Source organism: Hemiscyllium ocellatum, chromosome 23 (assembly GCF_020745735.1).
Source record: "Hemiscyllium ocellatum isolate sHemOce1 chromosome 23, sHemOce1.pat.X.cur, whole genome shotgun sequence".
Classification (NCBI taxonomy): domain Eukaryota; kingdom Metazoa; phylum Chordata; class Chondrichthyes; order Orectolobiformes; family Hemiscylliidae; genus Hemiscyllium; species Hemiscyllium ocellatum.
Window position 1 is genome coordinate 41,813,609 of NC_083423.1, and position 60,793 is coordinate 41,874,401.

Here is a 60,793-nt window from a genome sequence, read left to right on the forward strand (position 1 = left end):
AGACAAAGCTGTGAAAGTTATCGGAGTTATTTGGATACTGTTCTTTGAGACAGAAAGCGATAAGAATGTGTAAAATGATGGATAGTAAGGCCTGTGGATCTGTAAGAGGTAAAACATTTAATAATTCCCCACTCCGGTCATTCTAGAATCTCCTTTCTCAAAGGAGCAGTGACATTCCTGACCTCCGCTAACCACTGCTGTTGGTGTTCATGTGGACTTCCATCAAATTGTGGCATCCTGTGAAAATTGTTTCAATACTGTCCTTTCAATATAATGAGACCATTTCCCAAAAAGCAACTGATGACGAACCTGGTGTTGTGTGATTTTTAACGATGACTGTCTGGGTATTGGACTGTGTACGGTGTTACTGTATTTTCCCAAGTTCATTTTCACTGCGACTTGGTATGATACACATTGGTTCACGATTCTATTCCTAAAATTCCCTGATCCTGAAGCCTTTTATGGGAGGGGTGCTTTCTGCTTTCACCCTTAAAGTGATTGTGGTGTTAGAATTTAATAACGTGAGGTGAAATGCCAGTGGTAAGCACAGTGCATGGGATCACCTCCCTCTGGAGGTAGGTGTCAGTTTCTGCAAGTAGTTTCTCTGCTTTCTAAATATATTCAAGTCTGGTTGAAGATTTGTAGCTCGGGTGTCCGTTGTTGTGGTTCTGTTCGCCGAGCTGGAAGTTTTTGCTGCAAACGTTTTGTTCCCTGGCTAGGGAACATCATCAGTGCTATTGGAGCCTCCTGTGAAGCGCTGCTTTGATGTTTCTTCCGGTATTTATAGTGGTTTGTTCTTGCCGCTTCCGGGTGTCAGTTTCAGCTGTAGTAGTTTGTATGTGGGGTCCAGGTCGATTTGTCTGTTGATGGATGTTCTTGCCGTTTCCGGGTGTCAGTTTCAGCTGTAGTGGTTTGTATATGGGGTCCAGGTCCATGCGTCTGTTATAGCCCTACCACAAATCCAACCCAAACTCTGGATCAGATACGTCGATGACACCTTTGTAATCATCAAAAACACAGAAATAGAAAAAACACACCGAATCATCAACGCCACACTCACAGGAATACGATTCACGAGAGAAGAGGAAAAGGATAGCCAACTCCCATTCCTAGACGTGTTAGTAGAGAGAACACCCAACGGAGAATTCACCACAAGGGTACACAGGAAACCAACACACACAGACCAAGTCCTAAACTATGAAAGTAACCACCCCAACACACACAAACGAAGCTGCATCAGGACACTATTCAAAAGAGACACAACACACTGCAGTACACCAGAACTGCGAAAAGAGGAAGAGGAACACCTATACAAGGTATTCGCCAAAAACGGATACCCACGCAACTTTATCACCAGATGCCTAAGAGATAGACCATGGAACGAGGACATGCCAAAACCAAAAGGACTAGCCACACTACCATACGTCAGGAGCGTCTCAGAACTGACAGCCAGACTACTGCGACCCTTAGGACTCATAACAGCACACAAGCCAACTTCCACACTCAGACAACAACTCATTAGAACAAAGGACCCAATAGCCAGCACGAGCCAAACTAACGTAGTTTACAAAATACCATGCAAGGACTGCACAAAACACTATATAGGACAAACAGGAAGACAGCTAACAATCCGCATCCATGAACATCAGCTAGCCACAAAACGACACGACCAGCTATCCCTAGTAGCCATACACTCAGACAACCAGAAACATGAATTTGACTGGGAAAACACTACCATCATAGGACAAGCCAGACAGAGAACAGCCAGGGAATTCCTAGAGGCATGGCATTCATCCACAAACTCCATTAACAGACACATCGACCTGGACCCCACATACAAACTACTACAGCTGAAACTGACACCCGGAAGCGGCAAGAACAAACCACTATAAATACCGGAAGAAACATCAAAGCAGCGCTTCACAGGAGGCTCCAATAGCACTGATGATGTTCCCTAGCCAGGGAACGAAACGTTTGCAGCAAAAACTTCCAGCTCGGCGAACAGAACCACAACAAATATATTCAAGCTTGTCCACGATAACATCATTCTGCCCTTGTCGCTGGTACTATGATTATGTTCTTGTCATTTTTGAGTATATTTAGGGCTTCTCTCTCTTTGGTGTTAGTTTGTCTTTTCTTTGTTAGTAAAGGTACAATAGTTTGTCTGACAGTTTGCTGTGTCTCATTGATAAGTCTGTTAGTTCTGTGTGTAGTTAATTCTAGTGCAGCTCAGAAGTCTGTTGTTTTTAGCCCCTGAGGTTGTAGTTGAGTCCATTGGCTAGTACAGCTGTCTGTTGGAGAGGTTTCTAACCCAGGTGTCTGTCATGTTGTCTTCTCTGCTATTGGTTAGCTTAGTCATTTTGTCTTGCAGTGTCGTTCGCTTTTTGTACGTGGTTCTGTTCTGCCTGTGGTGATGGCCTGTTTGATTGTCGCTGTCCAATCCTGATTGGCTGTTTTTGAAATTAAATATTTTTGGCGCATAATTTCTTGTCTGTACTTGTGTAGTCTGTCGTGTGCATCCATAATCATATCCTGGATTATTCTGGGACAGTCTGGTCTGAATGTTTCCTTGGCTTGTGGGTTGTTGATTGGTGGTCTGTATCTGAGACAAAGTGGTAGTACTTGATTCCTTTGGCATCCATGTAGGAATTGGAGCTTTTCACAGATAACGCTTAGGCGGTTGGCACAGAATTCCCATTTCCTTGCTTGTCTTAGCTTCTCTCACCCTTAGGTATTCAAGGTTTGAGTAAAGACTTGTAGCTCAGGTGCGGTTACTGTGGTTGTGGGTATGTTTGCCGAACTGGGAAATTGATTTGCAGATGTTTCAATCCCCTGTCAAAGTGACATCTTCAGTGCTGTGGAGCCTCGTGTGAAGCGCTGCTGTATTGTGTCTTCTGGAATTTATTTGTTTCCATTCCTGCTGCTTCCAGTCACCGGTTCCATTTGTTGGTTGCAGTGATCGGTATATTGGGTCAAGGTTTGTAAATGGAGCCCTTGGATGAGTGCCACACTTCTAGAAATTCGCTGGCTGTCCTCTGTTTAGCTTGTCCTATCATGATTGTCCTAGTTGAGTTTGTGGTCTTTGTCATCTGAGTGTATGGCTACTACGAAAAGATGTCACGGCGTTTAGTGGCTCGTTGGTGTTTGTGGATGCAGTTTGCTGGTTCTCTGCCTGTTTGTCCTATGTAGTGGTTTGTGCAGTCTTTGTATGGAATCCTGTAAATTATGTTAGTCTTGCACATGATGGGTTAGGGTCTTATGTCCTGGTGAGTTGTCTGAGTGTGGCTGTTGGTTTATGGGTTGTCATGAATCCATGCAAAGACCCACAAACTGGAACTGGAAACTGGAAGCAGCAGAAACAGAACCAAATAAATTCCAGAAGACACAGTACAGCAGCATTTCACAGGAGGCTCTACAGCACTGAAGATGTCATATAGTCAGGGGATTGAAATGTCTGCAAATCAACTTCCCAGTTAGGCGAACACGCCCACAACCACAGTAACCGGCACCAGAGCTAGAAGTCTTTACACAAATCTTGAGGGTATGAAAGTGAGTGAGAGAAAGTGAGAGAATGTAAGAGGATGGGTGAAAGAAAGAGAGTGAGAGTGCGTGACTGGGAGGGAGTAAACAAGAATGAGAGGACCTTACAATTGGGTGTGAATCACACTCACACGCGCGTGCATATGCACATGCACACGCATGCACACACGCGCACATGCATACAGAGACACACGTGCGCGCGCGCACACACACACTCACGCAATCCATTACCAAACACAATCCTCACTCATATATGAATTCCTCTGTTGTCAATTTGACGGAAATATTCGAGCAGCTGGAAAAATAGGAAATGCTCAGAATGACGGAGTTTAACCCCTTCAAGATAGAGACAGAAATGTAAGTAGAAATCCATGATCGTGTAATTCTACCTGGTTCTTCTTTAGTTCGGTGCTGAGGAATCCCCCTTTTGAAAGGCTCCATTGAAAGATTTCCCTGTAGCTCAGCTGCCTTACATATTAATGGTTGCCGCGGTACCTGTAGCAATGTGAAGAAGACCCAGAGATCCTGCTCCCTCTGCAATTACCAGCCCTCATCATTTTATTTTTAAAAGAGTGTCACTCACTTCAAAGAACTTTTCAGCTTAATCCATGACAATTTGCTTTTGTTATCTGGTCAGTCACTCCTTTGGAGTTGGTGAATCACAATAAAAGGAACAATGTTGTATACTTAAACAACGAGAGCTAACTGAGTCTCGGATCCTGAACATTGCACAACCCTTGACTGCAGAAGACTACTACGTGATGAAATGTGAATGACTGAGTTCGGTTCAGTGTGTTTTCTTATCAGTAAAACGATTGGCCAAGAAAGTGGAAATTAGTCAACTATGTAAGATTGAGCCATAATTTGAACCATATCTGTATGCTTGAGTAATTTAAGTTAAAATGACTTTGTAAGATAAAATCTAATTTAGAAAGTAAAAGGTTCCAGGGCATTTCCACACACTATTTCTTTACATGGTAGTGTTGTAAGGGCTGACATTAAAAAAATCAATTACTTTCAGCAGGGATGATCCTTCTTAGGCTCATTAATGGACCATTAAGAAGGATCGGTTGATATTTAACAGGCTTTAAATCATGTTGCTGTTAGAGTCATAAAGATCTGTAACCCAGAAAAAGGCACTTTGCCCATTGAAACTGCACTGATCAAAAACAATCTTCTACCTAATTAAATCCCATTTTTCATGCATTGTATACATTGCTCTCACAACTGCACACCCAGACATTGCTTAGATGTTATTAGGGCTTCTGCTTTACCCCCTTCACCACTCTTACAGACAGTGAATTCAAGAATTCCACTTCCTTTTAACTGAAAAGGCAATTTCCTCACGGTGGCTCAGTGCTTAGCACTGCTGCCTCACAGTACCAGGGTCCCAGGTTCGATTCTGGCCTTGGGTGACTGTCTGTGTGGAGTTTGCACATTCTCCTCGTGTCTGTGCGGGTTTGCTCTGGTTCCTCCCACAGTCCAAAGATGTGTAGGTCAGATGAATTGGCCATGCTAAATTGCCTGTAGTGTTGGGTGAAATGAATCTGGGTGGGTTACTCTTCGGAGGGTCGGTGTGGACTGGTTGGGCCGAAGGACCTGTTTTCACTTTGTAAGGAATCTAATCTAATCCTGTCTCGATCTTATGCGCCCCCACCCCCCATCATCAAAAGTTCCTTCATATCTTCCTGTCTGCGCGCACACAATTTTGTACATCTCAGTCATGTCCCCCCTCAGTCTTCCCTGCTCCGTTCCAATTTTCTCAATGCTCAAATTATCAGCACTGATATGACCAGAGTGTGGGAATTTGAGTGATGACCTGACAGAAGTTTATAAAATAATGAGGGATATAGATAGAGTTAATGGGAGTAGTCTTTTCCTTAGGCTGGGTGATGTCAACACTAGGGGGCCCATTTTAAAGGTGAGGGGAGAGAAACTTAAAAAAACGGACAGTGGTTCACATGTGGAATGGGTTTCCTGAGGAAGTGGTGGATGTGGATGTAATACAATGTTTAAAAGACATTTGGATAGGTAAGTTAATAGGAAAGGTTTGGAGGGAGAAAAATAGGACTGCAGATGCTGGAGGTCAGAGTCAAAAAATGTGATGGTGGAAAAGCAAAAATGGACCAGATACAGGCAGGTGGGATGAGTTTAGTTTGGGATTATGTTCAGCATGTTCTGGTCAGATCAAAGAGTCTGTTTCCGTGCAGTATGACTCTGTGACTCTATAAAGTAACTCCACAGAGGCTGATATCCAGTCAGCAAGTCACTCTTCATTTACACTTGGAAAGTCCATGACATTTGTTCAGCTTCCCAAGTGCCATGTCTCAGAGTAGACAGGATGTCTGACATTCCCATTTTTCTCTGTCAGCCAGGATTCCCTGATTGGACCAGATTAAGAGCCCCAATCAGGGGACTTATATTCCATGAGGTCCACCTGGCTGGCCTTGTTATAATCTCTTACATTAAAAGCACAAGCTCTATATATATATATTTACAAACAGTATCTGTATTCTGCCATTACTGATTTTATGGGTATTTTACATGCTGATCAAAGTTAAAAATCACACAACACGAGGTTATAGTCCAACAGGTTTATTTGAAAGCCCTAGCTTTCTGAATGCTGCTCCTTCATCAGGTAGCTAGTCATGATGGTAGCAGTACACAGAGATGATTGAAATGACTACACTCTGTTATAATGACTCCATCGTGCATATGCTTCTTGAGATAAGGAACATGTTGTGGTGTCGTTTAGTTGTGTTAAACATTGCCCTGTATGCTTTGCAAGAATACAATAACCACCATCTTCCCACAAATCTCCCCCCAACCCATCCCACCATCTGCCTCCTTCCTGACCCATTTACTCCATTGTCCTGATCATCTACTTCAAAAATGCACCAATGGGCTTGCTGCTGGTGTTCTGAGTGTCCAATCGTTCATCTTATTTCATCTGCATTAGTCTCTGAAACTCTTTGATCCAATGTTATCATGTCTGAGAGCAAGAAATTTGAGTGAACCTCTCATTACATTGAGTTGAAGAAGAAGATACAATATTTCGAGTTGCAGGGAATTTAATAATGAATAAAGGACTGGAACATGCTAAAGGTAAAATCAAGAATAAACATTAAGACAACAATGGCACTGAAAGGCTGAAATATCCCCAGGACCTGTATTTTAAAGAAAATAGGTAATAAACTTGCAGATGTTTCAGCTGCAATTTTCCAAGGTCATCTTGATTCAGAGATTGTCACGTCATATGAGGAAATTGCAAATCAATTCCATTTATAAAAGATTTTCAAAAACTACTTAGGTTCAAATTTATCTTAGATCCTGAACACTGTGGGCTATGATGGGAAATTTTGCGAAAATTGGGTGAGATGCTGAGCAAGGCCCATTCGTGGCAGTGAGACTGAAAACCCATATTTTGTCTTGGTCTTCGAGAGTAAAGCAAGGTGACTCAGTGGTTAGCATTGTAGCCTCACAGTGCTAGGGACCTGGGTTTGATTCCAACAATGCCAATGATCTTTAAGGAACATAATAGTACCCTGATTACCAAATTCTTGTTTTAAATTCAACTTCTACATTTTGTTTGTTAAACTGAATTAAGGGACACACTGATTATAAATTGATTGAAAAATAAAATATCACAATAACCCTCTTCAAAGCAAGGCATTTTATTTTATATTGTAAAACAATGAACTGCAGTTGCTGGAAGTCTGAAACAAAGACAGAAAATACTGGAGAAACTTTCCAAGTCTGTGGACAGAAAATCAGAATAAATGCTTTAAATCCAATGACCCTTCATGTAAATGTTTTCAAAATGATAGTTTTAGTTTTCTCTGAACAGATCTCTTTTATATTATTCATTCAAGAAAAGTAGGCACCACTGGCTGGTCCACCATTTATTTCCCATTCCAAACTGCACCTACGGGGAATGGCAATTCATTTGGGAGAATGCATCCACAATGAACTTAGGGAAGGGAGTCCGGAATTTCAATGTAGTAACACTGAAGGAATGGCAATCTATTTCTAAATCAGGATGCTGACTGGCTTGGAGAGAACCTTGCTGGTGATGGTGTTTCCATATATTTGTTGACCTTGCCCCGGGTAGCCTAAGGGAGACTCAGATAATTTGTGCAATGCATGTTTTAGCTGGTAAATACGTGCAAGTACTGAGCATCAGTGTTGGAGGGAATGAACACTTACTAATGTAGTGAAATGCAAATTATCTGCATTGTGTTCAATGGTGTTAAACTTCTTGAATGTTGTTGGAGTTGCACTCATCCAAGCAAATAGGGAACATTGCATCACATCATTAAACTGCACTTTGGAAATGGTAGAAATGCTCTGGAGGTGAGTTACTTAATACATGATTCCTAGCAGAAACCTACTCTTGTAGCCTGTGCATTTATATGCATGTAGGTTTGCTCTCTGAGCTGGAAGGTTCATTTTCAGATGTTTCATCACCATACTAGGTAAGATCTTCAGTGAGCTTCCGGATGTAGCACTGGTGATATAACCTGATTTGCATTCATATATTTGAGTTTCCTTAGTGATGTCGTTCCCCATGGTGACATCATTTCCTATGGTAATGTCATTTCCTGTTGTTTTTCTAAGAGGTAGTAAATGGAATCCAAGTCAATGTGTTCGTTGATAGAGTTCTGGTTGGAATGCCATGCTTCTAGGAATTCTTGTGCATGTCTTTGTTTGGCTTGTCCTCGGATGGATGCATTCTCCTAGTCAAAATGGTGTTCTTCCTCATCCATTTGTAAGGCTATTAATGAGAGTGAGTCATTTGTTTTTAAGGCTACTTGCTGTTCATGTACCCTGGTGGCGAGTTTTCTGCCTGTTTGTCCAATGTAGTGTTTGTTACAAAAACCACATTGCCTGTTGTCTGTATAGGGTCTTTCAAGTTCATTAGCTGCTCTTTTAGTGTGTTAGTGGGTTTGTGTGCTACCATGATGCCAAGGGATCTGAGTAGTCTGGCAGTCATTTCTGAGATGTCTGATGTAGGGGAGAGTGGCAATGGTTTCTGGGTGTGCTTTGTCTGCTTCTTTGGGTTTTTTGTTGAGAAATTGGTGGAGTGTGTTCATTAGTTACTTGTTCTTTTTGAATACACTATATCAGTGATTTTCCTCTGTTCTGCATAGTTCCTCTATGCTGCAGTATGTGGTGGCTCATTGAAATAATGTTCTAATGCAGCTTTGTTTGTGGATGTTGGGATGATTGCTTCTGTAGTTCCATATTTGTTCTGTATGTGTTGTTTTCCTGTGGACGCTGGTTTGACATTCTCCATTGGCTGTTTGCTCTACTACAACATCTAGGAATGGCAGTTTGTTGTTGTTTTTCTCCTCTTCAGTGAATTTTATGCCAGTAAGGGTATTATTGATGGTCTTGAAGGTTTCCTTTAATTTGTTTCATTTAGTGATGACAAAGTTTTCATCCACATAGCTGACCTGAAGTTTGGATTGGATGTTTGGCAGAACTGTTTGTTCAAGTATTTGCATTACTGCTTCTGCTAAGAACCCTGATATCGGAGATCCCATGGGTGTTCCATTGGCTTGTCTGTAGGTTTTGTTGTTGAAGGTGAAGTGGGTGATAAGGAATAGGTCCACTAGCTTGATGACATTGTCCTTGCTGGTGAAGTTGGTGATGTTTTTATGTGTCTTTGGTTCTTCTAATAATGCAGTCGGTGTTTCCTTGGCCAGGTTGATGTTGATGGATGTGAACAGGGCTGTTACATCAAATGAGACCATTATTTCACCCTCTTCTATCTTTGTGTCTTTGCTGGTCTTCTTGGGTGGAGGGGATGGAGTGGTGTGAGTCTTCTACTAAGTGTTTTAGTGTTTCATGTAGCTCCTTGGCCAGTCTGTAAGTTGGTGTTCCAGGTAGTGAGACTATGGGTCTGAGGGGGTGCTGGTTTGTGAATTTTGCCTAATCCATAGGAACGAGGTGTGTTGGATCTGTCTGGTTTCATTTTTTGGAAGTCAGTCTTATTTATTTGTCCAGATCTCTGAAGGTTTTTGAGTAGAGCTGTGTTTTGGTTCTCTTGTGGGGCTGGGTCTATCACCACTTGTTGGTAAATATTGGTATCTGCAAGTAGTGCATTTCAATGCAGTCTCTTTGATTTAATGTTGGTGCGACTATATGTTTGATGGTTTGCTGGGTTTCCTCTGCGAGTTGGTTGTCTTTCAGTGTTGTTTCTAATGCTGCTAAGGATCTTTTCTTGTCCATATCCTGCAAGTTGTAATTTAATCCGCTTACTAAGATGGCTTTTTCAGTGTCTGTTAAGGGTGGGTCAGGTAAGTTTTTTATCCATGCGTCCGTGTTGCCTGTGTTGTTATTTTGTGTTAGTTTGTTTAGTTTTTTTTCTGCAGGTTTAGATTTTCATTTTCTGTGTTTCTCGTTGTCTAATGTCGATGGCTTGATATAGTGTGTCTGTCCATTCATGGTCTGCTGCATTAGTGAGTAAAGATTTTTGGCACAAAATTTCATGTTAGTATTTACTGGGATCTCCGATATCAGTGTTCTCAGCAGAGGCAGGAATGCAAACCACCCAACCCCAACTTTGGGTCTGCTTCGTGGATGGCACCTTTGCCATCACGAAATGAAACAAATTAGAGAAAACCTTCAAGACCATCAATAATACCCTGCCTGGTATAAAATTAACTAAAGAGGAGGAAAACAACAACAAACTGTCATTCCTAGATGTCACAGTAGAGCGAACAGCCAAGGGGGAATGTCAAACCAGCGTCTACAGGAAATCAGCACATGCAGAACAAATATTGAACTACAAAAGCAATCATCCTAACATCTACAAATTAACCTGCATTCAAACATTATTTCAATGAGCCACCACACACTGTAGCACAGAGGAACTATGCAGAGCAGAGGAAAATTACCGATACAGTGTATTCAAAAATAACGAGTATCCAATGAACAGACTCCACCAATTTCTTAACAACAAACCCAAACATGCAGACAAAAACCCTAGCCACTCTTCCCTACATCAAAGTCATCTCAGAAATGACTGCCAGACCACTCAGGTCCCTTGATATCATGGTAGCCCACAAACCCATCAATACACTAAAACATCCTAGGACAAGCCAAACAAAGACACGTGCGAGAATTCCTAGAAGCATGGCATTCCAACCGGAACTCTATCAACAAACACATTTACTGGATCCCATGACCACCCCCTGAGAAAAAGAACAGGAAATGACATCACCAATCCAAGGAAACCCAAACATATAAATAGAAAGAAGCTACACCACAAGTGCTTAATCTGGAAGCTCACTGAAGATGTTATCTAATATCGTGATGAAACGTATGAAAATGAACCTTCCAGCTCAGCAAGCAAACCTACATCCAAAACCTCAACCTGAGTAATAAATCGACTCAAAACCCGCTCTGTATTTATATGGCTAGTGCAGTTCATTTTCGGTTCAATGGTAACCTCTCGATGTTGAGTATGAGTGTGTCCAACTCCTAGACCAAGCTGTCCAGGTAACCATCTCGTTACCTGATGTGGCGCAATGTTCACACTTTAAACTCTAGCTCAACTCAGACCTGAGTTGTTTGAGCTGCATGTCTTTGCTGCAAATGTGTGCACCTTGGAATTCAACCAGGGACATGGTGGAGCAGGCACTAGGCCTGCTGAACATGCGGCTCAAATACTTGGATTGGTGTGGTGGCATTGCAGTATGATCCGACAGGGTGTGCTGCATAATCTTTGCATATTGTGAGCTGCACAACTGGAGCTAGCAAAGAGAGGATGTGATGGACTGTGAAGAGCTAGAGGTGTAGCAGCAGTTTTCAGAGGACAAAAATAAGAACAGTTGCAGCAGGAACTGCATGATAGTGGATTACACATCAAGAGTAATGAGGCATATGCGACTTAATTGATACCTATCCAGTAGGTGAACTGGATGCAATTATTGTTCATTGACTGTAAATGTGCTGGTGCTCAAAAGATAGGCAGTCTCTGTCTGTTCCAAAAGGCAAATGCAGATTCCATTTGTTTGTATTTTGTTGCTTTTACTGTTACTGAATAAAAGTGTCATGTGGCAGCATGGATAGGTACCTAGGACTTCGATGTTGTGGCCATTTCAGAGACATGGATAGAGCAGGGTGAGGAATGTGTGTTGCAGGTTCCAGGGTTTAGATCTTTCATTAAGATACGGCAAGGCAGTAAAAGAGGGGGAGGCGTGGCCTTGTTAGTCAAGGATAGTATAACGGTGGCTGAAAGTGGTGTGGGCTGAGGTTAGAAACAGGAGAGGAGAGGTCACACTGCTTGGAGTTTTTGACAGGCCTCCGCAGATTTTCAGGGGGCTGGAGGAGAGGATTGGCAGCTTTATACTGGGTACGAGTGAAAGGAACAGGGTGGTCATTATGGGGGAGTTTAACTTGCTCAACGTTGACTAGAAATGCTGTAACTCTAGCACATTGGATGGATCAGTTTTTGGTCAATGTGTACAGGAGGGTTTCCTGACAAAGTACGCTGAAGGGCCAACAAGAGGGGAGGCCACGCTGGATCTGGTGCTTGGTAATGAACCAGGCCAGGTGTTTGATTTAGTTGTAGATGAGAACTTTGGAGAGAGTGACCATAATTCAGTTATGTTTATGTTTAGGTCAAGAGTTATTGATGGGGTCAGGGCAATTATAATACAATTAGGCAAGAATTAGGATGCATAGAATGGGGAAGCAAAATGCAGGTGATGCAGATAATGGAAATGCAGAAACAGATATTGCATGTCCTTGATAGGTATGGCCCTGTCAGGCAGGGAGGAAGTGATAAGGTAAAGGAATCGTGGTTTACGACAGAATTTGCATCTCTTGTTAAGCAGCAGAAGGCGGTTTATGTGTTGATGAGACAAGATGGTTCAGATGAGGTGATGGAGAGTTACAGATCAACGAGGAAGGATTGGGAGAGAGAGTTATGAAGAGCAAAGAAGGGACACGAGCAGTCTTTAGCAAATAGAATAAATGGAAACCCTAAAGCTTTCCATAGGTATGTGAGGAATAAAAGGATGACTAGGGTAGGAATAGGGCCAGTCAAAGACAGAAGTGGGAAGTTGAGTGTTGACAGGTTGTATGAGGGGGCATAACTACAAATTGAGGGGTGATAGATTTAAGACAGATGTCAGAGGCAGGTTCTTTACTCAGAGAGTGGTAAGGGCATGGAATGCCCTACCTGCCAATGTAGTCAACTCAGTAGCATTAGGGAGATTTAAACAATCCTTGGATAATCACATGGATGATGATGGGATAGTGTAGGGGGACGAGCTGAGAATAGTTCACAGGTCAGTGCAACGTCGAGGACCGAAGGGCCTGTGCAGCGCTGTAATGTTCTATGTTCTATGTTGTATGTAAAGGAGCTGTATGGCTTGGTTCCTAATCAATGACAGATGTAAGAATGCGCAACTGAATGTCAGCCATGATATCTTTTCCCCTGTGATGTTTGTGGTTGCTCTCTCACAACATGCAGAGTGAACAGAAACTCTGAGCAGCTAATGCTTGATTGGATGCACAGCTAGGCTTGATAGATAGCACCAGAGATCCAAGGACGTCCCAGAGTGGTGAGAACATCTACCTACTGTGAACGAAAGAGTAGGACACATGGAATGCCATCAGATTTTGGTGCTAAAGTATCAAGGAGAGTTTGGGATGATATTGTGGAAAAAAAAACTAGTTCGGCCTCATGCAGAGAAATCCTCCATGAATCTAGCCAAAAGTGACATTTTGTAAATTTTTGACATTCCTTAGCAGGGTATCTTTGATATGATGCAAATAGTCAGCTTTGAGGTACTTCATCCATTTGCTACCTGAAGTAAACAGTTAAAAATCACACAAGACCAGGTTATTGTCCAACAGGTTTAATTGGAAGCACACTAGCTTTTGGAGTGCCGCTTCTTCATCACCTGATGACTTTGTATGCCCCAGTCCAATACTGGCATCTCCAAATCATGAAGTAAACAGGTGATAGTTTGAGACAGCAATTTTACATTTAGTTAGCTTAAATCTTCTGATATAATAATTGATGACAGAGATTTGTTGCTTGAAGTTATTTATTGACAGTTTTAGGTAATTTTGAAAACAGACAAGTTTATAAGACAATGGTGTTAAAAAGATCACTGTATCCTAATTTGAATAGTAGCTAAAGTTTACTTGTTTCTCATTACATCTTATTTGGTCTTCTGTAGTGTTTGATGAAAAGAAATGAATTGAACTTTATTTTCAAAACTTCGTTTTAAATTGAATTAAATTTGGAAGTTCAAGATTCAGCTCATTCATCTGAAATTATGGTTTATGTCATGATTACAGATGTTCCCACTGCAGTCACATGACATGATGTATGTATACGTGTATGCTTCAGGCTTTTCATTCCCACAGTCAAGGTCCACCGTCTTTTCAACAACCTCTTTTTCTTGGCAACACAGACAGACATGCTCAATCTTGTTTGATGTAGTGTTAAAGCTGAAAGATAAGAAGGAAGCATGTTTTATTGATGAAAATGTATGAACAAATGCAACAAAGTTACAATGTTAAGTAACAGTACTAAGGTCTATATGAAATGTCCAAAGTTGCTTAACAAAAGATTAATTTTGCAACAATCCATCTTACTTTGGAGAATGTGTTATCATATTCAGAACATGATTAGATTGTGCCATTAGAATAATACATAGAGAGAGAAGATATTGAAAGGTTAGAGGATTCCTTTTAATGGGATAGTGTAAAAAGTACAAAGTGAGTGTAATGGGAATCTGCTGGAAAGGTTAGTTTTAGCATGCAATTTTAGGCCCAGTCAATGACGACAAGGATTAAGCTGGATCTGGCATTTTCAAAACAAACTTCTGCAGCGTTATTACTCTTAACAATTTGAGATAATTTTTCAGGAGTGGTCTATGTAGCCACCAATACAGCCATTTCCATGAAAGAGGAGAGTGCATTGGCTGACTCACAACAGAACTTTTGACAATATCTCAGGGATTAAAACTTAGGGCACACAGGTTATTGGATGCAGTACTGAAAGTTCTAATGGAAGAGATTCAGCAGAGGAGAAATGTCCTATAATTGCTTTCAGGGGGAAAGGAAACACAAAGGCAGCTAATATGGTAGATTACGCAGAATCCACCCTTAACTTAAAATTTTCTCCTGCACAGAGAGACTGACCAATTCCAGCTGGTGGCCATTGGAGCCAATGACCTCTACAACTGGTAGCTAGTGGAGTTCCACAGGGGTCAGTGAGGGGATCAAAATTATTCACGCTACACATTAACAATCTGAACAAAGGAACTAAGGGCATTGCTGCCATGTTTGCAGATGACACAATGATAGAAAGAGGGACAGGCAGTTTTGAGTAAGGTGGGGAGGCTACAGAAGGACTTGGGCAGGCTTGGAGACCGATCAAAGAAATGGTAGATGGAACACAATGTGGGGAAGCATGAAGTAGTGCACTTTGGGAGGACACATGGAGGCATGGATTATTTTTAAAATGGGAAAAGGCTTCAAAACAATCAGAAATGATTCTGAAATATCATAATATCTGTAGCTGCAATTTCAGAAACTATTATTCTTTTTAATTCTGAGTCAATGTTTAATGATTCTATTTAAATTGCAATAAAAACATGAAATGAAATACTTACTGAGATGATGTAGAACAATTGCCTTCACATTTGTTGAGGTCGATTTCTGCTGAGCATTGAATATTATTCACAGTTTTCGTGACATTTGCTTTGTATTCCAGTGTTTCACAGGTACGCTGTTCTACTGAATTAGAGAAGACACACTTGTAAATTTACATTTGAGAAACCTTCATGGTTCCACCATCAATTAGTCAAACATTTTACAAGATTAATTTCTCTTGAGTTAATTTTAACTCATATTCAAAGTTATTTCCTTTGGACTGTATGTGTCTTCCTACTAACTAATATTTTCAGTTATGTCTAGATGAAACAGAGAGGAAACATATCAAAGGATTTTACTAATTCTTCGACAATGACACAGACAAATTCGATATAATGCATTACAACGGACCAAACTTTAATATAATCTTTGTGCTCAAAATGAGAGTTAATAGGGTTTGGGAACAGTGAACATGGAGCACATGCAGGTCAGACATAGGATGGATAGTGCAGAAAGTGCATTCTAATGCTGTATTCTGAAAAGATCATCAACATCTGCTTACACAATGCCCTCCTACACAAGTGTGATACATTTTATTTTATTCTTTTTACTTTTCAGCACCTTAAATAAGATTGTCGAGATAGGGAGCTGAATTAGAATGGTGCTGAACTCTGAGACATGGCACACCCTCAGAAGCTGATCCATGCCATCATTCGTAGAAGAGGAGGAGAGTTCTCTTAATGTCTAGCCCCAAATTTTCTACTATTGGAATGTTTTTCATTGCAGATTATGTCACTTTGCTATCCACATGTTGCCTGTGAAGTTTCCTATAATGCAACAGTAATGAGAGTTCAAATGGTATTTCATTGGTTGCAAATGCGTCAGGACATCCTGAAATTGTGAAGGATATATCAATGCAAATTTCTTCTTAGTCAGAAAATGGGGAGATTATTATCCTTTTATCCTAGAATAGATAAGAACCAGATGACAAAGGAAACATTTCTAATTCATGGCATCATACTACTTATCATTCACAGCATCACCCAACTTGAAGCTTTTCAAGGAAGAGGTTTAATTATTTAGACCAAACAAAAGGATGATCCCTGAATAACTGCTGATTTGTAAAGTTAGAATTTTAAATGTATCTGAGCACAACAATGCTAGAACACGATCCCCACACAAGAAGATTGGTTCACGTTGCAGAATCTCTGTGGGCAACATATTGAGGCATCTGTCAATGAGAAGCAAACTAAGTGATTGGCAAAGGTATATACAACATAAAATGATCTAGAATTGGAGCACTGAAAAAACACTAAATTTTAATGATGAGAAAAAACAAGGAAAGTAATAATGAGCCATTGACAATAGAGTGGCAGCATGAATTGCCCTTGGTATATGTGGCACATCTGAATTATGTTGGGAAAAATCAGTTGTGTTTCTTACTTCTGAAAACTAGTTATGTGATTCCTAATTGATATACAGATGTTAAGTTGGAACATAACAAGTATGATTGCAAAGCTCAAAATAATGACAATGGCAATAGATTCTTAAAGGTAAATGCTTCTCCAAACCTATCCAAATGTTGGGCATAGCAGGCAGCGTTGCATTTGAATGGTGAGCCATGTAATTCATCTGTGATGTCAAATAAAGTTTAGCCTCTTCACAACTGTTCACATCATTTTTATTGAATGTCAACTTATATAACTTTTTTGAGTTTTCAAACTCTTTCACTTCCCAGTTTCTGTACAGCTTCAGTCTATTGATGGACAAACTCAACACTTTGCCACTCCAAACAGGGGGCAGCTCTGTCGAACAGTGGTTAGTACTGCTGTCTCACAGCACCAGGTACTGGGTTAGATTCCCACCTCAGGTGACTGTCTATGTGGAGTTTGCACATTCTCCCTGTGTCTGCGTGGGTTTCCTCCCACAATCCAAAGATGTGCAGGTGAGGTGAATTGGCCATGCGAAATTGCCCATAGTGTTCAGGGATGTGTAATCAGTGAATGGATCTGGGTGGGTTACTCTTCAGAGGGTTGATGGGGACTTGTTAGGCTGAATGGCCTGTTTCCACACTGTAGGGACGATGGAAACCATGAGTGACTTATAACTGTAGCTGTCTAATCATCTGCAGTCACATTTCATAATTATATTGTAAGTAACTCAGAATGAAAGAACATTACAGCATCTTGAGTCATGACCTGTTGTGCTGAGCATGAATGGTTTGCACTTCAAATGTCTGTTAATATTGTGTATCATGATGAATTGCTTGGTGCATTCAGCTGTGTCAATAAGATATTTTTGTACTTTTATATCTGTGTTAAAACTGTCCTCTCCCAAATCCGAAAATGATGTTTCTTTTGGATCAACCCAGCAGTTGCCACACCAAGCTGGGCAACATGATTTGTACAATGTGAAGAACTGTTTCTGTAGGGAAGAATCAACATCAATTTGTATATTATAAACAGCAGGTACATTACAACATTTCATTTTGAAATAGTTTGTAAAATCTACGTCAAATTGGTCCATTGAAAAGGTTTATTTGTACAAGTCTCTAAAGTTATCTGCCATACTTGATTCTTCTAGGGTTATTCAGTTTAGATGTATGCGAAAATTTACGGCACCAAATTGCTTTGAAAATGAACTCAACTCATGAACAAAGTTGAAGAAATTGTTGCTCGATCAAAAGTGAAGGCAGTTATTCTGTTTTTTTTTATGAAAGTGCCATCAACAATTAGAGTTAGTATTCAAATGTTTGAATAATTTGCAACAATTCACTCCAGCACAAGTTCTGGAGAATATTTAGAAAATATTATTTGAAAAGGAAAATATCCATTTTGTTTCTTGGAAAGTCAGAGCAACACTCATTCCCTGAAATTCTTTTTGAACAACCAAGCAGACAATGTTTTTTCAAATTTCTGATGCACCTTTCTGCTCATAGTCTTCTGCATACAAAGTACAACACTTTAGTCACAATAGTCATGTGCAGCAACACAAGAGAACAACGAGAACATGAATAAATCTGAATGTAAATAATGAATTCTTACTTGGTGGTGGCACACATTTGTAGCAGCATTTATTTTCATCCCACACTTTCTGAGACTAAACAAAGAGAAATAGCAGTAGAATGTTAAAAGAATGTCAATATTCTGTGAACATTTCATGTTAAGACTTTTATTCTTTTATAAAGTTGGTTGTTTGTGTTAATTTATGTTTAAAAAATAGGAAACCAAGCTCTCCACATAAATATATGTCCCACCTGTTTTTCAGAAATGTCTCAAATCATTTTGCAATATATTCAATTTAAAATACATTTAATGAAACATTATCAGTGAAATTCACAACTAATTTTGGAGGGACCCATTTGGGAGAGGTCACAGCACAGAAACAGAAGAGAATATTTAAGCGTGACCTTACAGTAAGTCTGTAGTAGTGAGTAGAGTGGGTTCTTTCTAGATTGTATGTTTTATTGAGATAAGTGGCTTGATTAAACTTAAAATATAAGCCATAACTATTAATTTAACTGGAGCAGTGTTTTGTAGAGGAATAAGACAGTGCTATTTTCTGGGTCTGTAGATTGTGAAGGAGCAAAAAATGGCCTTTAGTAGAGTGATATGTTCTTCTTGTTGGATATGGGAGTTGAGGGAGAGTTTAAGGTTTATAGAGGATTACATCAGCAATAAATGCCATTGGTTAAGAATCTTATCAGATCAATTTGTTTGAAGACACAGTTAGATGCAATGAGGAATTTACAAGAGCAAGGGAATGTGATGGATTGCTTTATAAGAAGGGGGGAAAGCCACAGATACAGTCACACAGATAGGTTAACTCCAGGAAATGTAAGAAAGGTAGGCTGTTAGTGCAGGAGTCTTCTGTGGCTATCTCTATTTCAAACATGTATGCTGTTTTGGAAAACATAAGGGGTGATGGATTCTCAGGGGAATGTAGCACGAACAGCCAAGTTTCTGGTATTGAGACTAGCTCAAATGCAATGAGGGGTATGCCGGGTTTCAAGAGATCAATTGTGTTAGGGGACTCTCTCGACTAAGCTACGGACAGACATTTCTGTGGCCAGCAGTGAAAAATCAGAATGGTGTGTTGCTTCCTTGGTGCCAGGATCAAAGATGTCTCGGACCGGGTACAGAATGCTCTCAAGGAGGAGAGGGGCCAGTAGGAGATCATTGTACACATTGGAACCAATGAAATAGGAAGGTAAAAGGTTGAAATTCTGAAGGAAGATTACACAGGAATTTAAAAATTAGGTCCTCGAAAGTAGTAATATCTGGATTACTCCCAGTGCTACGAGCTAGTGAGGGCAGGAATAGGAGAATAGAGCAGATGAATGCATGGTTGAGGAGCTGGTAGATGGGAGAAGGATTCACATTTTTGGATCACTGGAATCTCTTTTGGGGTTGAGGTGACCTGTACAAGAAGGACAAAGTGCACCTAAATTGGAAGGGCACTAAAATACTGGCAGGGAGATTTGCTATATTTGCTCTGAAGGATTTAAACTGGTAAGGTGGGGGGTGGCGTTGGGACCCAGGGAGATAGTGAGGAAAGAGATCAATCTGAGACTGGTCCAGTTGAGAACAGAAGTGAGTCAAACAGTCAGGGCAGGCAGGGACAAAGCAGAGAACAAGGTAGGACTGATAAATTAAACTGCATTTATTTCAATGCAAGGGGCCTAACAGTGAAGGCAGATGAACTCAGGGCATGGTTAGGAACATGGGACTGGGATATCATAGAAATTACAGAAACATGACTCAGGAATGGATAGGACTGGCAGATTAATGTTCCAGGATACAAATTCTACACATAGGACAGAAAAGGAGGAAAGAGAGGAGGGGGAGTGGCATTTATGATAAGGGATAGCATTATAGCTGTGCTGAGGGACAATATTCCTGGAAATACATCCAGAAAAACTATTTGGGTGGAATTGAGAAATAAGAAAGGGATGATCACTTTAGTGGGATTCCATTATAGACCCCCTAATAGTCAGAGAGAGATTGAGAAACAAATCGGTAAGGAGATCTTAATTATTTAAAAGAATATTAGGGTGGTTAAGGTTTTTTAACTTTCCAAACATAGACAAGGGCTGTTAAGGGTTTAGATTAGATTAGATTAGACTTACAGTGTGGAAACAGGCCTTTCGGCCCAACTAGTCCACACCGACCCGCCGAAGCGCGACCCGCCGAAGCGCAACCCACCCATACACCTTACCTAACACTACGGGCAATTTAGCATGGCCAATTTACCTGAACCGCGCATCTTTGGACTGTGGGAGGAAACTGGAGCACCCGGAGGAAACCCACGCAGACACAGGGAGAACGTGCAAACTCCACACAGTCAGTCGCCTGAGTCGGGAATTGAACTTGGGTCTCAGGCGCTGTGAGGCAGCAGTGCTAATCACTGTGCCACCGTGCCGCCCACAAATAGCTGGAGAGGTATTTGTTAAATGAGCACAAGAAACATTTCTGAGTCAGTATGTGGATGTACCTACTCAAGAAGGTGCAAAACCTGACCTACCCTTGGGAAATAAGGCAGGGCAGGTGACTGAGGTGTCAGTGAGGGAACACTTTGGGGCCAGCGATTATAATTCTATTAAATTTAAAATAGTGATGGAAAAGGATAGAACAGATGTAAAAGTTGAGGTTCTAAATTGGAGAAAGGCCAATTTTGACGGGATTAGGTAAGCTGTCGAAATTCAAGGGGAGGAAGTGCTGGATGTCTTGAAATTCATAAAAATGGATAAATCCCCTGGACTTGATCAGGTATACCCTGGTATTTGCTGGGCCTTTTGCTGAGATATTTGTATCATCGATAGTGACAGGTGGGGTGTAAGAAGACTGGAAATTTGCTAATGTGGTGCCACTGTTTAAGAAGGGTGGGCAAGGACAAACCAGGGAACTATAGAACAGTGGGCAAGTTGTTGGAGGGAATCCTGAAGGACAGGAGGTACATGTATTTGGAAAGGCAAAGACTGATTAGGAATAGTCAAAATGGCTTTGTGCATGGGAAATCGTGTCTCACAAACTTGATTGAGTTTTTCGAAGAAGTAACAAAGAGGATCGATGAGGGCAGAGTGAGAGGTGTGATCTTAATTGACTTCAGTCAGGCTTTCGACAAGATTCCCGATGGGAGACTGATTAACAAGGTTAGATCCACGGGATACAGGGACAACTAGCCATTTGGATCCAAAACTGACTCAAAGGTAGAAGACATAGGGTGGTGGCAGAGGATTGTTTTTCAGACTGGAAGCCTGTGACCAGTGGAGTGCCACAAGGATCGGTGCTGGGTCCTTTACTTTTTGTCATTTACATAATGATTTGAATGAGAGCGTAAGAGGTACAGTAAGTAAGTTTGCAGAAGACACCAAAATTGGAGGTGTAGTGGACAGTGAAGAGGGTTCCTCAGATTACAACAGGATCTTAACCAGATTAGCCAATGGGCTGAGAAGTGGCAGATGCAGTTTAATTCAGATAAATGCAAAAAAACTGAAAACTGAAAAAGAGAGAAGAGAAAGGCATAAAGAAGTGAAGTCACAGAAGGATGGAGATGGAGAAAAGCAAAATGAACAAAATCAGAATGAAGGAACATCTGATAAACATGAATGATACATTGTACAAACCTCATCACAATCAGATTGGTTGGAACAAGTTATTACACTTGTTGCAACTCCATACTCAAAACATGTGTAGGAAACACAACTGTCCTTGGGATCAACCCACTTTTCACCTTCCTAAGAATGACAGATGCAGCATAATAAGTTAATCAATTCAATGGACACTTTCCAGTCAAATAAATAAAATAATTCAATGTCACCAGTTCTTGATTTAATGTTCATTAATAGGGTTTTAACAAATGTACAGTTTCTACCAGAAATAATCTCAATATACTTGTTAACTACAATAGACCTGAAGGTCTGAAGTTAAACGCCCCAGGATACAGTGGTGAGCTTCTCTTCATATCACTTGATGAAGGAGCAGCACCCTAAAAGCTTGTGATTTCAAATAAATCTGTTGGACTAAAACCTGGTGTCATGTGACTTCTGAACTTGTCCACCCCATTCCAACACCAGCACCTTCACATCCAAAACAGGAAAGTAACAGAGAATGTGCATCTAAGTGAGACTTCTGTTAATTTGTCCAGGTTTCCTGACGTTAACGATAAGATTCGAACAATTCCTCACCCTTACCAAGAGAGCTGCTTCTTAAGTACCTGCTCACTGAAGAGATCGGGAAGGTTTTGTAAGGGAACAATCTTGTTTTTCATATTAAAAAGAAAATTCTTTTGAGGTTCCAGACCATGATTCTAGCCAGCCTCTCCATTTGCTGTGCATTCCCTCATCAGATAGGTTGGCTGTTACTCTCTCTGAGTGAACTTCTATATCTTCAGTCTCTGTCCAAGCCCTAGCCTTTTCTGATATCAATATGTTCAGGGTACATCCTTTTATAAGGCCTCACCAAAATCTGTGCACTTAACTGGGCTCTGCTATACTGACTCCCCATCGAGTTTTAAAGTCTTGTGAGAGATTTCTCCTGAAATTACAGCAAGAATATATCAGATGTTTTGGATTTCCAGGTGCAATGTTCTGAATTATTATCACACTAAGATTTAAAACTAATTAGGAAGACAGAGTGGCTGTGACTGAATAAAAAAATGCTGTCTGGAATTTCCAAAGGAATTATAAGGTAGGAAAGCAGTGAATCCCTGGAGACGTGACGTATATAATTACTGGTACACAGTCAATCTGAGGTTTGTGTTGAAGTTATGTTCATATTCTTGTTGTTCAGTAGTTAATAGTTACACTTATTGAAAACAAACTAAGCATAATTGCCTCTTTATTTTGTAGTATTCAAGTCTATAAATTTGGTAAATACTATTAGTGTAAAATCTTAAAACAGCAATCCCCAGGTTTATAACCTATGCAATTTCCACCTGCAGCTAATATCCCAGGTCTTCTCACAGAAAGATGCATCTTCTCAACAAATCTGTGTGGTAAAATTATTCCTGATAATGTGGAATCTTCTGACTTAAAGAAGGAATGCATTGTTTTTGCAAAATACAACTCTCACATTCTGGCATTTCTGAGATTCAAGCAATTGTTACATTTGATTTATTAAACATATTAGATGGATCTGGATAAAACTAATAAAATGCCATCGATTTTCTTTTCAAGTGTATTTTCATAACCACGAAAAATTATTCAATGTTATTTTTCAAAATTTTGCAATGGAATGAAGAAAACAACTAAATTCTCTTTTATCACACGTGATCACAACTAACAAATAACTTTTACAAAAATGTTCTGAATAGAGGAAATATCAAATTCTGATTCACTTACATTTCTCCTACTTCCACTGGTGTCCAGGCAACCTGGTATTCAACACAAACTTTTGTCAGTTTTATGACTTTATGTCAAACAGTCATCAAAGTTATTTATGGTAATTACTATTGTGATTTTATCTGACTACAAAATTAGCAAAATAATTGCATATCAAGTGAAGGTAAGTAAGCTTACATGTAGAAACACATTCAGTTCTGTTTTCAGATAGCTTCATTCCATCTGGACAAAAGCAGCCTTCTTCATAAGTGACCAACATTAACCCTTTCTTCAATGTACTGAAAGTGAGAGCACAACCATTGTTATTTTAAAGAGAGTAACCATATTATTTTGAAGAGAACTAATAATGGCTCTGTTCCTAACTCCAGCTGACAGAGTGGCAATGCAGAACATGCTCAGGAGGACCCGAGAGATGATATCTTACAGATGAAGACCTGTGCCTGCATGGATCTGGTGCTGGGGGTGAGAACTTTCTGCTTATCCATGTCTTAATGTTTGTTGTTATATTCATGCCACATCTCACATGCACGTGTAATGGGCTGAGAAGTGCATGACACGAGAGAACACTTGACCCTGTCCCACGCAACCCTGAAAATTAAGTTAAATTTCCCATTGGATATGATTCTCAGGCACTTACATGGGGAGTGTTATAGGGTAGGGAATGTAATATTGCAGTCGTTCAGTCGATAATTAATGATTTCAAAATGGCAGGGAGGCTGCTGATCTTGGAGTTGATGGATTTGTGTGATGATGGCAAATCAAACTTCTGCTCGAATACTGCAGTACCCCTTTCACAACCTGAAATTCAACTTTAAATTTCAAACGAGTCTCTGTTTATTTGTTTGAGCTGTAGGAAATACAGGCTGAGATTGCATAAGGTTTCTTCGAGATGTATTGCTAGGCTGTGCAGGAAACATTTCGAGCACAAAGCCTGTGTGGAATGGTACATCCCACCGTCCATTTTGTTTTCCTGCTGTACTCAGACTGATGAGCTGTAAAGTAATTTTAATGTTGATCATTTATGATAAGCATTTGATAATATTAGCATCAAACTGAAAATATGCAAAAGAGAGTACACCATACTTACTTCTGCTCACAATAATCGTCTTGTTTCATTTCACAAGGCTTATAAACCAGCGGCGCTCTGCAGGTAAAAGCTACAAGAAACATAAAAGAGATGTGGCCACAAATTACACAAAAACCAGTTGGGTCCACCATCAGAAATGGAAAACAAAACCATGGCCTAATTTTAAACAAAATGAAACTAGTAATACTAAGCTAAAACTCACATAGCACCAGATTATAGTCCAACAGGTTCATTTGGAGGCAATAGTTTTCAAAGCACTGCTTCTTCATCAGGTGCTGAAAAAGCAGCACTCCAAAAGCCAGTACTTCCAAATAAACCTGTTGGACTTGAACCAGGTTTTGTATGATTTTTAACTTTGTCCACCCCAGTCCAACACCGGCTCCTCCAAATCATTGTAATACTGATAAAGTATCACAAATACCAATACGCACTGCCATTATTGCATGACTAAATATATGTGATTAGAATTGCTAGGCAATTCTCTCAAATATGCTCACATTGTTATACTTTAGTCCTTGTCTAATATATTCTCAAGCTCTGTTGTTGAACAGGAGAAATTCACAGAAAGAGAAACTTGGTTTATGAAGTTTCCTCAGGAAAAACTAATACAATATTTAGGAATGTGGAATTTTGTACCAGCTATGTCAACAGATTTTATCTCTCAGTATGGAATGAGTGTGAAATGAATGGAGCAATGATTTATCAGGTGCGGGAAGCAGTGAAAAGCCAATAAATGGTAACATGCCTTGAACACCCAGTTCTACCCTTCCTGCAGTCGTGAGATAACCAACGCTATTACCACCTTGCCATGCTGCAAACAGTACGGAAGTGACTGGCATTGATATCATCGAGTCAGATAAGACTGACAACAGTGATGAAGGTGAACCTTTAGATCGGATCTTCTCTTCCTGATCTCTCACTCTCTTTATAAACAACCCTGCAGGGCTGAAGGCAACCATTAATCTGACGAGTGTTGGTCTAATTTATTGTCCTTTTCTCAGATTTGATGCAATCTAAGATGTTGTGATCTTGTTTACATGTCAGCTGCATACTAAACAACTAGAACATGTTAAAACTCACGTAAGTAGGGAACATGAGCAACAGAGAGCATGACTTAAACACAGGGATTTGATCATTCTGATCTCTGCATGTTGGTTCAATTCCTTTTGAGAAAGTGACATCATAGATAAGTTGTGGTCCAATTAACTGGTTGGGGAGAAGCTTTGGGGATTAGCCTTAAATAGTAGTAGATTCAGAAAGAGTATTATCATTTAGGAACTATTCGAGAATGAGGGTTTTTCAACAATAAATAAAACCTAATTAACTATATTAGAAATGACAGTACAGGTGATGTGTTGTTCTTGTGTGATGTGAGATCCCATGGCCACATCAGTGTCTGTAGGAACTGCAGCTCAAAATTGATGAGCTGGAAACAGAGCTTCTGACAGTGATGCACAGTCAGGAGGGAGGGTTACCCTGATCTTGTGTTCCAGGTATAGCTTAAACATTTAAAATGTGGCCACAAGTGAGGAACAAGTGCTCCAAAAGCCAGTACATCCAAATAAATCTGTTGGACTTTAACCAGGTTTTGTATGATTTTTAACTTTGTCCACCCCAGTCCAACACCGGCTCCTCCAAATCACAAGTGATGCAGTAGAGGGATCCTGAGTGTAGTATTGAAGGACTCTCAGCACTTGACCTTGTCCAATTGATATGAGGCACTTTCGCCATGTGTGGATGAGGAAAGAATTTACAGAGAGAATGACCAAACTGACCACTGCACCATGGACCAGGAAACCATTCCAAAGGGGGGAGCACAAAGATAAGTGTTCATGTTAAGAGATTCTATAATTAGTAGGGAAAATAGCAAGTTTTGTGAGCAAGATCAAGACTGCCTGAATGGAGTGATGTCGACCTGGTATCAAGGTGAATGACGCCTCAAGTCAGGTTTCCTGAAAGGAACCTGGAAAGAGAGGGGGAGATTCAGTTGTTGTGGTCCATGCTGGCACCAACAACATAGATAAGGTAGGTATATGATTAGGAAGGGTCGGAGGGCTGGCAGATGGGACTAGATTGGGTAGTGATATCTGGTCAGTATGGACAAGTGCTGTACATCTCTATGACTTTGAGAGGTTCTGTTTGAGGAATATCAGGAATTAAGAATAAAATTAACAAACAGGACCTCGAAGATTGTAATCATAGGATCATTACCTCAACCACAAGTAAACCGGCAAAGAGTTAAGAAGATTATGGCTAAAGGAGCGCTGTGGGAAAGAGGGGTTCAATTTCATATGGCACTGGCATCAATATTGGGATAGGAGGAAGCTGCACAATCCACACCAATCTAGGACCAAAATCCCAATGGAAAGGCTAAATAAGGTGGTCACATAGATTTTAAAGATAATCAAAAGAGGAGAGGAGTCAGGAAAGGTTATTAAACTTTCCAGGGCAAGTAATAGGTCAGAGTGTAGAAAGAATCAAAAATCTAACTTCAGGTACCTTATAGAGACAACAGTGAGAAGGGGCATTCAGCTTAGAATTGAGGGTGTTGTGCTTGCATGCGCCCAGTGTACCAAACAAGGTAAGTGAGCTTGTTGGGCAAATTAAAATTGATGGGTACAATGTTCTGGTTAACACAGAGATGTGACGACAAGGGGTTCAGGGCTGGGAACTAAATAACCAAGGATATACATCCTATTGAAGGAACAGGCACGTGGTCAAGAAGAGGTGGGTTTGCCTTGTTAGTAAGAATGAAATTAAATGAATAGTAAGAAAGTGTGAAGCTGTGTGGGTAGAGTTGAGGAACCACAAAGGAAAAAGGAATCTGATGGGAGTTGAGTACAGGCCCCTAAGTAATGGTCAGGATGTGGTGAAGGAAATTAATCAGGAGTTAGAAAAAGCATTGAAGAAAGCACGATTATGTTAATCATGGGGAACTTCAATATGCAGACGAATTGGGAAAATCAGATTGGTAGCAGACCAAGGAAAAGGAAATCATTAGCAAGATAAGATGAACGAAGCCTCAGAAGTGACCATATAATAGAATTCACCCTGAAGTTAGAGAGGGAGAAACTAGAATCAGATGTAACAATATTACGTTTGAGTAAAGGTAACTACAAAGACATGAGGGAGGAGCTGGCCAGAGTTGATTAGCAGGGGATCCTAGCAGGAAAGGTAGTGGAAATGCAAGAATTGATGTTTCTAGGAGTATTCAGGAATCACTGCAGAAATACATCCCAAAGAAAAAGAAACACACTGAGCGGTGAATGAGGCAAGATAAAGCAAAAGAAGATCCATATAATGTGATGAAGATTAGCTGGAAACCAGAGGATTGGGAAACCTTTAAAAATGAGCCAAGCACAAGTAAAAAAGCAATACAGGGAAAGGAAATGAAATGCCAAGGATAAGCTAACTAGTAATTGACAGAGGTGTACTATGATGGGAGGCATTGTTAGAGTAGATAGCCAGAGACTTTTTCCCAGGCTGGAAATGGCTATTACAAGGCGGTATAATTTTCAGGTAATTGGAGGAAGGTTTAGGGGAGATGTCAGAGATGGGTTCTTTTTACAGAGAGTGGTGGGTGCATGGACTGCACTGCCAGTGATGGTAGTAGAGTCAGAGGCATTAGAGACATTTAAACAACTCTTGGATGACACATGGGAGATAGTACAATGAAGAGCATGTAGGTTAGCCTGATCTTAGAGTAGGATAAAAGGTCAGCACAACAGCGAGGGCCTAAAGTCCTGTACACTGTAACTGTGCTGTACTGTTCAATGTTCTCTGAAATACAAAAGAAGTTGCAGGAATGTTTTTAGATTATTTGAAAAGCAAGAGAGAGGCAAAACAGGACATTAAAATGCTAGAAAATAAGGCTGGTAAAGTGGTAATGGGGAATTAAAAAATGGTGGGAGAAATGAATAGACACCTTTCATTAATCTTCACAATAGAAGAAACCAGTAGCATACCAGAACTTCAAGATGGACAGGGGGCAGAGGTAAGTGTAGTTGCCTTTGCTGTGCAGAAAGTGCAGAGGAGCTAAAAGTCCGGATGATGGATTAGTTGCCTGGACTGGATGATTACTCTCCAGGGTTCTGAAGGAGATGGAGTGGCACAGTGGCTCAGAGTTAGATCGCTGCCTCACAGCACCAGGGATCTGGGTTTGCTTCCACTTTCATGCGACAATCTGTGTGGATTGCACATTGTCCCCATCTCTACATGAGTTTCCTCCAGGTGCTCTGGTTTCCATCCACAGTCCAGCTGTGTGCAGGTTAGGTGTTTTGGCTGTGCCAAATTGCCCATAATGTCGAGGAATGTGTCGGTTAGTTGGATTAACCATGGGAAATATAGGGCGGAGGAATAGGGTAGTGGGTGAGTCTGGATGGAATATTCTTCAGAAGGTTGATGTGTCTCAATGGCCAAATGGTCTGCTTCCACCCTATAGGGATTCTGTGGTTCTATGAAGCTGAGGAGATTGTGGAGGCATTGGAAGTGATATTTCAGGAATCACTGGGGTCAGGAAGGGTTCCAGAAGACTAAAAAATGGCTACTGTAACACAAATATTTCAGATGGGAGAGAGGCAGAAAATGGGAACTTATAGGCCACTTTGACCGACCTCATTTGTCAGCAAGATCCCATTATTAGGGATGGGATTGCAGAATGTGTGGAGGTGCATGGTAAAATGGGGCTGAGTCAGCATGGCATCTTCAAGGGGAGTTTATGCCTGACAAACCTGTTAGAATCCTTTGAGGAGACATTGGGAAAATTCGATAAAAACGGGCCTTGGTCAAATGGTGGAAATGAATTGATAGCCTGAATGGCCTAATTCTGATCCTATACCTTATGATCCTGTAGTCTATTGATTGATACTGAACAGAAAACCACAAATGCCATCTAAAAATCCTTTCCACCTTGAGAAAGCCAACCGCCATTCCAAGTCAAGCAACCTTGACCAAGGTACCCATTTAGTATTGTCAGCTGGTCTAACCTGCAGAATGACTCAATTCTCCTGGAGCCACAGGAAGAGAGCCAATGGTAAAAATGTTGAAAGCTCAAATTTTCATTTTGTGCACTATTCGAGTGGTCAGGGTGGGGATTATGCTTTTATCTATGTTTTGAACACAAAGGTCATTGTTCAACAGAGCCAAAATGGATTGCAGCATTAAAGGAGCATTTAAGCTAATGAAATCTAACTACTGACAATGGTAGTGGATTTTAATTTTCCAAACATAGACTGGGGCTGACATAGTGGTAAGGGTTGGATGGAGAGGAATTTGCTAAGTGTTTACATGAAAATTTTCTGATTCAGTGTGTGGATGTACCTACTGGAGAAGGAGCAAAACTTGACCTCTTCTTGGGAAATAAAGCAGGGGTGGTGACTGAGGTGTCAATGGGGGAGCATTTTGGACCAGTGGCCTTAATTCTATTAGTTTTAAAATAGTGATGAAAAGTAGTAGACTGGATCTAAAAGTTAAAATTCTGAATTGGAGGAAGGATAATTTTGACAGTAATCACCAAGAACTTTCAAAAAATGATTGGGGTGGATATTCATAGGCAAAGGGATGGCTGGAAAATGGAAAGACTTAAAACTAAGAGTCCAGGGATGGTGTGTTACTGTTCGGGTGAAGGACAAGGCTGATAGGTGTAGGGAATGCTAAATGATGAAAGAGAATCAAAAGAAGGAAGCATATGTCAGGTACAGACAGGAAGGATCGAGTGAATACCTAGAAGAGTATAAAGGCAGTAGGAGAATACTTAAGAAGGAAATAAGGAGGGGGAAAAGAGGACATGGGATAGCTTTGGTAAATAGGATTAAGGAGAAACAAAATGGATTCTACAAATACATGAAGGACAAAAAAGTAACTCAGGAGAGAATAAGGCCCCTCAAAGATCAGCAAGAACAGCTATGTGTGGAACTGCAGGAGATGGAAGAGATACTAAATGAATAATTTGCACCAGTGTTTATGGTAGAGAAGGATATGGAAGCTAGAGAACTTGGGGAAATAAATAATGACATCTTGAAAAATGTCTGTTTTACAGAGGAGGAGATGCTGGATGTCTTAACATACATAAAGGTGGATAAGTCCCTGGGACCGGGTCAGATGTACCCTAGAACTCTGTGAGAAGTGAGGGAAGAGATTGCTGGGCCACTGGAAATCAATAGTCACAGCTGAGGTACCAGAAGACTAAAGTTTGGCAAAGGTGGTGCCACTATTTAAGAAAGATCTTAAGGAAAAGCCAGGGAACTATAGACCAGTGAACCTGACATCGCCAGTGGGCAAGTTGTTGGAGGGAATCCTGAGGCGTGTATCTGGAAAGGCAAAGACTGATTAGGGATAGTTAGATGGCTTTGTGCGTGGAAAATCATGTCTCACTAACTTGATTGAATTTTTTGAAGAAAAAAAGAGAATTGATAGGGCGGAGGTGGACTTTATCTATATGGACTTCAGTAAGGTGTTTGACAAGGTTCCTCACGATGGATTAGTTAGCTAGGTTAGATCACATTGAATATAGGGAGAACTAGCCATGTGGATATAGAACTGACTCAAAGGCAGAGGGTCGTGTTGAAGGGTCGTGTTGGAAGACTGCTGTTCAGACTGGAGGCCTGTGATCAGTGGTGTGCCACATGGATCGATGCTATGCCCACTGCCTTTTGTCATTTATATAAATGACTTTGATGTGAAAATTGGAGGTATAGTTAGTAAGTTTGCAGATGACCCAACATAGGAGATGTAGTGGACAATGTAGAAGGTTACTCAGAGTACAATGGGACCATGGTTAGAGGCCAGTGGGCTGACGAGTGGCAGATGGAGTTCAATTTAGATAAATGTGAGGTGCTGCATTTTGGAATGGCAAATCAGGGCTGGACTTATACAATTAATGGTAAGGTCCTGGGGAGTGCACAAAACAAAGAGACCTTGGAGTATAGGTGCACAGTTCCAGAACTGGAGCCCAGAACTAGAGGCATAGCTTTAGAGTAAGAGAGGAAAGATTTAAAAGAGATCTACGGGACAATGTTTTCACACACAGTGTTGCATGTATGGAATGAGCTGTCAGAGGATGTGGTGGAGGCTGGTACAATTACAACATTTAAAAGACATCTGGATGGCGATATTAATAAGGACGGCTTAGAAGGATTAGTGGTGCTGGAAAAGCACAGCAGTTCAGGCAGCATTCAAGGAGAAGTAAAATCGACGTTTCAGGCAAAAGCCCTTCATCAGGAATACGGCAAAGTGCCTGAAGGGTGGAGAGATAAATGAGAGGAGGGTGGGGTGGGGAGAAAGTAGCATAGAGTACAATAGGTGAGTGAGGGAGGGATGAAGGTGATAGGTCAGGGAGGAGGGTGGAGTGGATAGGTGCAAAAGAAGATAGGCAGGTAGAACCAGTCATGGGGACAGTGTTAAGGTGGAAGTTTGGAACTGGGGTGAGCTGGGATAAGGGGAAATGAGGAAACTGTTGAAGTCCACATTGATGCCCTGGGGTTGAAGTGTTCCGAGGCGGAAGACGAGGTGTTCTTCCTCCAGACGTCAGGAGGTGAGGGAGCAGCGGTAAAGGAGGCCCAGGACCTCCATGTCCTCGGCAGAGTGGGAGGGGGAGTTGAAATGTTGGGCCACAGGGCGGTGTGGTTGATTGGTGCGGGTGTCCCAGAGATGTTCCCTGAAGTGCTCTGCTAAGAGGCATTCAGTCTCCCCAATGTAGAGACGCATCGGGAGCAACGGATACAATAATAATGATATTGGTGGATGTGCAGATAAAACTTTGATAGATGTGGAAGGCTCCTTTAGGGCCTTGGATGGAGATGAGGGAGGAGGTGTGGTTGCAGGTTTTGCAATTTCTGCGGTGGCAGGGAAAGGTTCCAGGATGGGAGGGTGGGTTGTAGGGGGGCGTGATCCTGTAGTCACGGAGGGAACGGTCTTTGCGGAAGATGGAAAGGGGTGGGGAGGGAAATATATCCCTGGTGGTGGGGTCCGTTTGGAGGTGGTGGAAATGTTGGCGGATGATTTGGTTTATGTGAAGGTTGGTAGGGTGGAAGGTGAGCACCAGGGGCGTTCTGTCCTTGTTATGGTTGGAGGGGTGGGGTCTGAGGGCGGATGTGCGTGTTGTGGACGAGATGTGTTGGAGGGCATCTTTTACCACGTGGCAAGGGAAATTGTAGTCTGTAAAGAAGGAGGCCATCCGCTGTGTTCTGTGGTGGAACTGGTCCTCCTGAGAGCAGATATGGCGGAGGCAGAGGAATTGGAAATATGGGATGGCACTTTTGCAGGAGGTAGGGTGGGAAGAGGTGTAATCCAGGTAGCTGTGGGAGACGGTTGGTTTGTAAAAAAATGTCAGTGTCAAGTCGGTCGTCATTAATTGAGATGGAGAGGTCCAGGAAGGGGAGGAAGGTGCCAGAGATGGTCTGGGTAAATTTAAGTCAGGGTGGAATATGTTGGTGAAGTTGATGAATTGCTCAACCTGTTACCAGGTAATAGCTTTACTGTGGAAAATAAATCCAATTAATCAAAGCACTGAGCCACCAAGGGCAGCATGGTTCAATTCCAACCTTAGGTGACTGCCTGTGTGGAGTTTGCACATTTTTCCTGAATCTACAAGAGTTTCCTCAGGATGCTCTAGTTTCCTTCACAATTCAAAGATGTGCAGGTTAGGTGAATTGACCATGCTACGTTGCCCAGAGTTTTCAGGGATATGTAGGTTGGGTACATTCGTTAGGGGTAAATATACAGTAGTAGGGTAGGGAATGGGTCTGGGTGGGTTACTCTTTGGAGGGTTGGTGTGGAATTGTTAGGCCAAATGGCCTGTTTTCACACTGTAGGGATTCTATAAAATATAGATGCTATATCCAAAGGTTCCAACAAAGCGTTCCTTTCAACAAACACTTCATGCTTAATTACCTGCTCCCCATAAGTGCACATATTTTGTGCAATGTATGCCCTACACCGAGGGTGTGACACATGATTAAGTCATTCTGTTATAACTGTGTGCTAGCACTGAAGGAATGTGCATTTCCTCAGCGCATCCTCACTTCCTCCAGTAACTACAATGAATATAAAACATAGCAACTTAACTGATACAAACTGCACTCTGATGCCCAACTCTAAGTACTAAGTTGATCCTTTGTTGATATTTCTCAGCAATAGTATTTTGCAGCAGATATTTTCTCGGCATATAATGTTGTTATCTCACCCACTAGTCAACTTTCTCCCCAACAGCCAGCATACTGGAAACATACAGGGGTACCCAGGAGTTAACATGCCTCATACAGGCTGGCAGTTTACTCCACTTTTCCCTCCAATAGCTGTGCTCTCAAAACCTGTGCAGAGCTAAAATTGTTCCCAATTTATCTATTAAAATAGACTATAGATCATTTCAAAATTGCAATTCAAATTAAAAGAGAACATTTACATGAAACAGATTACCAAGTTCCTTAGATTCTTTAGATACTCACGACATTCAGGTGCTGAAGATCTCCAGTCAACACATGCATTTTCTCTACATGTGTCAGCAGCTGCTTGGATATTTGTACAGTCTATTTCTGTCGAATTGACCAGGCAATGGTCAGAATTACAGCTTTGCCAGAACGGGTCAAGGTCAACCATGCTACAATTTTCAGTTAGTCTGTGTGGTGGAGAAAATATCAAAGATCTCTAAAGATCTTGTGCAAAACTTCTTGAAGCTTCAAAATATACTTTTTATGTATAAGTATTATGGTCGTGATACCTAAAGACCGGTTTATTTGTTAGTTCAAACGATAACCAAATTGTCACTGCTATTAATTATTCACAATCAAAGCAGTGGAAGATTGAAAACCACCTCCATATTTTAGGTAACATGCAAGGTTCAAAATTAATGAGGTAACAGATTAACTTGCCCTCAAATCATTTTAAATAGTCCTGGGGAAAACAACGGTAGGAGCAACCTTTCTTGATGCAAAAATGATTGTGTTTGATTTTCAGTCCCACCTCAAAATAGTTTTCATAATTACAGATAATTTCACGTATTTAGGTTTGTAATTTCCCAATTTGTTTCTTCAGATAAAATACCATTGTTCCTTTAGAAAACCTCCACTTGAATCTAGATTTTAGGTTTACAAGCTAATGTTGGATCAGCAATAACCAAACAAAGAGAAACATTCAATACTAAAATAAAAATGTGGAAGCTGTACATTGCTGGAAAAGCTCAGCAAGTCTGGCAGTATCTATGACGAGAAGTCAGAATTAACATTTCAGGTCCAGTGACTCCACTCAGGAGTTTGTTTAATATTCGTCACTGCAAGAGAACAAGGGATTTAGGAGAGAAGGGAATGGGATAAATAAAGGAAAGCAGTCTAATTGTTATTGGATTCTTCGTCAACTGCCCAACATTGTCTTTCATTTGCTCTAATCTGCTTGAATGGAGGCATAGAGCAAGATTAAAACTTAGAGGTTCGAGAACTGTATGGTTTCTATGTGAAAGCTTTATGCACGGAGTTCTGAAAATCAATATGTAAAATCTCCTGGTAAAATCTCAAAGAATCCTTGAGTATATTTTGACTCCTGGTGGGTCAATCTATCTTTTTGTAAATGTTTTACAGATAAATGTGCAGTTGGAACTTACAATATGTAGGAACTCGTCACTTAAAATGATGATAATACTCTTGAAATTTGTAACATGAAATGAAGCAACTTTAACTGAAATGTGCAAGCCTTCCACATTAAAACCTGAGCTAGTCTCTGCACACATTTTCTGCTCAGAAAAACCAATGTACAGGTTGAAACACAGAAAGTGTGCAATATGTGCATTCCTAGCTGAAGTGTCTTATAAAGTAAAATAAATTAGAAAATCTAATAGAATCACTGTACAATTGGGTCCTTCAGGATTCTTCTCATCAGAAAAACAGGTTTAAAGCATTGAGGTTGAAATAGTGTACATGCCTAAATGACCGCATTCAGATAAATAAGATAATTTATTTTGATTTAAAAGTTATATATGAAACAGCATAAATGCTGAAATACCGGTACTATAAACACAGCACATATCGAAATGACAGTGTCTTGTGAAATTCTAATTGACTAGGCTCCATCTAGTGACAGTATATCAAATCAAATTTTGAAGTGTTTGGGCTATTATGAAGGTTAATATAGCAGCTTGTTTTTGGTATCATAACTGTGTTTAATAATGAGCAAATGGTGGAAAATGATTTAAACTAAGTACTTTCCCCACAATGGACATTGTGAGATTGAAAGTAACAGTCTCGGGATTATGTACTACTTGGTTAGCCTAATATGACTTTATTCTGTTTAATTGTGGTCAATGTAAAAGACTTAAGCACCATGTGACTGACTCAGACTCAGTTTGTACTTTATTCCCTCTTTATCCACAGCTGTGTTACTTCTTCAATGGGGGCGGCACAGTGGTTAGCATGGTTGCCTCACTGCACCAGGGTCCTGGGTTCAATTCTAGCCTCAGGTGACTATCTGTGTGGAGTTTGCACATTCTCCCTGTGTCTCTGTGTTTCCGGTTTCCTCACATAGTCCAAAGATGTACAGTTACTCTTTAGAGGGTCAGTGTGGACTTGTTGGGTTAAGGGCCTTTTTCCACACTATAGAGATTCTATTTAGCTCCAATATATTGATCAAACATGATGTTCCTTTCCAAAACCATGCTGATTTCAAAACCATACAATGAATTTTTCTAAGAGACAAGATATAACTTTCTTAACATTGGCTTCTATGTTAAACTAACCAGCATGTAGTTTACGTTTTTCTGTCTCTTTATTTCATGAATAAAGGAGGTGCATTCACTATCTTCCAATCTATGGGATGGTCCTCAAATCAAGGGAATTTTGGAAAATTGAAATTAAAATCAATGCATCAACTCTCATATTTGGCACTTCTTTTAGCACCCTAGGACAAAGTTCATCAGGAACCCAGCACTTATCAGCTCCCAGCGCTGACAATTTGCTCAGGAGCAATTCTCTAGCAATTTTTCCCAAGTTCTCCCCTCTCTTCTATTCTCTCATTGTTCTCTGATTTGGGGATATTGCTTATTTTCTCTACAGGGAAGATTAATGCAAAATATCTGTTGTTTCCTTACTTTCCATTGTTAATTCTGCAGTCTGACTTTCTATAGGAACAACGCTCACTTTGTTAATTATTTTCGTCTTTCGATATTTATGAAAGTGCTAACAGTGTGTTTTGATGTTTCTGGTCAGCTTTTTCTCATACTCTCTTTGGGGCAGCTTGATGACACACTGCTTAGCACTGTTGCCTCACAGAAACAAGGCTTGACTCCAGTCTTGGGTGACTGCCCATATGGAGTTTGTACATTCCATGTGGGGTTACGGGGTCAGGGTGGGATGCTGCTTGGATCATCAATTCAATCTGATGAGCTGAACAGCCCCTATTTATTCGTATCTTCCTTTTGGGTATATTTTGCTTTTTTTGTATATTCTGTACAATCACTGAGCTATCACATGTTTTTGCATAATTACGTCTCTGTTAATTGAATGTTCTCTTTCCTGTATTGAGTTAACTATAGATGGAGGATTGGAATTGCTCTTATTCTTGCATTGTATCTATTCTGTGTATTCTGAGATATCCCCATAAATTCTGCCACGGCATCTCTATTGACTTATCATGTACGATCCTATTTAATGGTGAAACAGGATCAAGGGACCGAAGGGCCTACTCCTGTTCCTATTTCTTAAACCCTTAAGGTGTTAGCTAATTTGCCAATTTACCTGTACCACATTATAATTTGAAGTATTTAAAATTTTGATGGATAGTCTTGGACCCACTTCTGTCTTTCTCAAACTGATTCTAAAATTTATAATGATATATATAATAATATGGTTGGTGAAATCTATGGGTGCCCTTACCATGAGATTATGTATTAATTCTATCTCATTGTATTCTGTCATGTCTAGCATAGCCAGCTCTTTGGCCAACTCCAGATCATGTTGTTGCAGACTACAGCAGTAAAAACCTACACGGAAAAAAATGACAGCTCAATGTGGTTTGCTGGTTTTTTTTGTCAATCTGTGCTTACTGGAAAGCAAACCCACCTTTGGCCTGTAAAGTTGCTGCCTAACTCCATCTTTATTACTGAGTAAACATTTCCTGAGTTTTATCACTGTTACAGACCATCTCCAATGTCTGAATGGGAAATGTCTCAAACGAATAAACAAGCATGGAGAAAGTGAGGACTGCAGTTGCTGGAGATCAGAATTAAAGAGTATGGTGCTGGAAAAACACAGCCGGTCAGGCAGCATCTCAGGAGCAGAGAGTTGCCACTTTGATCAGAAGCTCTTCATCAGCCCTTCCTGAGTCGACTCTCTTGCTCCTTGGATGCTGCCTGACTGGCTGTGATCTTCCAGCACCACACTCTTTAACTCGAATTAACAAGCATCCCGAGTACACACTCACAGAATTTGGGTTTGAAAGAAAAACTTACAGAATGCATGTCAAATTATTGTATACACAATCACAGATAGTTTTGTCTCTAAACTTCCTGTTGCTCTTTCTATGTGCACTGCTCCCTGATCAAAGCACTCAATTACAGAACCAGGTTGTGAGTGTAAATCTTCCGAAGGTGCTTTGAACTTAAGATGCCCACTCTCCGGTTTGCATCAACAACACCCACCTTACACAGTGTCATCATTGGTCTCTTGGTTTACATCACAACATTCACAGTGTAAGCATCGATCTTGCAGTGCTGGAGAGTGTCTTATTGCCCCTCATACTTTGTGAGTCCTCATGCCACCCTTAGTTGTTTGGCAAGCAAAGTCCTTGGCCACAAATTGACCTTAGAAAACAGGTCATTTACTGGCACAAAACAAAATCACCACCTGGATACACATTCACTCTCAGGCTCATGACTCCAGAACGAAAATGCAGCTCATAGACTTTTAAACTTAATTTTGAAAGAAATTAAATAAAAATGTAACACTTTTACATACATCTTTGGAATAACATCACAAATCGACGTGGGAGAGCAAGGTGTGGTGGTTGTAGGTGGTTCACATGATACCCCTTGAGGAGCTGATTGGCAATATGGTTTTCCAGGGTCTTCAAACTTCCAATCAAGTGCAGTTTTATGGCAACAATCAGTTGGCTCAATTACCCCATTTGGTCGCATACAGTCATCCGCTGAACTATTTGAGCAAGAGCCTAAAAGAGATCAGGAAAAAAAGCATAAGACTTTTGTTGCAATTGCAATGGCAAATTTAAAATCACCAGAACCTTTAGCTCGGCAGTGAAACAAAAACATGGAAAGTAACATAACATGAATAGGTAAAACCACATACCACACTGTCCTTGGGTATTGTTGTAGAAAACCTTTGCAGACACGATGATTTTAAAGTCATTCTGAGCAGCTATGATAGTTGTTTTAATATCACTGAAATAAAGACGCACACTCCTTGAATTTCGACGTTCTATCGTGATTTCGTCTGATGCGTAGGGAATTTTTTCTGGCTTTTCATTAACTCTCAGCTGTAGAATTAAAAGTACAATTTTATTGAAATCATCAGTGCTCAAAAGAGCTCCCAACCTAATAAGTCTTGGAGTGAATTTGTTCACTGTTAACTAGAAAAAAAGCAAAATATTATAAACGCTGGAGATCCACAGCAACATTTGAAAATTCTGGAAATGCTTAGAAGGTCAGACATCACTTGTGTGGAGAAGCTTAGAGTTAAAGGAAAGTGTTTAAAACAGCCTCAAAAGAAGGCAGCAAGAAGATGGATTTCCTGGTAAATTTGCAAAGAGCAATGATAGATTGGCCTCTTGACCAAAGCCTGCCATTCAGTGGAAAACACATTAGATAGGCTTCTCCACTCGAGAGAACAATTTAGCAGGTTGTTTGCATTTTGCTGCTAATAGATCGAACACCCCCTCCCCCAACCTTTCCAGTATCAATGAGACCTCTGACTAAATGGAGGCAGCTGGAAGGGTTGGCTTTTTTAATCAAAGAGGGCTCCATCTGGAATGCCAGTCCTCAAGGCTCTAGCATTTTCTTCGGCTGCATCTCCTCCAGCGTCGCAAGTAGAATTATAACTTTATTTGAAGATTTTGTCACCATTCTGGTTCGGGTTCCTGGGATTCTCCCTTCATCATCGCTGGCCATTTTTTTCTGGAGTTGGCATTGTTGAGGTTCTGGATTAGATTGGTAGCTCGCAGAGACATGCAACCATCCTGAACTCTGCGGCAGACCAAGCAGCAACTACGTACTTGTACTGAGCTTCTGACTGTAAAATGTGGGGTGCGGGTGGAGTGCACAGGGGACATCCTGTGGACTAACCAGCTGAATGTGTTGCTGATGCAGTTCCAGCCAATGCTGGGACTTGACCAGATTTGAGAAAATCTTGCCCAAAGGTTTAGGCCAGAGAATTTTTCATGAGAATAGGATTTTCATTATTTCTGTTTTTTATTGTTAATTATGTGAGATTTATTATCCTTTCACTCCTCTAGTGATCACAAGGTTGTGATATCCCCATCCCTGTTCCAGAAAAGTTGGGCCGGACTTTTAACAAGGTCAGATCTGGAGGCAGTCAGGTCTGGAATTTTCTGCCATTGACTGATGTGCCAATTTCCTGGCACAATCCCACACCAGTGCGATGTTCAAGCAGACAGGGTCCTGGCCAAAATAACTATCCGCTGCTGAGCAAACGGCTAACCGATAAATCAAAAACCAGAATTCATTACGAAAGACATAATAGCTTGACAGCATGAAGTGGAATTTTCTCCTGTTCAGGATGTCTCCCTGCAATGGTTGAAACTTTGCCAGGGGACAGGGGTGGCGTTTCATTGGCAGGTCGGGTGACAGCTCTTCACAGATATTTAAACCATATCCCCACTACCATGCTATCTCAACATGCCCCCACTCCACACCACCCACCCCACCCCAACACCCCTCCCAATGTCAATATGAAAATACTATCACATCTGCGACCATAAACCAACCTCTTTCCATCCATCAGAAGTGTTCTCCCTAACATTCTGGTAGTTCTTGATGATTTTATTCTTGACTCTTCCAAAAGTGGCCAGAAGCCATATTTATCCTCTGTCTCTCTCTCTCCCTGTCTCTCTCTCTCTCTCTCTCTCGCATGCCCACATCAGCAAGTTGTAACTATCTTAATGCTTGAGAGGCTCCTTATTGCCCTTGCAGTGTCAGGAGATCATCTGGTATCTTTGATTGGACTCCAGTATACCGTTTGACTGTTAATTGACCATTTCTTTTGAAAAAGACAGTCGATGGCTATGTCCCACCTGTTGCAAGAGCAGAACCCTGATGTTCTCCTGACATGGGGCTCCCAAGCCCCAATTGAATGTCAGGCCAATGGGATCCAATTGGAGTGCTCCATCAGTTTAGTTGGTACAACACAGGTCAGCAGCTGCACAATTTAATTATCACTGTACAATGTCGAGCAAAGAAGACTGAGGGGGGGGGGGACCTGATAGAGGTATATAAGAGTGTGAGGGACATGAACAGGGGTGAATAGAAAGCAGCTGTTGCCCTTATTTGAAGAGTCAGTAACAAGGGGGCATAATTTTAAGGTAAAAGACTAGAGGTTCAGAAGGGAGTTGAGAAAAACAAGTCACCCAGAGGGTGGTCAGAGCTATATAATAAACTGCCTGAGAGCGTAGTTGAGGTGGGTAACTTCAAAATCTTTAAAAGGTATGTGGATGAGCAGTTGAAGTGTCATAAGATTCAAAGCTATGGGCCTAGTGCTGGAAAGTGGCACTAATGCAAATTCAATTTGGCTTTAATGATACAGAATTGATGTGCTGAAAGGATTATTCTTTTACCTGATGAGTCTGTGGTTTTTATGTATTTGGAGTAAATCTGTTACCACCTTTTGAATGTTACATTGATTTATGGAGCTAGTTAATTGACCAATTGAATTGAGAATACCACACGTTGAATAGTAATACTTTAAAAAAAGACAGACCACTTACCACAAAGTTTTGATTAATTGAAATAGTGATCTTCTTCCCTCTGTGAAAAATAATCAGTCCTTTTGGGCAGGAATATGGGAACCATGGAATGCAGAAGTAATTATCCACTAGAACTGTGAAATTGTATATTGGATTTTGTTCTTCCACTAGAATGTATGTGCAGTTTTCATAGAAATTATAAAACAGCCCATTGAAGGAGCTGTAGTGTGGATCACCCCATACTCTACATTCACCTGAAATGTAAGGAAAATATTGTTTGCAAGTTTTTTTGTGAAGGGAAACATAAAGGAGTGAAAAAAGTCAAAACAACAGCAGTTTAATAGGGAGAAGGGCAGACAAAGGAAGCACATGGTGAGGACAGTGCAGGAGAGAGAGAGAGAAAACCTGCACAGTTCCCACCTTTGCTGTTTGAATTTGTGTATCGCTGGACATCGGAGTGCATCTGGGAAAATTAACAAACAGTGTAATTCACAACTAATCTTGGAGGAACTGTTGGGCGAAGTTCACAGCACAGAATCAGATAAGTAAATTGTTGTTTTAAGTCTGTCCAATAGAAAGGCTGCAGTAGTGGGTACAGTGGATTCTTTCTTAATTATATGTGTTTGGGATAAGTCTCTTGATTAAACTTAAAATATCAGCCATAGCTATTAATTTAACCTGGGGCAGTGTTTGTAGAGGAATAAGACGGTGTTATTTTCTGGGTCAGTATATTGTGAAGGAGCAAAAATAGCCTTTGCAGTGATATGTACTTCTTGTCAGATGTGGGAGTTTAAAGAGAGTTTAAGGGTTATTACGGATTATATCTGCCATAAATGCTGTTGGATGCGAATCTTACCAGATCGAGTGGATCGGTTGGAGAGACAGATAGAAGGGATGAGGAATTTGCAATAACAACATATGTGATGGATGGCAGGTATAGGAAGGGGGAAAGTCTCAGATACAGTCACATAGATGGGTTAACTCCATAGGAAGGGTAAGAGAGGTAGGAAGCTAGAGCAGGAGTCTTTTGTGGATATACCCATTTCAAACAGGTATGCTGTTTTGGAAAATGTAGGTGATGATGGATTCTCAGGGGAATGTAGCACAAACAGCCAGGTTTCTGGTATTGAGACTGGCTCTAATGCAACAAGGGGTACGTCAGCTTCCAAGAGATCAATTGTGTTAGGGGATTCTGTAGTCAGAGGTACAGACAGACATTTCTGTGGCCAGCAGAGAAAAAGCAGAATGGTGTGTTGTTTCCCTGGTACCAGGATCAAGGATGTCTCAGAGACGGAGCAGAATGTTCTCACGGGGGAGAGGGGCCAGCAGGCGGTCATTGTCCACATTGGAACCGACATTGGAAGGGAAAAGGTTGAGACTCTGAAGGGAGATTACAGAGAGTTAGGTAGAAATTTTAAAAGGAGGTCCTCAAGGGTAGAAATATCTGGATTACTCCCAGTGCTACGAGCTAGTGAGGGCAGGAATAGGAGGATACAGCAGATGAATGCATGGCTGAGGAGCTGGTGCATGGGAGAAGGATTCACATTTTTCGATCATTGGAATCTCTTTTGGGGTAGAAGTGACCTGTACAAAAAGGACGGATTTCATCTAAATTGGAAGGGGACTAATATACTGACAGGGAAATTTGCTAGAACTGCTTGGGAGGATTTAAACTAGTAAGGTGGGGGGTTGGACTCAGGGAGATAGTGAGGAAAGAGATCGATGTGAGTTGGGTACAGCTGAGAACAGAAGTGAGTCAAACAGTCAGTGCAGGCAGGGGCAAGGTAGGACTAATAAATTAAACATGCATTTATTTCAATGCAAGGGGGCTAACAGGGAAGGCAGATGAACTCAGGGCATGGTTAGGAACATGGGACTGGGATATCATAGCAATTACGGAAACATGGCTCAGGGATGGGCAGGACTGTCAGCTGAATGTTCCAGGATACAAATGCTCCAGGAAGGATAAAAAGGGAGGCAAAAGAGGAGGGGGAGTGGCATTTTTGATAAGGGGTAGCATTACAGCTGTGCTGAGGGAGGATATTCCCGGAAATGCATCCAGAGACATTATTTGGGTGGAACTGTGAAATAAGAAAGGGATGATCACCTTGTTGGGATTGTATTATAGACCCCCAATAGTCAGAGGGAAATTGAGAAACAAATTTGTAAGGATATCTCAGCTATCTGTAAGAATAATAGGGTGGTTATGGTAGGGAATTTTAACTTTCGAAACATCAATTGGGACTGCCATAGTGTTAAAGGTTTAGATGGAGAGGAATTTCTTAAGTGTGTACAAAACAATTTTCTGATTCAATATGTGGATGTACCTACTAGAGAAGGTGCAAAACTTGACCTACTCTTGGGAAATAAGGCAGGGCAGGTGACTGAGGTGTCAGTGGGGGAGCACTTTGGGTCCAGTGTCTATATTTCTATTTGTTTTAAAATAGTGATGGAAAAGGATAGACCAGATCTAAAAGATGAAGTTCTAAATTGAAGAAAGGCCAATTTTGACAGTAGTAGGCAAGAACTGATTGGAGGCAGATGTTCGCAGATAAAGGATGGCTGGAAAATGGGACACCTTCAGAAATGAGATACCAGGAATCCAGAGAAAGCATATTCCTGTCAGGGTGCAAGGGAAGGCTGGTAGGTATAGGGAATGATGGATGACTAAAGAAATTGAGAGTTTGGTTAAGAAAAAGAAGGAAGCATATGTCAGGTACAGACAGGATAGATCGAGTGAATCCTTAGAAGAGTATAAAGAAAGTAGGAGTATACTTAAGAGGAAATCAGGAGGGCAAAACGGGGACATGAGATAGCATTGGCAAATAGAATTAAGGAGAATCCAAAGAGTTTTACAAATATATTAAGGATAAAAGGGAAACTAGGGAGAGAATAGGACCCCTCAAAGATCAGCAAGGCCATCTTTGTGTGGAGCCACAGAAAATGGGGGAGATACTAAATTAATATTGTGCATCAGTATTTACTGTGGAAAAGGATATGGAAGATATAGACTGTAGGGAAATAGATGGTAATATCTTGCAAAATGTCCAGATTACAGAGGAGGAAGTGCTGGATGTCTTGAAATGGTTAAAGGTGGATAAATACCCAGGACCTGATCAAGTGTTCCTGAGAACTCTATGGGAAGCTAGAGAAGTGATTGCTGGGACTCTTGCTGCAATATTTGTATCATTGATAGTCAAAGGTGAGGTGCCAGAAGGCTGGAGGTTGGCTAACGTGGTGCCACTGTTTAAGAAGGGTGATAAGGACAACCCAGGGAACTATAGACCAGTGAGCCTGACCTCGGTGGTGGGCACATTGTTGGAGAGAATCCTGAGGGACAGGATGTACATGTATTTGGAAAGGCAAGGACTGATTCGGGATAGTCAACAAGGCTTTGTGCGTGGGAAATCATGTCTCACAAACTTGATTGAGTTCTTTGATGAAGTAACAAAGAAGATTGATAAGGGCAGAGCAGTAGATGTGATCTATATGGACTTCAGTAAGGCGTTCGACAAGGCTCCCGATGAGAGACTGATTAGCAAGGTACGATCTCATGGAATACAAGGAGAACTAGCCATTTGGATACAGAACTGGCTCAAAGGTAGAAGACAGACGCTGGTGGTGGAGGGTTGTTTTTCAGTCTGGAGGCCTGTTAACAGTGGAGTGCCACAAGGATCGGTGCTGGGCCCTCTACTTTTTGTCATTTACATAAATGATTTGGACGCGAGCATAAGAGGTACAGTTAGTAAGTTTGCAGATGACACCAAAAGTGGAGGTGTAGTGGACAGCAAAAAGGGTTACCTCAGATTACAACAGTATCTTGACCAGATGGGCCAGTGGGCTGAGAAGTGGCAGATGGAGTTTAATTCAGATAAATGCAAGGTGCTGCATTTTGGGAAAGCAAATTTTAGCAGGAACTGGTACCCTTAATGGTAAGGTTCTAAGGAGTGTTGCTGAACAAAGAGACCTTGGAGTGCAGGTTCATAGGTCGTTGAAAGTGGAGTCACAGGTAGATAGGATAGTGAAAAAGGCATTTAGCATGCTTTCCTTTACTGGTCAGAGTATTGAATACAGGAGTTGGGAGGTCATGGTGCAGCTGTACAGATTAGATTAGATTACTTACAGTGTGGAAACAGGCCCTTTGGCCCACCAAGTCCACACCGACCCGCCGAAGCGCAACCCACCCATACCCCTACATATACCCCTTACCTAACACTACGGGCAATTTAGCATGGCCAATTCACCTGACCCGCACATCTTTGGACTGTGGGAGGAAACCGGAGCACCGGAGGAAACCCACGCAGACACGGGGAGAACGTGCAAACTCCACACAGTCAGTCGCCTGAGGCGGGAATCGAACCCAGGTCCCTGGCGCTGTGAGGCAGCAGTGCTAACCACTGTGCCACCGTGCCACCAGGACATTGGTTAGGCCACTGTTGGAATATAGTGTGCAATTCTGGTCTCCTTCCTATCTGAAAGATGTTGTGAAACTTGAAAGAGTTCAGAAAAGATTTACTAGGATGTTCGCAGGGTTGGAGGATCTGAGCGAAGGGAGAGGCTGAACAGGCTGGGGCTGTTTTCCCTGGAGTGTTGGAGGCTGAGGGTTGACCTTATAGAGGTTTACAAAATTATGAGGGACATGGATAGGATAAATAGGCAAAGTCTTTTCCCTGGGGTCAGGGAGTCCTGAACTAGAGGGCATAGGTTTAGGGTGAGAGGGGAAAGATATAAAAGAGACCTAAGGGGCAAATATTTCATGCAGAGGGTGGTACATGTATGGAATGAGCTGCCAGAGGATGTGGTGGAGGCTGGTACAATTGCAAATTTTTAGAGGCATTTGGATGGGTATATGAATAGGAAGGGTTTGGAGGGATATGTGCGGGTGCTGGCAGGTGAGACTAGATTGGGTTGGGATATCTGGTCGGCATGGACAGGTTGGACCGAAGGGTCTGTTTCCATGCTGTACATCTCTATGACTTTATGACTCTGACATTAATGGCATTCAGAAATTCTAACAACACAGTAACAATCTCAGGCAAGTGATACTAACATCCACATTCCCAAGACATGCAGCCACATTCATTTATTACTTCAATGGGTTTTAAATGATCAGGACATGTAGGCTTCTCCTGTTTGCAGTATTTTTCAATGACAATTTCTCCTTGATCACATCTTTTAATAGCACAGTCTTCTTTCCATGTTCCAGTGCACTAGTATAAAAAAGAAAAAAGATTTGCAATTATTCAATGCATTTTGTGATCAGCAGAAGTTTCCAACCAATTACATTTTGACACCTAGTCCCTGTGGGGATTTAGGTACTGCAACAATTAATTTGAACATGCATAACTCTCACAAACACTGAGTTCATGACCAGAGAAGTTTTTTAGTGCTGTTAAATGAGGGATAACTATTGGCCAGGGCACCAGAAATAATGTCATTACTTGTTCTTTAAATTGCACTACACAATATTTTACATTCACTTAAGCAGACAGATAGGGTGTCAATTTCACATCTTATCCAAAAGATAACACTTCTAACAATGCAATACTGAACTGCAAGTTAATCTTGATTTTTGTGCTTAGGCCCTGGAGTGCACTGAGCCCAGAACCTTGTTAACTGAATTGACAATATAGGTAAGAGCTCAGTTGATTGGTAAGTATGTGGATTACTTTATTATTGTTCCTGTCAATTCATGTACTCGGATGTTCTATCACAGGAAGTGTGACAAAGAAACTCGATATATTACAGGTTGAAGAGCCCCTTTATGAAACCAAAGTTCACCTAACACTGTAATGAAGTCATGTAAATGTAACAAATGAGCCAAAGGAGGAAGTGAGGACTGCAGATGTTGGAGAGTCAGAGTCAAAACGTGTGGCACTAGAAAAGCACAACAGATCGGACAGCATCCGAGGAGCAGGAAATTCGATGTTTCAGGCATGAGCCCTTCATCAGGAATGAGGAGTGGGGCTGGTGGGAAAGTAGGTGGGATTGTGATAGGTAGATGCAGGTGGGAGGTAATTGTGATAGGTCGGTGAGGAGGTTGGACCATCAGTGCAGGTGAACAATGTAGTTGACTGGATTAAGGAAGAATATTCATCTAATATTGTCTTAAATTTGTTCGTTCAAAAAAAAAGCCATTGTGGCATTTGCATTAAAAAATAATCAGGCCAGAGAAATTTGAATTTAAGAATAGAAAACATGGTTCAGACGCCAATATCAATGTTACCAGTAACTTCTATGACATTGCCTGCAATGTTCAGCTATCGAGACTTCGTGAAGAATTCAGACACTCATCCGTATAATATCTTTTGACTTTTAATTTTTTGACCTCACCTCTTATTTCTAATCTGTGTGTAGGTGAGTTGCATTAATAATTCTTTCATGATAAACACACAGCTTTTGTTAATTCAAAGAAGTCTGATTAAATTGGCTTCTTTGCGAGCTAAGTTCATTGAGTTTGGGAGAAAAGTGCCCACAAGGCACAAAAAGGTTTTTAAATTAATGTTACCTTGACATCTGAGAGTTTAATATTCCATCTGCAACTGTCATGTATTAGAGTCATAGAGTCATAGAGATGTAGAGTATGGAAACAGACCCTTCGGTCCAACCTGTCCATGCCGACCAGATATCCCAACCCAATCTAGTCCCACCTGCCAGCACCTGGCACATATCCCTCCAAACCCTTCCTATTCATATACCCATCCAAATGTCTCTTAAATGTTGCAATTGCACCAGTCTCCACCACATCCTCTGGCAGCTCATTCCACACACGTACCACCCTCTGCGTGAAACAATTGCCCCTTAGGTCTCTTTTTTCTCTTTCCCCTCTCACCCTAAACCTATGCCCTCTAGTTTTGGACTCCCGGCCCCAGGGAAAAGACTTTGTCTATTTATCCTATCCATGCCCCTCATAATTTTGTAAACCTCTATAAGATCACCCCTCAGCCTCAGACGCTCCAGGGAAAACAGCCCCAGCCTTTTCAGCTTCTCCTTGTAGCTCAAATCCTCCAATCTTGACAACATCCTTGAAAATCATTTCTGAACTCTTTCAAGTTTCACAACATTCTTCCGATAGGAAGGAGACCAGAATTGCACGCAATATTCCAACAGTGGCCTAACCAATGTCCTGTATAGCCACAACATGACTTCCCAACTCCTGTACACAATACTCTGACCAATAAAGGAAAGCATACCAAACGCCTTCTTCACTATCCTATCTACCTGCAATTCCACTTTCAAGGAGCTATGAGTTTGCACTCCAAGGTCTCTTTGTTCAGCAACACTCCCTAGGACCTTACCATGAAGTGTATAAGACCTGCTAAGATTCGCTTTCCCAAAATGCAGCACCTTGGATTTATTTGAATTAAACTCTATCTGCCACTTCTCAGCCCATTTGCCCATCTGGTCATGATCCTGTTGTAATCTGAGGTAACTCTCTTCGCTGTCCACTACACCTCCAATTTTGGTGTCATCTACAAACTTACTAACTGTACTTCTTATGCTCGCATCCAAATCATTTATTAAATGACAAAAAGTAGAGGGCCCAGCACCGATCCTTGTGGCACTCCACTGTTAACAGGCCTCCAGACTGAAATACAACCCTCCACCACCAGCGTCTGTCTTCTACCTTTGAGCCAGTTCTGTATCCAAATGGCTAGTTCTCCTTGTATTCCATGAGATCGTACCTTGCTAATCAGTCTCCCATGGGGAACCTTGTCGAACACCTTACTGAAGTCCATAAATCACATCTACTGCTCTGCCCTCATCAATCTTCTTTGTTACCTCTTCAAAAAACTCAATCAAGTTTGTGAGACATGATTTCCCACGCACAAAGCCATGTTGACTATCCTTAATCAGTCCTTGCCTTTCCAAATACATGTACAATCAATCCCTCAGGATTCCCTCCAACAACTTGCCCACACTGAGGTCAGGCTCACTGATCTATCGTTCCCTGGCTTGTCTTTACCGCCCTTCTTAAACAGTGGCACCACGTTAGCCAACCTCCAGTGTTCCAGCACCTCACCTGTGACTATCGATGATACAAACATCTCAGCAAGAGGCCCAGCAATCACTTCTCTAGCTTCCCACAGAGTTCTCGGGTACACCTGATCTAGGATCTGGTCATAATAGTATATTGAATACGCAAGTACATGCTGAAACCTTTGTATTGTGCAAGTGGATACTAAATATTTGGACTAAACTCAGGCTTATCATTCAAAGGGTGAAGAAAATGTCCTTATGCAGAGAGGTGTAACAGAATGAAGTCAATGTTCCCTCTAATTACTTTTGTCTTGTATGAAATTCTGAAGTCTGTGCATGGCACCAGCTTCTGAAAACAGAAGCAATGAATTAGCCAGTCAACCTGTGTGTGCAGAACATCCCAGTGGCTGTGCAGTTCTGTTTTAATTTAATGAGCTATATATCAATAGTCATTGCAAAGCAGCAGAATGCAAAGAAAAGGGAATGGATATTTGAAGAAGTGGAAGTCTCTCTTTCTCTCTCTCTCTTTCTCTCTCTCTCTCTATCTTTCTCTCTTACTTTCTCCTCTGTTTATATAGAGGTCAATTAAATCACGACAAGTATAGATAATGTAGTTGGTCAGCAGCTTTTCCCCATAGTAGGGGAGTCTAAAACTAGAGGGCATAGGTTTAATGTGAGAGAGGGAGGATACAAAAGGGTCGAGAATGGCAATTATGTTCACACAGATCCAAGGGACTTATCTACCGGAAGGTGTTTTAAGACTTCAGCAGTCCTCTTCTGTAATGTAGACTCTCTCCCCAGTTCCCTAGCATCCATGCCTTTCTCAATGTAAGTACTGATGAGAAATATTCACTTAGGACCTCACCCATCTCTTATGGTGTCACATATAGATGACCTTGTTGAGCTTCAAGAGGCCCTATTCTCTCCCTAGTTACTCTTCCATGTACTTCTAGAATCTGGTTGGATTCTCTTTTACCCTATCTACCTAGTCATGAATCAAAATTGTAAAGTTCATTTGTGCAGAACATTATGCATTCTAAATTATCACGTGCATTGTTGAGCAAAATCTTACCTGTTTAGTTTCGGTAATGTTGCAAGGACATGGTACGATATGAACTGAAGTGGCATTTGTGGAGCTAGTTGGTAAGGTTGTTCTCACTGTAGTTGTAGAGATGGTTGTGGAGGTGGTCGTTGGAGTAGTCGTTGGGATGGTCGTCAGGGTGGTTGTCGGTGTAGTTGTTGAGGTGGTCGTAGAGGTGGTTGTTGGTGTAGTTGTCGGGGTGATTGTCGGGGTGGTTGTTGGTGCAGTTGTTGGGGTAGTTGTCGAGGTGGTTGTCGGGGTGGTTGTCGAGGTCGTTGTTGGTGTAGTTGTGGGGGTGGTTGTAGAGATGGTTGTTGGTGTAGTTGTCGGGGTGGTTGTTGGGGTGGTTGTTGGTGCAGTTGTTGGGGTAGTTGTCGAGGTGGTTGTCGGGGTGGTTGTTAGTGTAGTTGTTGGGGTGGTTGTCGAGGTGGTTGTAGAGGTGGTTATTGGTGTAGTTGGGGTGGTTGTTGAGGTGGTTGTAGAGGTGGTTGTTCGTGTAGTTGTTGGGGTGGTTGTCGGGGTGGTTGTTGGTGTAGTTGTCGGGGTGACTGTTGGGGTGGTTGTAGAGGTGGTTGTTGGGGTGGTTGTTGGTGTAGTTGTTGGGGTAGTTGTAGAGGTGGTTATTGGTGTAGTTGTTGGGGTGGTTGTCAAGGTGGTTGTAGAGGTGGTTATTGGTGTAGTTGTCGGGGTGGTTGTTGAGGTGGTTGTAGAAATGGTTGTTTGTGTAGTTGTCGGGGTGGTCGTCGAGGTGGTTGTTTGTGTAGTTGTCGGGGTGGTTGTTTGTGTAGTTGTTGAAGTGGTTGTAGAGGTGGTTGTTCGTGTAGTTGTCAGGGTGGTTGTCGGGGTGGTTGTTTGTGTAGTTGTTGAAGTGGTTGTAGAGGTGGTTGTTCGTGTAGTTGTCGGGGTGGTTGTCGGGGTAGTTGTTTGTGTAGTTGTTGAAGTGGTTGTAGAGGTGGTTGTTCGTGTAGTTGTCGAGGTGGTTGTAGAGGTGGTTATTGGTGTAGTTGTTGGTGTAGTTGTGGAGGTAGTTGTCAGGGTGGTTGTTGGAATGGTTGTTGGGATGGTTGTAAAGGTGATTGTCGAGGTGGTTGTAGAAGTGGTGGTGGGAGTAGTTGTTGAGGAGCTGGTGACTATACAACATACTCGAATTCTGTAGTCATGACACATTAAACCATCTTCAGAAAGTGGTGGGATGCACTTGAGTCCTTGCAGATCACATGTTACATTGTCAACTGTTGTTGAAGAGCCAGAGGCATTAACACGTTCACACTGAATATTGTCAATTGATTCAAAAGAACGACATAGGTTCTCTGGTGATTCTTGGTCTCCTCTGTCGTTTATACGTGGTGTATTCATATTTTTCCATTCTGACCAATAACCTTGACAAGGCTCCACTGCAAAATAAAGAGAGAATGTATCAGCATACATAAATGTTTATAAGTAGAGGGAGATGGGCTGACATTTTATTGTGTTTTTCAGGACCTAAAGTCATCCCACACTGCATTACAAGAAATGAAGTTATTTTTCAAATGTAATCATCCCAGTAGTCTAATGAAGAAACCATCACAATTGACAACATAAGATCCACAAAGATAAAATAAATAGCTAATTAGTCTATTTTAATTATCGGGAAATGAATGTTGGGGCATTACTGTTGGTCAGGATGTTTTAAAAAAAACCTCTGCTTTCTTTGAATGCTTCTTTAAAATCTTTCACGCTCCCCTTTGAGTCATTGAGTGGGTTTTGATTTAATACCATGTTTGAAAGATAGCATGTCTGTTTAGTGCAGAGCTCGCTCTTCCTACAAAGAGGTGGCAGCCGAGGTTCTATTTTGTGTACAAACTGATCAGTAAGTTACTAATGCAATTTCAATCATAAAACTCTGAATATCTCTCTCCTTTGGAGCAAAGCTTTACACTGTTAAAAATAATTCCTTCACTTGTACTGATGTGACAGCACTATGTTCAAGATAATTCACTTACATACATGGGTTGGTTGTAGTTGTACATCCTGAAAATAATGACTTGTTTACCTAATCATCATATCAACAATATACCAGGTTGTAGTCCAACAGGTTTAATTGGAGGCACTAGCTTTCGAAGTGCTGCTTCTTAATCAGGTGCTTTGAAAGCTAGTGCTTCCAAATAAACCTGTTGTACTATAACTTGTTGGTGTGTGATTTTTAACTTTGTCTCCCCCAATCCAACTCCGGCACCTCCAAATCAACAATATACTTAATTTTGTGTGTCATTGTCAACAACATGTCTCCAAACAGGGGTAGAAATAAAATGTGCAGGACTGGGGACTATCAGCTGGGAGGTAGTGAGGTGTGAAACGCCAGATGTTTTGAGGTCTGTGACTGTAGTTGATACAATGGCCTGATGTCGAATGATGGGATCATGGTTCGGGGGAGATAGGAGGAGGTATCTGAGAGCTGGCACTCAACCTCTGCAATGTACATGTCTATTTACCATACGACAAAAGCACCATCCTAATCAGCAAACAGAATAACAAAGTCAGGATTGGATCTAAGCACACGGAGAACAGTCAGTTCGGAGAGAGATAGGTTGGATTGGGGTGAGGGGGCAGAGAAACTGAGTTTATTAATGTCACGTTGACAATCCTCAATGAACAGATCGAGTGCAGAGAAAAGGCCAGAGGAGGGGTCCAGGTGGAGGGAGAATGTTGGAGGTGCATGAAGGTGTCTATTGGGCAGGGAGAGGACTCTTGTCCAAAGAAATGCACCTGGAGGTGAAGACAATAGAAGAAGCATTTAATGTCATGTCAGACCCGAAATGTATTAAAGTGAGGATGCAGAAGGATAAAGCTGAGCTCCTTGCTGAGTACAAAATGTTCAGCATCGAAGAGCGGAAAGTTAGGAGGGCTGATGAATACTGACAGGAGGTGGGGTTTGGGGGAGGGGATGGTTCTGAGGAAGGATCATTTGACCCAAAATGTTTACCTTGATTTCTCTTCACAGATGCTGCCAGACCTGCTAAGTTTTTCAGCAACTTCTGTTTTTGTTTCTGATTTCTTTCATGTCTTCAAAAATGGTTATGAAATTTTAAAGCTAATTACTGAAGTTTATCATTTAGCCTGATTATTATCATTATTATATTAGACTTAGACTTACATATTAGACTTACAGTGTGGAAACAGGCCCTTCGGCCCAACAAGTCCACACCGACCCGCCGAAGCGCAACCCACCCATACCCCTACATTTACCCCTTACCTAACACTATGGGCAATTTAGCTTGGCCAATTCACCTGACCCGCACATCTTTGTGACTGTGGGAGGAAACCGGAGCACCCGGAGGAAACCCACGCAGACACGGGGAGAACGTGCAAACTCCACACAGTCAGTCGCCTGAGTCGGGAATTGAACCCGGGTCTACAGGCGCTGTGAGGCAGCAGTGCTAACCACTGTGCCACCGTGCTGCCCCCAAATGGTGTTGTTCAAACGCAGCTCAGATTTTCTATTTAGAATATAAAAATGGAGTTTCTATTGCTCAATATAACAATTCCTTCTTTAAACTTGACATCCAAACCCAATAATTTTAATAGTGTACCTGTTATTGAGTCATAGAGTCATAGAGATGTACAGCACAGAAACTGACCTCTCAGTCCAACTTGTCCATGCTTACCAGATATCCTAACTTAATCTAGTCTCATTTGCCAGCACTTGGCTCATACCCCACTAAACCCTCCCTATTCATGTACACATCCAGATGCCTTTTAAATGTTCTAATTATACCAGCCTCCACCACTTCCTCTGGCAGCTCATTCCATATACATACCACCCTCTACATTAAAAAGTACCCCCTAGCTCCCTTTTAAATGTTTCCCCTCTCACCCTACATCTATGCCCTCAGGCTCTGGACTCCCCCACACCAGGGAAAAGACCTTGTCTACTAATCTTAAACATGTCCCTCATGATTTTATAAACCTCTATCAGATCACCCCTCTGCCTCCAATGCTCCAGGGAAAACAGCTCCAGCTGATTCAGCCTCTCCCTATAACTCAAACTCTTCAACATTGACAACATCATATATTTGATTCTCTAAATGTACCATCATCTCGAAACATGTAAGGTGATGCATTTGGGCAGGACAAACAAGGAATACATGTTAATCAGTAGGACCCTGGGAAGTAGCTAGGATCACTTGGTGTGCATGTTCACCATTCCCTAAGGTATCAGGACAGTGAATAAAGTGTTCCAAATGCATTTGGTATAATTATTGGTCAAGACACAGAGTGTAAAGGTATGGTGATTAACCTGGAACTACATTGGTTAGGCCCCAGCTAACATATTGTGTGCAGTTCCGGAATCCATATTAAAGGAGGGATGTGATTGCACTGCTTAGGGTGCAGAGGAGATTTACCAGGATGTTGCCTGGGCTGTAAAGTTTCAGTTATGAAGAAAGGTTGGACAGAAGGGTTGTTTTCTTGAGAACAGAGAAGATTGAGATGTATAAAACTATAATGGCCATGGATAGATTAGACAGGAAAAAGCAATTCTGTTATTGGGGGACAATGACCAGGGGGCTTAGATTTAAGGTCAGGGGGTGAAGGTTTAGAAGAGATTTGAGAAAACCCTTTTTCATTCCAACCATGGCATGAATCTGAAATTCACTGCCTGCAAGGGTGGTAGAGGCAGAAATCCTCATAACATTTCAGGAATGTGTAAATGTGCACTAGAATGCCAAGACATACAAGACTATGTTGAGAATGTGGTCCTGGAAAAGCACAGCAGGTCAAGCAGCATCCGAGGAGCAGGAGAATCTTGAAGAAGGGCTTTTGTCTAAAACGTCAATTCTCCTGCTCCTTGGATGCTGCCTGATCTACTGTGCTTTTCCAGCACCACACTCTCAACTCTGATCAACAGCATTTGCAGTCCTCCTTACAATACTATGTGCCAAGTGCTGGGAAATGGAATTGGAATAGTTGGATGGCTGTTTTAGACTGGCATAGATCCGTTGGGCAGAAGAGCCTTTTTTCTGTGCTGTGGATCTCTATGACTCTCTTCTCATGGGCTATCTGGACAGGATCTACAAGTCCTCTATGCAGTGCATTGACTGGTGCTATGCATATTCCTATTGTGCTCCTGTGCACCATTTTCTGGTGCTCTTTCACATATTATTGATTGATAAATTACAATCTCCAAATTTTATTTTACCATCATGAGCATGACGAGCAATCCTTTGAAATTGCTATCCTATTATTGCTGGAATAACATCGGCCTTTAATAGGAGAATTATGACCTCAAACTAGGGCTTGAAATCTTGCTACACTCTCAAAGACAACCAAATAGCTAGTTGCACTGAACACTGCATGTCTGTTTCAAGTTGTAGGTCTATTCAATATGGAAAAGAGAGCTCAAATATTATTTTAGATTGAAAACTGTTGAAGTGATAGCTAGCCATGATTCAATTTCTTCCATTTGCAATGGAGCAGAAGAAAGCTAGTCAAGGTACATTTGAAATTATTTTTGCACAGAAAATAGGAGGCAGAAAGTTCATGAAGAAAAGTCTATATTGTTATCAACCCAGGCTCCAACCCTTCACCGCTGTACACTCCCTAACCCTATGCACCACTGACGTAAACACCAATTCACTGCCCATTGCTCAATACTTACGTGTTGTTGGAGTTGTTGGCGTGGTGGTTGGAGTTGTTGAAATTGTGGTTGTTGGTGTGGTAGTTGGAGTTGTTGGTGTGGTGGTTGGTGTGGTGGTTAGAGTTGTTGTTGGTGTGGTGGTTGGAGTTGTTGTTGGTGTGGTGCTTGGTGTGGTGGTTGGAGTTGTTGGTGTGGTTGTTGTTGTGGTGGTTGGAGTTGTTGGTGTGGTGGTTGGTGTGGTTATTGTCGTGGTTGGTATGGTGGTTGGAGTTGTTGGTGTGGTGGTTGGTGTGCTGGTTGGTGTGGTTATTGTGGTTGGTGTGGTTGGAGTTGTTGATGTAGTGGTTGGTGTGCTGGTTGGAGTTGTTGTTGGTGTGGTGATTGGTGTAGTGGTTGGTGTGGTTGTTGTTGTGGTAGTTGGAGTTGTTACACTTGTACTTTCTAAAGAAAGAGATCATAATAGGTCATTAAATCAGCAATAAAATTAAAGATTTTGAAAATCAGCAATATTCAGCTATCAGATTACAAAAAAGCGTTAATTGCATTTTCTTTCAAAAATATAAATTAGCTCAGTAACCTGGAAATCCACAACGTTATTGATATTTAAGAAAAATTAACTGGTCAAGCTATTAAGCTAATGTAAAGCAGATGAAAAAATGGAATAGTTTCTGATGCTGTGAGGAAGAAAACTGTTCCTTGTTGTTTAATTTAAAGAATCAAGTGAGCACTAAAGCCTAAATCTTCACAAAGATGCGAGAGTTCCATCGTTAAAATGGCATGATTGTCCTATTTTGGAGATACCACCTCAAATCCAGCCCCAATCATGTTTTCCTAAGGCAAGGAGAGAGAAGAGAAAAGAGCAGTTGTCCTTTGATGTCATGCACTGAATACAAATGTTAAAGTGCAGTTGCCTTCAAACAGATTCAGTTTTTATTTGTGTTGTATCCAATACATTTCCTGTGAACTTTCGGCCTTTCAGAAAAAGGGTATTAGTTATTTTGTTGGATAGGGTTCATCTACACGTGACAAAATTTGCCTTTTTGGATTTTCAAAGCAGAAATTAATGTGCATAAAAAGCAGATAAATTCATTGGAATGGTCAAGCTGGGAAAAAATAGTGGTTGCTATTTTACTCAATCTGATGACATAAACCTGTTGTCACTAGACTACTAATCCAGAGACCCAGATTTGAATCCCATCATGGAAAATGGAGGAAATTGAGCTCAATAAAGAATCTGGAATCACATGTCTAATGATGACCTTGATGCCATTTTCAATTGTTGGAAAAACCCATATGGTTCACTGATGTCCTTTAGGGAAGAAACTGCCATCCCTACCTAACCTGGCTTCCATCTGACTCCAGACTCTCAGCAATGTGATTGAATAAATATTTTATGTCTATGAGCAAGTTAGGTAATTGCTACCACCAGAGGAACATGAGTGGTCCTCCATATGTAAGAGTTGAGTAAGTTGGGCCGATGCCATCTGGAAAGTGATCTGATTTAAACATGCAAGATACTGAGGTACTTTGATTGGTCGGTCACTGAGAGGCTGTTTCTGCTGATTGGGGAATCTGGAACAGGGAGGTACAGTCTCAGATTAGGTTGTCAATAACATAGGACAGAATGAGAAAATATTTCTTCGCTCAGAGTTGTGTTATAATACACTGTATTCTAACAGATGAAAGGCTTAACAGACAATCAATTTTTCAATGTATAATCACACCGTAAATTTTTGCTATAAATTTTGTATTGCAATCGAGCCCTCCACTATCACCTGATGAAGGAGCATCGCTCTGAAAGCTGGTGTGTTTCCAATTAAACCTGTTGGACTATAACCTGGTGTTGTGTGTTTTTTAACTTTGTACACCCCAGTCCAACACCGGCATCTCCAATCATGGATTGGTATAGGCTTTGTCATATTGTGCATTTAAGGTTGAAATGGACAAATCTTTGCTTTCAGAGAATCAAGGATATGGAAAGCAACTGGAAAAGAGCAGCTGAGGCAGTAGATCAACCACATTAACTAACAAGGGCATTCCTGATTTTTATTTTTGTGTTCTTACATTTACAAGTTCCAAATTACTATTTCATTTAGAACCACTTCCTGTCAATGTTGGTTCCTCTTCAGACAAAAGTGAATTTAATTTAAATTAAAATCTTAATCCTAAATATTGGCTTCTGAGAAGATTTGCTCCCAAATCAAGACCTCAGATGTAGGAAAATCCCCAGCTCTATTAACCTTACTCAATGGGAATAATGTCCCAGATGGTTGGATTTGGTATCATTCACAGAGTTCAAAGAAGGTCACACAGCTGGTGATGGAGGGGTTGGATTTGGCAAAGGTCTACCCAACCAACCCTCAAGCCCTCACAACCTAATACTAATATTATGTCTACATTCTCTCACCCTTAGTGTTTCTCCTTGTCAATCTGTGCTCCTCTAATCATTATCCATGGTTCCTTATCCCCCTTAGTGCTAATCTATGATCCTCAAGCCATCCCAAGTTGCTTTTATATCCTGCATGACATCTTAATGCTGACACAGGCCAACCTATGGCCCTCACCTCCATCCTCTCTTAGAGCTCCATACCAATTCAATATATTTCCTTCATACGGGCATCAGGACTCATGCTGCGATGCCAGCAGTGGTAATAGAGTCAGATACATTCGGGACATTTAAGTGACTCTTGGATAGGCACATGGATGGTAGACATGTACGTTACTTTGATCTTAAAGTAAATAAGAGGTTAGTACAACATTGAGGGCTGAAGGGTCTGTACTATGTTGAACTGTTCTATGTGTTGTGTTCTATGAGCATTTGTTTTTGAGGAAGTATATTTTAGCTGAACATTTTTATGATGGAAGATACTTCAAGCGTTCCATTAATGCTCAAGAGTACAGCAGAGAAATTAAGTACCATCAGTATCAGAAACGAAGGAGAATTAGGCAACTAATAGAGCTAAAGGCAAATCCATCCTCTGGCCCTGCTGGCTTGGATCTAAAAGGAGTTAACTAAAGAGATAGTGGTCGTAACTGGCTGTGATTTTGCAAAAATCGTTGGATCCTTGAGATGTACCAGAAAATTGGAAAACTGCACTACTTTCAAAGATGGGAAAGAGGCAGAAACTGAGTCACCAATGGAATCAATTGTTAAAGAAGTAATTGCAGATCATTTAGAAAATCATAATCTGATCAAGCAGAGACACCGTGGCTTCATAAACAGGAAATCATGTCTGACTAATTTATTGGAGTTTCTATAGTAAGTCTCAACCCAAGTAGATAAAGAGGGACCAAAATGAACTTACAGAAGGCGTTTGATGAGATACATTGTAACAGGTTAAGTCATAAGATAAAAATCCATGTTGTTAGAGATAATATATTGGCATGGATAGAGAATTCCTCATGGGCTGGAAACTATGAGTGGGGATAAGGAGTTCTTTTTCAGGCTGGCAGGAATCAGTGCTGGGACTGCAACAGTTTACAATATATATCAATGACTTGCAGAAAGGAAATGAATATATTGGAGTCAAATTTGCAGAGAACACAAAAATAATTGGAAAGGCAAGTTATGCGAAGAATAAAAATACTTTACAGATAGGCATTGCTAAGTAAGTGGGCAATAAGTTAACAGTTAGAATACAATGTGGAAAAACAATTGAGTTGTTCATTTTGGAAGGGAGAACAAAAGAACAGACTAATATTTAAATACAAAAGAACTGCAAAAAGCTGCAACCCGAAGGGAATTGGAAACACTTTTGTGTGAAACACAGAAATTTAGCATGCAGATGTAGCTGTTAAACAGGAAAGCTAATAGAATATTGGCCCTTATTTCAAGGAGTTTGCAGTATGAGTAGGATAATCTTACTGCAACTTTACAAGTTGCTGGTGAGACCACATCTGGAGTACTATGAACATTTTTACTCCCTCACTGCAGGCAATTCAAAGAAGGTTCACTCAGATGATCCCTGGTCTTATGAGCTAAAGTCAAATAGGTTTGGACTCTACTCACAGGAGTATAGAAGAATGAGATGCAATCTCATATAGGAGTCTTAAGGGGCTTGATGAGGTAAATGCTGAGAGGAGATTTCCTCTCATGAGACAGTCCAGAGCCAGACAGGATTCTCTCAGAATAGAGGCACCAATTTAAGATTAAGATGAGGAGGAATTTCTTTGGAGGTTTGAGAGTCTTGGGAACTTCTTGCCACAGAAAACTGTAGGGGCAGAGCTCTTGTGTCTAACACAGAGATAGATAGATTATTGATCAGTAGGGGAATCAAAGGGTGTGGGGAAAGGATAGAAACGTGGACATGAGGAATGGGGATTAGTCTTGATCCTACTGAATGATGCAACAGACTCAAGAGGGTGAATGGCCTACTCCTGTTCCTTTTTGTTGTAGTCTTACAGTTCTTTTTGAATGACTTCTTCAATAATTTTCTATCCTTTGTTTACTGTCATACATTTTAGTCTATTAGACAATAGAATTTAGCCAACTGTATCTTCTTACCAATGTAATTGGCTTTATTTAACCTTATGAATATTTTTTGAGGTTGAATATGTCTCTTTAAACTTAACATGGACTTCAATAATCTTATTTTCCCAATAAGATCATTTATC

General features: G+C 41.1%; 1 protein-coding gene across 1 annotated transcript; it reads right to left on the reverse strand.

Annotated features, from left to right (window-relative positions):
* Positions 1 to 24,589: 24,589 nt before the first annotated feature.
* Positions 24,590 to 51,921, reverse strand: LOC132826615 (mucin-2-like). The gene is made up of 5 exons (XM_060842570.1): positions 50,557 to 51,921; positions 46,595 to 46,714; positions 38,876 to 39,062; positions 38,592 to 38,738; positions 24,590 to 24,663 (listed from the first exon to the last, which is right to left on the reverse strand). The coding sequence occupies exons 1-5, from the start codon at positions 51,919 to 51,921 to the stop codon at positions 24,590 to 24,592; spliced, it is 1,893 nt and encodes a 630-aa protein (XP_060698553.1).
* Between the last annotated feature and the right edge of the window lie 8,872 nt (positions 51,922 to 60,793).

Bases quoted from the DNA above. Each gene is read 5' to 3' on its own strand.
- LOC132826615 (XM_060842570.1), bottom strand. From the start codon at position 51,921: ATGAATACACCACGTATAAACGACAGAGGAGACCAAGAATCACCAGAG. The intron at 46,715-50,556 runs GTAAGATTTTGC...TTTTTATACTAG, and splicing joins ACATTACCGAAACTAAACAG to TGCACTGGAACATGGAAAGA. The intron at 24,664-38,591 runs GTGAACCACCTA...TGTTTCTTGTAG, and splicing joins AGCTCCTCAAGGGGTATCAT to CTTTTACCTGCAGAGCGCCG.